This window comes from Hevea brasiliensis, chromosome 3, assembly GCF_030052815.1.
Source record: "Hevea brasiliensis isolate MT/VB/25A 57/8 chromosome 3, ASM3005281v1, whole genome shotgun sequence".
Lineage (NCBI taxonomy): Eukaryota > Viridiplantae > Streptophyta > Magnoliopsida > Malpighiales > Euphorbiaceae > Hevea > Hevea brasiliensis.
This window is the reverse complement of record NC_079495.1, coordinates 3,183,139-3,255,060: the sequence shown is the minus strand read 5'-3', so window position 1 is coordinate 3,255,060 and position 71,922 is coordinate 3,183,139. Positions and strand designations below refer to the sequence as shown.

The window sequence follows — 71,922 nt, the reverse complement described above, 5'->3', positions numbered from 1 at the left end:
AATGCCACGTCAGAGGATAAGGCAATGGTTGCAGCAGCACCTGATCAGCGTGCATCAAGGGACACTCGTGCATCTTTTTTGTTTGCTTGTATACATTGCATGGATGGAACGTTCTGCTACTTCAAAAGCAAGCTATCAGTTTCTGCTATCATCAGCTCTGTGCCTCTTGTCCATACTCTCTTCTCTCTCTTCTCATCACTCTGCACTCTCTGGCCCCTCCCCTCAGAAACAAAAACACTAGGATTCTTCTTCCCCCCTCCCTTCTCTCTCTCTCTCTCTCTCTCCATTACCTTAAAATTCATCATTACTTCATTGCTTAATTACCCATAATTAATGCTACTCTCTCTTTCTTTATAATTCGATTCTGTTTGATAATACTAATTTAAAAAAAAAATATTATCCATTAAATCTAATTTAATTCTATTAGATGATATTAATTATTTTAATAAATATTATTCATTAAATATTAATCATTATTAATTAATTATTTATATAATAATTTAAAATAAAAATATTTAATAAAAATAATTATTAAATATAAATGTTTGTGTTATTGAATAATATAAATGACAGTTTAATAAAACACTAAGCATTATCTTTAAAAACGGTTGCTGAATGAAGCCTTCATTGAATTCTAAGGATATATATATATATATATATATATATATATATATATATATATATATATATTGAGAGAGAGAGAGAGAGGAGGTGGGGGGCAGTAGCGTAGGTATTTCCGGCAGGGCAATGGCGTAGGCACTTCCGGCAATAAGCTTAACACAGAAAGCTCGCTAAAAGAGAAGTATCAAGTAATGTGCAAAATCAGTGAGTAACAATGCAAGAAATATGTTGATGAATCGTATCAAAATAATGAAAAAGAAATATAAAAAGTTATGAATTAAGGTAATTATTTCAGGAGAAAATTTAGGCTTTTATGGCAGGGCAGGAGCAGGAGCAGGAGCAGGGGGCCGGCAAGGGCATGCATGCCCTCTTAAAAGACTGTTAAATAGAGAAGAGAAAAGAAATGGATGTCTTCTGTTTTCTTAATACGTACTGTAAGCGAACGCACACATATATAAATATATATGTATTATTGAAGCCCAGTCTCTCGTCCTTTGTTTCACATGCATGCAGATTGCAGAAGCACTTCAAAGCCCTTTTCATTTGATTTTTATAAATTATAATTTCTATAACATAAAATTGATCCTATCTAATCAATTTATTTACGTAAAAAAAAAAAATTAATCAAATTCAAGTAAGTCACACAAATAGGTAATTTAATTTTAATTTTTATTAAAAAATTAATAATAAAATTTATAAAGAATCAATTTAAATAAATACATATATACATAAAAAATTTTTAATAAAACAAATAAGTCAATTAACCTCTCATTTTTATAATTGGATTCGCCATTGAGTTAGCTTCTAGCTAGCTAGTAAGAAATTATATAATATATGTGTGTGAAAGAAATTAATAAAAAATAAATAAAATAAATATATAACGACTACTGTTATTGAATTTTTTTAAATTAGTGGATCCTTATGTATTAATGTTTTAATTTTTTTTGTTTAATAAATTATGTTAAATTTATAATTTAAAAAAAATAAAATAATAAATTACATTAAATTATTATTTATTTTTAATTTATGGTTATTATTTTATAAAAGTGATAAAAATATAAATTTATTAAAAATTATAATTTGTAATTTTAATTTTTGAAACTAAGAATTCAAAATTGCAGTATTTTTCCTTTTTTTTAAAGAAATTTTCAATTTTAATTTTAATTTTAATGGATTTTGGAGTAATTTTATGAAAGGGAAAAAGGAAAGTCGTAATGTGGTACGGATTCTTTCTACATACATACATCACCATCAGAATTCCTTTTACATCACATGGGCTTGATGTCGGTGTAAATACCATTTAATGGACGGAGATTAAAGGGGTCCCACCTTTTACAGATGTACTGAAGTACTTCTGTACGTATACACATCTAAGACAATTCTTCAATTATTGACGTCGGCTTTGTATGCGGACCATCGCCTAATTTAAAAAAAAATATATATCTAAATATCTAACGTATGTTCTCCTTTCAGAACTTAAATAATCAAGATTAATTAGGATTCACTTTGATAATATTAATTATTTTATTAATTATTAATAATTAATAATTTAAAATAAAATTATTTGATAAAAATAATTATTAAATTAATAGTTGAATGTAAAAATAATAATTTCAATTCATTTATCTTGATTAAAATATTATCTCAACCTTTACACTCTGCTTGAAAAATCTTTTAAGGGGGAAGGAAAATGGAAAGTGAAAAATAAAGAATATTTTTTTTTGTTATTTTCCCTTGTTATTTTCTTTCCTCTTGTTTGGATAGAAAGAGAGGAAAATAAAAAGAGGAATGAAAAGTATGATAAATTTACAATTTTATCCAATATATTTAAAAAAAAAACTTTAGAAAAGGGTAATTTTGTAATTTTAATTTATAATTCCACACTTTTATTATTTTCTCTCCAAATTGAAAAGAAAATAACAAGGGAAAAATAAGAGTTATTTTCCTTCCTCCCTTTATTTTCCCTTCATTTCCAAACAAGGGAAAGTGTCGACCTCAATTTATTTTCCCTTGTTTATTTTCTTTCCTCTCCCTTTTCCTCCCATTCAAACAGGGTGTTAAAATTAAAAAAAAAATAACATTTTATAAATCATTTTTTTAATTTTTAAATAATAATATAAATACTATATTATTGAACAATATAAATAAAAAAAGATACTATTTTAATTATGATTAAAATATTAAACACTACTTCTTAATAAGGCCCAAATAAAATTAAACCAATCTTAATTTAGTGATAATATATATGTTTTAACTATAATTAATTATATTAAAAAAATTAATCAAGATTAATTAATTGCAATCAATAATATAAATACTACTACCCTCAAGATTATGACATGAATTATTAATATAAACGGGTTGTTTGCGTCTGTAATTGTACTAATTATTATTTAAATTTGTTGAATTTCTTTTAAGTAAATAAATAAATATATATACAATTGCTTTCTACTTTATTTTATATAAATTTATATTTTTTTAAACTAATTAAAACAAAACAAAAAAAAAAGGTTTAATCATTGAAGGTTTAAAACCATTGAGTTTTGCAATTATCGGTTTTAGGAGTTTGGAAGGGAATAAAAATATAGACTAATTAATGCAAGGAAGTCAAAAGCAGGGCAAGCAAAGCAAGCACAATTTCAAAAAGCAATCTCTGTGATAGATCCCATGAGGTACAATAATAGTCTGCTCTTGCTGCACTATTCTTATGAAATAATTAATACGTTAAAGCTAAATATCCTCCGAAATGAATCATACCAATTGCTGAACGTTTCCCTAATTTCAATTTCATGAATTTAAGTTTAAAATTTAAAACTACCAACTTTATCTATTTAAACAGTATAATTTTAAGGGCCTTTCAACAATAACTTTGAGATAACGTTTGATGTTTCAATTAGGTTAAAATAATATTTCTCTAATTTATATTGTTTGATAACATAATATTCATATAATTATTTAGAGGTTGAGAAAATAGTTTATGAAAAGTTACTCATTTTAACTTTTAAAGGTTGTGAGAGTATTTTTACTACGGTCAATAAGATTATATTATTAATTTTATATTTAATTGCTAATTCAATAACTATTTTTTACATAATATTTTTACTTTAACAATTATATAAATAACTAATTATCAAAAGTTAATATCTACTAGCTAACAGCTAGTAAAATAATTTACAGCTACTGAAATGGCTAACAACTATTAGAACAACTAATATTGCTAAACGAGGTCATAATGTTTATAGTAGTGATTAGAGATTGAGGGAGTAGTTTATGAAAAGTTACTCTTTCTAACTTTTATAAGTTGAAAGAGCATTTTGATCAGATTTACCACTATTTTTACATTTAACCATTAATTCAATAGCCATTTTTATTAAGCACTTATGCTTTAAATCACTATATAAATAGTTAACCATTAATAGCTAGTAAAACAACCTAGGGATGACAACGAGTAGAGTACCCGCAAAAATCACTATATCAAAACCCGAACCCTGATTAATATTTTCAAAACCGGTATCCATATCAAATTTGATTAAAATTTATTCCCAATTATCCAAATCCATTTCAAACTATTACTCGATAAATACCCGAACTCATTTATTTTTATATATTTTAATTAATAATCTATATAAAAAATTATTTTATTAATAATTTATATTTTAAAAATTATATAATTTCATAAAATATTTCAATTTTATTTTGTATAAAATAAAATATATAAATATCATTATAAAAAGCATATATTTTATATTTAATTAAAGATTTATATAAATAGATTCTGATAATAGATACCTAATATGTAAAATTCAAATTTGACTAGAACTCCTTGTGGGTATTAAATTTCAAACCCAAATTCATCTGAAATTCAATTATATACTACCTAAACTCGTCTTATTAGGGTTTGATCGGGTCAGATACCAACAAAAACCCAACCTGTTATCATCTCTAAACAGTTATTAGAATAGTTAATATTACTGAATAAGATCTTAAAATTATTTTTAAATAGCCATACAATTAGAATCAATTCACAAATTAAAATGATTGAATTTAATCATCTAAAAAAAAAAAATCTAAACAACTTAAACCCAAACCTAATTCTTACATTTGTAACCTCTAAACCTTTGTAATATATAGTTATCAAAATAATTAATATTGTCGAATAAAATTATAAAATTATTTTTAAATAGCGATGCAGTTAGAATCAATTCACAAATTAAAATGACTAAATTTAATCATCTAAAAAAAAAAGATCTAAACAACTTAAACCCAAATCCAAATCGTCACATTTGCAACCTCTAAACTTTTATAATATATAGTTATCAGAATAACTAATATTATCAAATAAAATTATAAAATTATTTTTAAATAACGATATAATTAGAATCACTTCACAAATTAAAATGATTAAATTTAATCATCTAATAAAAAAAATAAATCTAAACAACTTAAACCCAAACCCAAATCGTCACATTTGTAACCTCTAAACCTTTGTAATATACAGACAGTTTTTAATTAACGGCAGACAGCATATCATTTAGCTAAACTTTTGTGGTATTATCAGTTATCCACTTGCATTGCCAACAACAAAAATAATCTCCAACTGCTAACTGCCAATCTCAACGGAAACCACGATATAGGAACACTAATAACCATAAAGCTAGCAGCTAGCTGATGCCAAACTCGATGCCACACATGGCTAGCTAGTGGGAGTAGGTCAGGCCTAGACCGAGAAATCGAAACGGCTAGCCGTTGGCATTGGCAAAACTGGGGCTCCACGTCCTGAAACTTGCAATCCGTATAGAGCCAAAAGCCCATAAATAAGTCCTACAGGGACAGAGGAGGAAGCGACGGTCAAAAAGGCAGGATCCTAAACAACTGTACACGCGTCAGCAAAATAGCCCGCTTTTGTACTCCATTTCGTCGTATTGCCTTTAACCACGTGTCATCTCATTCATTAGCATCTGTCCTCTGTACCCTGCTCTGCGGCTATTCCTACTCTACCTCCTTTGTCCTCATTTTTTAACATAAATAACCTAAATTACATCATATTTATTTATTAATTAAATATAAAATAATCAAAATATATTTAATATTCATAAATTAATTAAGCATAATTTTTTTTAACTGAAAAAATGAAATTCTCTTAGTGCGATGACTATTATTTTTTAGACTTAAGATTCGCAAATAAATGATTTCATTGCATGAATTTAATTTAATTTATAGAGAATTTACCATCCAATCATAATTAATTAATTTATTAGCCGCCGTTCACTGTATGTAATATTTGCTTAATGAAATCTGATGATAATTGGATGCGGAGGGTCACATCATTAACAGTTTCGGGTATCGAACAGTGCATTTACTGCTTATTTATGTTCGTGTGAACTTTAATTTCAAGGTCTGCGGACCAAAAGGCTATACGTGAGAATTGGTTCATGTTTTCTCGTTTTGTCTTTCCCTTTTTTAAAATAAATTAATTTTTTATTACATTTATTTATTATATTTAAATTTTATATAATAATTAAAAATATAATTAAATTACCTCATTTTTATAAAAATATATTAATTATTAATTAAATTATTTTTATTTTATCTAATTATTATTTATATGAATATTTATTATATTTAGTAAAAATAAAGAATAAATTAAAAAAAATTAATATTCCTTAATTTTTTAAATATGTTAAATAATTAAAAAAACTTAAATGTAATGAATAAAAATGAATAAAAGAATTATTTTATAAAAATAAACAAAAATAAATAAAATTGCTAAAATCGATTCGATTCAAAATACATGTAAATTGTTTTAAATTTTTTTATTTAATTTCACTCATAATCTTTCAATTTAGGTGGTTGTATCAGTATCATCTCTCAATTTCAATATGTATCATAAAAATTCTCAAACTTCAATTTGAATGCTCACTAAAATCTTCATAACGTAATATTACAGGTTTTCAGATCAATTTATGACTAAATTTTACTTATCGTATCTTAATTTAAATAGATTTATCATAATTGTCCCTCAACTTTATAGCAGTTTAAATATTTTTAATTTATTGAAAATAAAATCATACTTTTAGAAATAATATAATATTTTTAAATATTTATAATTAATAAATATTATTTTTACATATATTATTTTTTAATTCGATATTAAGTTAATATCTAAAAGATTTATATATAATTTATCTTAATTCCTTTGATTTTATTTTAATGTAAGAAAAAAATTAATAATATATAATTATTTTATTTTATTTGGAAAATATTTAAACCCTAATTACGTATGTATGATTTCTTTTATATAGGTTCATGTTGTATATAGTTTATCTTTATTTTTTAAATTAGTAAAATAATATATTTAATCTTAATTATTATCTAGTACATTTTCCATTAAAGCTATTTATATATTAAATTAAAGTTTAAAGATTTTTATAAGATAAATTAAAGATAAATGAATAAAATTAATCTAAATTTTTTTAATTAACAATCTAATAATTAACTCAAATCAATACATAACTCAAAATAATTTAATTATGTTAAACCCCAATACATTTACCATCTCTAGCTCAAATTGATACTAATAACAAAATCACATTACCATCCAATCTTACATTCACATTTCTCATTTTATTTGTAAGGAAAAAAGTCATACAAAATTTATAAGTCAATGTATATTTGTTTAGGCTTTAAAATTAAAAGCTTAATAACCTGAAAATTAAAACTCAAATTGCAACTACAGATTTCAAAATTTAATAGTGAAATCTTCAAAAAAATTCAAACCACTTAAAAACTAAAATTGAAAAGAACAGATTTGGATGAATTAATGACTTAGCAATGTCACATGATTTGGTTTATATTATGTCAAAAACCTTTTATTAATTTGGTTTAGAAATACTTGTCCAAATTAAAACTCATCAAACTGAAAACCTAAACACTATATATATATCTTCTACCAGATTAATTTATATTTAATTATTGATAAATTAAATTATTAGTAATAGAGAGCATAGTCTGGTAGAATTTCATTCCACCTGATTCATGGGATTTAATTTGTTTTTTAGGTTCCACAATTTACCTCTCAATGGATTTTTCAGATTTTTCATCGGAAGATTGTGATGGATAATGAAGTTTAATGGGCTGTTTTGTATTGAGGTTAAGTTATCTCTTTGGCTGATTTTAAGATTACATTCTGCTAATATTTCTTGTCAATTTTAGATAAGGGTAATGTACTTTTTATAAAGATTTGGACACTTCCTCCCTTTAAATTAGTTTCTAAGGATAGGCCTGACTCACTTTATTAAGATGGTATTAGAGTTTCTTAATAGATATTGAATTTACCTACTCGCTTTATTAAGATGGTGTTAGAGTTTCTCGATAGATATTGGATTTAGTAAAAAATTGACTAATAAGAAGGAAAACCCCATTCTTACGGACTGGATACGGATCGACTCTATTGGATCACTATGGAATCGAAGGAATGGGTTCTTGTTTAGTGATAAGTCCACTGGAACTACTAATCAGTCCAAGCCATTCTTGATCGGAAAGATGAGTTTATAGAAGTTATTAATTAACCAGATGGCCATTGGGCTTACCTTTGCTCATCACCGGATGGGGTGGTGGATTAGTTGGGCAACTCATAGGTCGGGTTGAGTAAAACTCAACAACGACGGTGCTTTTAATAATGCAATGACTTGGCTTCTGGTGGTGAATTGTTGAGAGATGGCTTGAGCCAGTGTTGTGGTGCATTTGTATCTTTGATAGAGAAATGTTCAGTTGTTGCTGCAAAGCTTTGGGCGGTACTTGAAGGTCTTAATTCAGGTTGGAAGAAGGGCATAATTGGCTCATTCTTGAATGCGATAGTGCTTGTGTGGTCTCTTTGCTTCGTGCCCAAGATGTTTCGGTGGATCCTCTTTGCCCGCCTGAGAATTCCCTAGCACTTGATTAGCAGGTTGATGAAGCTTGTAATACTTGCGGAAATAAATTTTTGTGTGTATTAGCAATGTCTCTAATAGTAGTAGTTGCTTGATGTAATCTCCTATCTTGCATCTCTTTATTACGAAGTAAATAAATAATATAGAGCATAGCACAACAAGAGGAAATCAACAATGTCTTTAACAACATATCCACTTCATATTGACAAACATAAATTAATGTTGAACAAACTTCGAATTATATAGGAGCAAAGCTTAATTAGGGTACGAAACATAAAGAGTTTTTAACAACAGAAATCCCAAATAGAGAGTGAAGCAAGTGGGCATTTGTTTGGGGTGCTTTATCACAGTGCTGATACAAGAGAGGGATCCCATATATAAAAGGGAGAGAATCGGAGAGAGATGTACGTAGTTACCCAAACTTGCACACACACGCTGGAAACAGACATGGGACCATGGTCCTGTGCATAAATTCGAGCTTTTTCGTGAACGACACGATCCGAGTCTGCCGCTATCTCCTTTCTCTCTCCCTCTCTCTCTCTCTCTCTCTCTCTCTCTCGAAAGCTTTTATCTTCCTTGTTTAGCTTTCTTTCTTTCCTTCTCTTTCTTTCTTTCTTTCTTCTTTTCTTTCTTTCAAGAATCAAATGGAAATGGAAGATCAAAATCACCATAATCAGTATAGCATAGATCTCAGGCAATTCATCAGTGGGAGGCCAACCCACTTCCCTGCCATCCCACAGCCACCGTCAGCTGAGCTCTTCTCTGCCCACAGGAATCTGCCACCACAGGCCCACCACTACGACATGATGATGCTGATGTCTCGGGGTGGTGGTTTACACGACTTCCACTCGGATTCTACTACTGCTTCTTGTGTCCTTCCTCCTCCTCCGCCTCCTCCTCCTGCTCCTCCTGCTGCTGCTGCTGCTAATAGTGGTAATACCAGTGTCGCTGCAGCTTCTGCTACGCCAACGCTAAGTGGGTTAGAGGCTGAGGTAGGCTCTTTTGGTGGTGATGGTGGCACTGGAAGGTGGCCTCGACAAGAGACTTTAACACTTCTTGAGATCAGATCTCGTCTTGATTCCAAGTTTAAGGAGGCTAATCAAAAGGGTCCTTTGTGGGATGAGGTTTCTAGGTATTATATATGTTACCCTAACTAAAATTATTGTTTTCCTGTTAGTTCTTTTTCTCATTCTTCCTTTTCTCTAAAGAAAGATAAAATAGAAAAGAAAAAATAATGGGTTGTTTGGTTGAGGTTTAGCATCTTCCTCCCCATTTTTTCCCCTTATTTTCTTCTGTTAATTACCAAATATTGCTTCATTTTGCCATGGAGTAACAAGATTTTAACAAAATCCATATGCCCTTGCAATTCTTTTTCTCAAAAACGCTATTCATTCTTTCTTCCCTTTTTTTTTCCTTGTTGATGGTAATGATGGAAGAAGGACTTGTTTGTTCTGATTAATAAGAAGATGCAAACAAAGTCTGTGTGGCTTTTTGCTCAAAAAAATGACTCGTTGTGCTACTCTTTTGCTGCTGCATAAGAAAACTTTTGAAGCAAATTTCGTTTACAGTTTTTGACTAAGAAAATTACTGCTCACTAACATATTCTGGTGTTATAGTTTTCTTCTTAATTTCGTTCTTGTGATTTCGTGTTTGAAAAATGGCTGATGGGGTTGCGTATCTCTCCATGTCTGACTCGTTTTTCCAATTTGAAAATGTGTACCTTTATTTCCGGTGCAAGTGTCACTGGTCTTTTTTTTCCTAAAAAACGGCTAAGCTTTGGATCCTTAGCCTTAGATACTCATCTGCTAATGGGCAACTACGCTCATAGGCCTTACCTTTGTTTAGCAATTTGAATAGTCGCATACTAAATTAGGCAAACTACAACTACCCAGCAACAAAAGAACATCAACTAACAGTGCCTAACACAGCATTATCAAAGCTCATTATCGCATGAACTTTATTGGGTTGTTAACACTTCAATCTAGGGTTCCTCTCCATCTGTCATGACTTCACTTCTTCTCTCTATTATCATCATATTAATCATTTTTTCTTTTTTTTTTTTTTCATTTTAATATATATCCAAATATATAGGATCATGTCTGAGGAGCATGGGTATCAGAGAAGTGGCAAGAAATGCAGGGAAAAGTTTGAAAACTTGTACAAGTACTACAAGAAGACTAAGGAAGGAAAAGCAGGAAGACAAGATGGTAAGCACTATAGATTCTTTAGGCAACTTGAAGCTCTTTATGGAGAGACAAACAATCCTGCCTCATTTCCAGAAACCCAATTTGTTGGAAGTAGTCATCGATTTCACACAGGTACTCAAGCAAACAATGAGATCTTTCATTCTCAAAAGCTTTGTAATAGTCATAGTCTCTCCAACTCCTCCGAATTCGATACCTCTTCTTCTGAGGACAATGATCTAAGCACGGCTACATTAGTGGAGAATGATTCAACAGAAAAGAGAAGGAAGAGAAGAGATGGAAAGAGCTGGAAGGCAAAGATAAAAGACTTTATCGATTCGCAGATGAGGAAGCTAATTGAGAGGCAAGAGGCATGGTTGGAGAAATTGACAAAGACCATGGAGCAAAAGGAGCAAGAGAGAACTTTCAGAGAGGAAGAATGGAGGAAACAAGAAGCTGCCAGGTTAGATAGAGAGCAGAAGTTTTGGGCTAAGGAGCGAGCCTGGATCGAGGCTCGTGATGCTGCTTTAATGGAAACCTTGCGAAAATTAACAGGAAGAGAAACAAATGCTTCGTCTCCCGAAGAACTGATGAGGGCTCATGAGATTCAAAATCAAAGAGAAAATGGGATTGAAAATGGAAGTGAAAGAGCACAATGCGATAGCTGGACAGAAGCTGAAGTTACAAGACTAATGCAATTGAGAAGTAACATGGGATCAAGGTTTCAGCAAAATGGGTGCATGGACGAGGAGGAGGCTTTATGGGAGGACATATCTGCAAAGATGGCTTGTATGGGCTATGAAAGGAGTGCCTTGATGTGCAAGGAGAAATGGGATAGCATCAACAATTATACAAGGAAAACCAAGGAGGGTAGCAATAAGAAACGCAAGGAGAATTCAAGAGGCTGTTGTTACTTCCAAAACAATGAGTCTATATACAATCCTGCAGGAGATTATTGTGAGATCAACGAACAAGGACCAGAAACAGTGAGGCTTCAAGCAAATGAAGGTTGTTCACCAGCAAATTCTAATGCTGGAAATGCAGTGAGTGATAGCTGCTTTCGATACTTGATGGGGGATGGGGGGGAGAACTTGTGGGAGAATTATGGGTTGAAGCTTAGTAAAGGAGATCAAAATTAGTAAATCCCTAATTCTCACTGACATTTTGTTTAGTTGGTCTACTAATCAGGATCCAAGGAGATGACAATGTCGAGGTGAGAAATTGATTAATTAAAAGAGGTACAGGAATTGTCACATAGGGGACCTGATTGCAGTCTGTAAGCAAGGGGAAGCTGACTGAGGATTTAAGTATATTGGGATTGGTGTTTATCGTTTAATGGGTCTTATTAATTATATGGAGATCATTTAAGAGTAAAAAAATAATGGTTTTTTTTTTTTTTTTTTTTCATGATAGCTGGAGGAGGAAGAGGAAGAGGAAGAGGTTGCAATGTTGCTAGTAGTCTTGTTGGGCTCTCAATCTAACAATTTTCTTTTGAGGTTCTCCAATTTGTGCTAAAATTTCCTTGTGCATGCAAATTCAATATTCTGGTACTTCATCTGCGACCAGCTACTGCCCCAATTCATTCATATATTTTCAATGGTACTTACAAATAGAGAATTTGCCAATCTCAGAGAAGTTCTAATGAAAAGCAAACTTAGGATTTCATTTCAAGAACAGAAGCCAACAACTACTAAGCTATGACCAAATATAAATTGTCGTTTTGCAAAGAATATAGTATCGGCTTTTTAGTAATGTGATAATGGCAATGAAATTGTGCGCATGCGTCCAAAAATATTTGAGTTTAAGCCTCTCCGTGACATGAATATTCTCTATTAATTCCCCATTAGGATTGCTAATAGGATATTTCGGCCAACATAAAAAGTAATTTTGTTACTCTTTGGACATGAACAGTATATATAGTAATAATTAAATGCATTGATCCTGATGACCACCAACCACAAATCACAACACCAGCAAACAGAATTGTTCTCCAAGCTGAAAGAAGCAAGTTTGAAAATAAATATGCTTCATTGATGTTGAAAAGGGTTACAGTGAGAGAGAGAGAATTTGATTTGCTTGAATGCTTTACAGGGACAATTTGGTTGTGGAAAGCATGGTCATCCTTACTGTAACCCTTTTCAACATCAATGAAGCATTCAAGCAAATTAAATTCTGTCGGCCCAAAAATAATGAAATTGTGAATTGTAACTAATACTTCAAGGATGAATTATTATACCCTAAGCTACATTAGCAAGTCATTTGGTATATGAACCTAGATTGAATTCATCAATCATCTTGATACAACCCGAGCTAGCTTCAAGTAGCTAGTTTTGTTAACTCATGGAAATTAAAAAAATGCATGAAAGCAACATTAAAGTTTACATCCAACGCTATTGCCATTCGAAGCACAACCAAAACAGATACAGTTCAAACAAATGGGTGCAAGAACAGGCTGAACTTTCTTGGCCAGAATAGACAAAGGAAAAGAAAAATATTGATAAGTCCAGGCTGATGAGGAACCTTGCTATTCAATAACAAACATGATGGTACCATACATACACAAATCACAAGCAGATCATCCACAACTGCAAGAAACTGTGTAGTAGTGTCATATGTTAGTCACAGATAAAGGATCCTATTCCGTACTCAGGAAAGAGTAAAGAAGCTTCCCTTCAGGAGAGGCCAAAGAAATGGGAGACATTATAGTCACTATCACCAGCAAAAGTACCAATAGTCTCTTCTATTACTCAGATTTCTTTCTTTTCTCTCTTTTCTTCTTCTTTCCCTCTATACATCTTGAAGCCAGCTACTTGCTTGTCTGTCCCAATGGCTAGCGTCAGTTTCAGTCATTGGTACAGTTATTTAAAGGAAAGGACGTTACATAACAATTATAGGAAAGAATCGAAATTCTAAAGCATACCCAGCTTTTAGGTTTTGGTGAAAGTAAGTGGTGGTGGTGGTGATGGTGGAGGAGGAGGAGCAGCGGTGGTGGATAGTGTCATTTAGATTTTTGATGGGACAAGTTACTGAGCTTTTAAGCAAAAGAAATTAAACTACCATGTGTTGTTGCTCCCCCAACTTGCCCATAATTGGCAGGTCCAGCTTTCTATCCTTTTTAACCATTTTTGACCCAGAAATAGCTAACTGCAAACATCAATAGCGTAACCTTTTAATAAATTTTGATTCTATTTTTCCAGCAATGCAGATTCATCTTCAGTTAATGAGATTGGCCCATAAACAAGTCCAGTTATTGTTCTTGCGAAGGTCGCAACGTTCGAGGCCTGCATGGGTCGATCATTGATTTATCTTTTCAATGGTCATTTTTCTTATTCAGGTGGGACTACAAATTCATTGGGGTTCTTGCATAGCCAAATTTTGTTTACGCAATGGCTAACTATCGAGTTATCCTACAGTAAAAAGGCCTGGGCCTGGGCCTGGAAAATGGTTTAAAGAATGCAACCCACAACATGCTAGCGTATAAAATGTTATTATTATTATTCTACAGTTTTTAATAATAATAATAATAATAATAATAATAATAATAATATTATTATTATTATTATTATTATTATTATTATTATAAAATGGTAAAATTCAAAGAAAATAATTTCTTTAAATTCTAGAAAGCAACTTGCTCCATCAATCCAAAAATAATTTCTCACCCTTGTAAGAAAAACACCGAGAGACATCTAACTGATACACAGAAAAGGAAAAATCATTCTATGATCCAGAGACCATAAACCAAATTAACCAAAGAAGAGGACAAGAAGAGCCATCAATCGAAAGAATAACGTTCTGCAAGAAGTAATTTAAGCTTTGTATTTAAATTTTAAACTTCGAGGCTTCAACATTTATATATTAATACCATCATTTATTTTTAGCTTTCACCCTTCACATTGTTGCCGACTAGATTATCAACACAAAAACAAACAAAAATGCACCTAATAGAAAAGCAGCAAACCCCCTGTGAGCAATGCCCAGTTCGCGTGTCTTGCACTTCTATATTTTGGCTCGCTTAAAAAGGCTCTGATTCTCAGAACGTATTTCGTCCCTCGTCCGTGTGGCCAGCTAACAAAGCTAAGAGCACAAAGCATGCCATACGCGATTCACAAAGAAAAGATGACAAATCATTCAAATTTCATTAAAATTGTTGGAAACAAAAACATAAACAGTTCTCCGCCGAAACTGTCCAAAACCATTCAAATTCAACACACCAATACTCCTTCAGCTTTTTATTATGCTACTTCAATTTTGGGCCGAGAGGGAAACAATAGAAAAAACCCTACAATTACTATTGCATGAGACAAGAAAGCCTATTACTCTGCACAACTTTCAAACACACTTGAAACCTCTTAGTATTTGTAGTCCTTAACATGGAGGCTCTCTGCAGCACCCTCACCAAGAGTGGCATCGCCCTTGTAAGTTCCAAGAGTTGCCTCTGAGTTGGCCTTGCACCTGACGAGGAATGCATCCTGAGCCTTCTTTACATTCTCCTCCTTGCCAGCCCAAGCCTTGAGTGTACTCTGCTGAAGAGCACGTCCAAAGGAGAAGGATAACGACCATGGCTTCTTGGTCTTGAGCCTGTTCATGGCATTGAGGTTGAGGGTAGCTTCCTCCTCACTCTGGCCACCAGACAAGAACACAATAGCAGGAACAGCAGCAGGCACAGTGCGTTGGAGGGCACGGACTGTGTACTCAGCAATGACCTCAGGTGCGACCTTTTTGGATTCTGATCCGGGGGTCACCATGTTGGGCTTCAAAAGAGTTCCCTCAAGCAAGACATGGTGGTCATTGAGAGCTTTGTAGCATGCAGCAAGAACACGTTCAGTAACCTCAGCACACTTGTTAATGTCATGAGGCCCATCAACCAAGATCTCAGGCTCCACAATAGGGACCAAGCCATTCTCCTGGCAGATGATGGCATATCTGGCCAATCCATTTGCATTCTCGTTGATGGCAAGCTGAGATGGCTCATTGGGGCCAATCTTGAGCACAGCACGCCATTTGGCAAAACGTGCGCCAGCTTCATAATATTTCTGGCAACGCTGGCCAAGGCCATCAAGACCCTGGGTTGTAGTCTCACCATTGGTACCAGCAAGCTCAACAGTACCCTTGTCGACCTTAATACCAGGGAGGACACCACCCTCCTTCAAGATGTCAACAAAAGGCTTGCCTAAACAAAATAACATTCAAATCAGATAGGAATTCAAGGGAAAAAGTCATCAACAGAACATTGCATCCAGGGGGAAAAAAAACAACTGCATTGATGAGAAATTACTTTTAGGGCAATAATACTTCCTCAGTACCACAAAAATAGACTATAGTCTATTTTCACATAGATTACGAAAATGTAGTTAATATACTTAAAGCAATAATTTGTTTTGAATTTTCCTAATATACCCTCTGACTCATTATTTCTTAAAATTAAATAATTTATATTACTAAGTTATTCTTGGAAATAATAAATTTTACTTTTTCAATCATATTAAATAGGATTATATTAGTAAACTAATAAATAAATAATTTCAAAAAGAAAAGTATCTGGTTTAATTTGGGAGAAGGAAACTAAGCCTATCTTTCATAGACGGAGCAAATAATAATCCTCCGGCATAGAAATATAATCAAAACCTCCCCAAAAATTCATTCAGAACGATACCTGAATTAGACTTCTGGTACAGGGTTTCCTCAAAAAGAATCACACCGCTAAGGTATTGGAGGCCACCAGGGGTTGTGAAGAGGAGCTCCCGAAGAGCCCTTCTGTTGTCCTCAACATTCTCAACATTGATGCTTGCTAGACGCTTGCCAATGGTGCCAGTAGACTCATCAGCAGCAAGAATACCCTTTCCAGGGGTGCCAATGTAAGCAGCATTGGCAATGAGCTCATCTGCAATGAGTGAGAAAAATCTTATTAGATGTTATGTTAGATGCATATGGGAGAAATGGAATTTGATAAACAATTAGATAACCATCAAGATCTAGAAATTTCAGCAAATTCATCCAATTAGAAGACCCTCAAACTCACAGATATAATCCAAAAACCAATCAAAGCACCAAACTAAGCGTTGCAGACTAATAACAGACCAACAGTAACGCTCGTTTAAAATCATTTATCAGAAGATAAACACTCCCATGCATGCACAATTAGAATGACAGTCATTTCATTCCATTCCATATAAATATACACAAAAATTATCAAGATTTAGAAATAAACAAATCCAATTAAATCAGTAATGATATACTATAATTTCCTTTGTTCATATAACTTAGTGATTCAGCAATAGCTAAACACACTCAACCCAAAGAATAAAATCCATCAAATCCCAAACCTTTCCTACACAAAATTGATCAGAAATTTGCACACCACAGTGAGATGATCAATCAAAACTGTGGCTGGGAGTCTGAGATCGTTTCGCTCTACAAACTACTGATCTTCGTACAGTGAACTATATTAAAAAGGATTCAATAGTCCAGATCAAATAGCACTCATTAAAGAAATTACAGAGAACAAACAGATCTGATCCATGCCATAACATTCTTGTTCTAAACTTACAAACTCAAGTAAATCAGATTCCAATGAAAACACAGAAAAAAGTTCAGCATCGCTAATTCAACAATAGATCTAACAAATAATCTGAAAATGAAAAGAATCAAATAAAAGAAATCTAAGATTTAATCAACTTAAAATAATGAACAAAACAACAGTAAGTGAAGACAAGATCTGACAAGAAAATAGCCAAAAAAAAACTCCAGATTCTTCCAAACAAGCTAAAAGCGGAGAGGAGAAGAAGAAGAAGAAGCTACCGGTGTATTTGCCCTTGAAGCAAGACATAGTTGAATTTTGAAATTTGAATAGCAGAAACAGAGAGACTTCTATAGAGGGTTTGAGAGAGATGAGAAAGCAAGCGGAGTTGGGGGTTTTTATTTGAGAAGGAGGGTTGGGGTTAGTTAAAAAAAAGCAAGAAAGGCAACTAAGGCTTGGCTTTTTTTGCACTTAACGGTGTACCGCCGTTGTACTTCACCTTCCACTTTTGCGGTTTTCTCCTCTTTTACTCTTTTGCCCTTTCGCCTCTCGTCGACCCATAGTTTACTTCCAATATTTTTTTTAATTTACATAATTTTTACATAAATCAGAAACTGAGAACAAATCCAGGAAATGGGTCAACAAAAGTTCAGATAATTGAGTAAAAATAGTCAATTTATAGTCCTTAGGATAAGAAAAATTAACGGAAAGTCCTTTTATGGGCCTGAGGGAGCCAGACTTTGGGCTGAAGCCTTGGAATTAACGGAAGGATAAAAATGGAAAATCAGTGTCTTTCAAAACCACGTGCCGTGAAAATGTGGGTAGAGGATGATCGAAAACCAGACAGCGAAAATCATATGGGGTCCACAGTAAGTAAGTAGGCTTGACGTGGACGGTGTTTGGTTGAGATCGAGACTCGGACCACTGTTGGCTACCCACCTAAAAACCGAGAGCGACCAAAACCGGCGGGTTAGGTCGTGGTTTTCTGAAAAGGTTCTGTTTTTTAGCGGTCTCATCTGTCTTGTTGCCACCTGCCTTTCTTCTGTTATATTCTTATCATCTTATGTCTTATTAAAAAAAACAAGCGATTTTTTATAAAAACAATTATTAAATGGATTAATTATTATCTCGTTTAATCAAAATTGTCAACTAAACGTTATCGTTTCGAATTTAGAATACACAAAACACTTTTTGTGAATTTTTGGTAGTTATCATGTTATGAATGTGATGTTTGATCTTTTTATAGTTGATTTTGAAACTTGTAAATTGCATATACAACTTGAGCTTGGTTTTGCATTTGGAGCTCTCTCTTGTCAATATCACAGTCACGTTATCTTTACAAAGTCATCTTGTCTTATTCATTATCGACCGTAAAAAAAAAAAAAAATATATATATATATATATATATATAATATTAAATTTTAATATTTTTAGTAATTTATTAAAAAATTAAAAATTATCACTTATTATATAATTCTGTTTGCAATAAAAGTAATTGAATCAGTTCATTAATTGTCATTAATTATTTTAAATATGTAATTAATTAAATTAATTTTTTAAAAATTAATTTAATTAATTTAATTATTTTATTTTAATTATGAGACTTATAATAAGTATTATTAATTGTTTTAACGGTTAATAAATATTTATTAAAATAAGTTATCTAACTTGTAGAAAAGGTTATTTAATCATAATGGAGGTTGCCTGTTCAAGTAGAGATTACTAGCGGTTGGCAAAATCATGAATAGCACTTTGCATAATTGCTTGAATTCGTGAATGAGCAGTGATGCCGGTTTTAAAATGTTTCAGGTACAGCTATAAATAAAATTTACAGTACAATATTCAAGGTCCTAAGCAATCAATCAATTCAATAACAACCATTTTCAGCAGTTTGTCTATATTTAATTTTATCAATTTTTTAATTTTTAAATTTTATATTTATTTTTAAGTCTTATACTCAAATTTTCAACAATCAATAAAATTTTAATTATTTTAATTATTTAATCTAAAATAAAATTTTAATAAAACTGCATTTAGTCTAAGTAGATTCTTACAAACTATATAAAAAAAGTAAAAAAAATACATATTTAATATACTCTTACATTTTCTAAACTGTTATTTAGGGGTGAGCAATCGGTTCAAACCGAACCGAACCGAACCGAACCGAACCGAATTAAATTATCAAAACTGAACTCCCAATTTTAGAAACCGAACCGAACCGAAATTAGTGAAAAACCGAATCAAACCGAACAGCTTTAATTCGGTTCGGTTCGGTTTAAACCGATCAGTTTGATTTTTGATTGATTTTTTAATTTAGACTTGATTTTCAAGTTATTTGGTCTAATTTTAACTTTGGTTTGAACCTAATAACCATTAATCAATGAAATTAAATAATTAATATATATAAAATTAAATATAATTCATAAATTTTTCATAAAAATAAATTAATTCAAAAATCGATTCGGTTCGATTTAGTTCGATTTGACTATATAAATCACTATTCGGTTCGGTTCGGTTTTTTCTCTTCAAAACCGAACCGAACTGAAATAACCGAAATTTTTATAAATTAAAACCGAACCGAACCAATTAACTTTTAAAACCGAACCGATTGAACCGAATTGAATCGGTTCGGTTCGGTTTTTCGGTTTGGACCGTATAGTGCTCAGCCCTACTGTTAATTAACTAAGTTGTTTCCAAGCAAACATATTCATCAATAATTATCCAATTTATTAAATTTTCACTAAATAAAAAAAATATATCATCACCTTTAATTGATCTTGCCTTCGCGCGTTGTATTTGGTCAGCAATCACCACAAGTAGGCCATTAATTTTTTTGGTTCTTTGTACATATGTTAACCAAAACAATTGCACAATACAAATTGAATGGGATAGTTGACATGATGGGAAAATAGTTGTGCATAATTTTCTAAATTTTAATTTAATTTAATTTTTTAGAGTTTAAATACAAAATGTATAATTGAAACATTAAATAAAAAAAAACAATTTAATTGATTTATATAAGAATTGTGTAATGAAAAGTCCACTTGCTTTCCATGTGGCAAGATCTATTTAATTTTTTTTTAATTATTATTTGATCTCCCCAATTTAATAAAACTACTTCATTTTTTTTATTTTAAAAATATATTAAATCCCTATAAATTTATATCATATTTAATATATTTTAAAATTAAATTTAAAGTTAAATTTAATATACTTTAATTATAAAAATTTTAAATAATCAGATAAATTAAAAAAAAATCTACTTTAAAAAACTATTAATTTTCTTAAACATAAAATCTAAAATTTTAAAACTTTGAAGAATATCTAATTATTTTATAAAACTAATTAATGTAATGGCTAAAACAAAGATGCCTACAGATCATATTTCACTAAATAATTTTCACCCAACACACTCAAGTCAACGTCATCTTGATAAAAATGTTGCGAATCGTTGGAGAATAACACTCATCACGCTCAGAATCAATCAATTAAAGAATTTGCCCCACCAGGAACAGTGGATCCAACGCATTTTACAAAAGAAATAATAAATAATTATATTTATTAATAAAATATATATATATTTATGAAATTGATAAAAATTAAATTATAGCCTCTTATATGCCAAATGCAAAACTGCATTATTTTTGCAAGAAAAAAAAATCAATGTTTCCATAAATTACAAACCAAATTGATTACTACTAATTTTATAATTAATGGTCTCATTAACTTTTTTTTAGTTAAAAAAATTATAATTTGAATGTTTAATTTTTATATTAATATAATTTTGGTCACTAAAAATATTAATTTAATGGGTTTTATAAGTATAATATCTTGACATAGTTATCATGTTAAATTTAAATTATAAATTTCATTTTTTCTTTTCATTATTTTTAGTAATATCATTTAAGCCATTGTCAGCTACTTGCACAAATTCGAATATGCCAATATATAGATGTTGATATAAATGAAGTGATTGGGAAATAATAAAAATGCTCTCCAAGATAAAGATGAAAAAAAAATATTCATTAAACATATTTTTAATCAAATAAAATAAATTAATTAAAAAAAAAGAGTGGATTAATAGAAGAAGGGGCTATCCCTGTTTGTGTAATTATGTTATGTGGGCTTCCTAGTTCCTACTTGCAAAATAGGGTCTATTTGCATGTGGAGCTATCCCTATCTGAGTAGGGAAGCCCTAATTGTGCCGGGCCAAACACAGCTCTTTGGGCCATTTGGTGGGTTCCATCATTTGAGCCCACAAAATGTGTGGGTACACTTTATAAAATCTCATAAGGTGGACAAACAGTCCTTTCGGTTTCAAACTTAATTAAAAAAAAAAATCTGAAATTAATGAAAACTTAAAATCAAAATGAATCAATTGAGCCGAATAGAAAAATTAATTCAAATGAATCAAATTGAAATAAATCAGTTTGATTCAATTCATCAGATTGATTCTTTAACCTTTCAAGCTTAATTTTTCATATTTCAGTTTGATTTAGTTTAATAAAAATTTTTAATTCAAAATAAACCAAATCGATTAATTGATTTGATAACAGTATAAACCAAATCAATTAAATGAATATTAGAGACATTATACTATTACAGTCCCTCAACAGCAAAAGCAAAGCCAAAAGAGGAATCAATTAACAAAGCTTGGAGAAAAGCTTCCGCTCATTAGGACATGCATTTGGTATTTTTATTACAAGGATGCATTCCCCTTTCTACGCCCAAAAAGAGGGACATTTGTCTGCCTGCTGCTTACAAAGGACTCAAAAATTTCAATCAACTCCTACAAAATATAGTGGCTATTGTCTGATATGAAAATTGTCCTCACACACCCACCATGTTTAAAGATCACCAATCTCACCATATTGCATCAACAATTAAAAACAAGCATTTCATGATCCTATATAGAGATTTTTTTCTACTGAAATGTTTATCTTCCAGGGAATATCATGAACTTTTGTAAAAAAATACAGTAAGTTCAAACCTTGGCATTCTCCTCCCTTGACACACAAATACAGAAAGACTAGGCCATGAAGATGTTTTATATACAAAAGAAGCAATTGAAAAAAGAAAAATTCAAGGAATCATTCAGGATTCTTACATGCGCAGATCAACAAGGAGAACTCTGCCCTGTCTTGTCCCTTCTGCCCCAAGTTCTTCTCCTCCAGCCACAATCTACTATCCAATCCACTTCTTGTCCTAAACATGAAAACAGCATACCCAGAAGTTTCCTTAAAGAACCAATCATGCAAATCCCACATCACATCCACCAATAAACCATCCAAGAAAATGATCTGATTCCCTCTAAAATTCCACTTCAATCTCTTCACTTGAAAAATCATCTTATTATCAATGCACACAGACAATACAGGATTCTTCAATCCATCTTCTTCTCCACTGCACTTGATTAATATATCATGAGCTATTCCAGAATCGCAGAACTGAGCCTTGGTCGAATAAATTGAATTGCCTGAGAAATGCTCACTTCGAGACACCACTGAGGATTTCGATTGCGGTGATTTTGTTTTGAGGGCTTGTAGACTGGGTGTTTCTTCATCCCTATCTCCAAGGAGTAGACAAAGTTCTGAATCAACCAAAACCACCACGTAAAACCCACTGATCGGCTCAGGTCCTGTGTCATAATAAGCTGCAGAAATATCCCAGAAAACTTCAATCTTTGAATTGCAAGAATGGAATGTCTTGGAGCCTTTACTTCTTTGCAGGTGGTGAAAATTGTCATTGATTTTTGAAGGGGATGAAATGGAATCACTAATATTGATGGAGAGGCCTTGGCTTAGCAGCTTGTTGCACCATGTGAGGGTGATCAAGAGGCTTTTTTGAGATAAAAGTTTGACTTTATACAAACAACTAACTGCATTGGGAATTGAAGGTGTCTGGTAAAGGGAAAGATAGGCCTGGTTTGAAGGGCCTGAGGAGCAATACGAATCTGATATTTTAATGGCATGTTCACTGTAACAAGTTGCTAAACTCCTCATTTGCAGAGAAAATCCCGCCAATGACTATTTCTTTCCCCTTCAAACTATGTTATGGGAAAGAGTAATCACCCCTTCTTTCTTGCCTATTGTGGAAGAAAGTGGAAAAGATTGATGGGTTACTCTTCCTCGTCTATTCTATTCAAGAAAATGAGAAGATTGAAGGTGACAAAAGAAGGGTACTGTTCTTCCTCTCTCTGTATGTTTCCCAAGTGAAACCGTCCTTTCCAATTTCCTAACATAAAAATGAAAGACAATTAAAAGCCTTTTTTCTCATCCAAGCATTAACTAGGATTCTCTTTTATAAATAAACTTAAAATGTCCCTTCTCTAGCCCTTTCCTGTGTGCCGTTCATACCCAATAATACAAAGGTTAATTAACATTAGCTCAGTGTTTGACCTCAACGCTAATATTTTTTCCCACAATTATTACTATATACAAAAGGGCTAAAATAAGCTAGATAAGATAAAGCCAAAACTAGGAGATATTGATAGATATATTTACTTACACATTGACTTTGGACCCAATAGGATAATGTAGAGAGGTGGGCTGAAGGTGATGGTGATGAATTGATGATAGTGATTTTTGGACCTACAAATTAAAGATTGCCCTTGAGGGTCACCTACTACAACTAAACAAGGCAAATTATTGTAGTTTCATGTATAAACCCCTTTGTTCTTTGATATAGATCAATTATCTCTTACTGCTCAGTTTCACTTGCAAATAAAATTAATTTAAAAAAAGATAGAAAAGACAAAATGGATTTTTTTGTCATTGCTTTTCAAATCTTAGTTATGTACTCATGTCTATTGCTAAATAGTTTAAATATAGGAGAGATCTAATTGGCAACAATATTAAATCTAAGGCACATGTTTACAGGGAGATGCCACATGTAATGGGTTGTGGTTGGTTAAATTTCCACAGAAGTTTTTGGGTTCTGTGTAGGATTGATTAGTATAATGAAGTTGGTTTTATTAGTTGGATGGGTGGTTTTGATTTTTGAAGTTTTCTAATTTCTAGTGCAGCCACCTGATCACAACTACCAATTTGGGAAGGGGGTGACTTAAAAGGGAAAGCGACCAATAAACTAATGATCCATAATTAGATAAAAGAGGAAAAACAGCATCAACTTAGCAAGAAATTTCTGTCCTGTTGTTTGCTGAGAATAAGGAATTGGAAAATGCCTCAAAACTTCAGATTTGAATTATATGTTACTGTCAAACTTGAAGTACAAATGCATACCCATTTGCCTAAAGAGGGTTTATAACCTAGCTATGAAACTGTTTTGAAGCTTCATGATTGCCAATGAAAGCAACCTGAGAAATTTTAATGATGCTAAAAGACTAGCTAGAAGTGATAACTTGTGATGTTTCCTTGTTTTGCTAGTAGTTAAAGGCTCCTTTTAAAATAAATCATTTGTCAGAAAAAAATTTAATTGAATTCTCACGTAATCATATTTGATTTTTTTTCTTTTAAAATAAATTTTTAAGTTGAAAAGAATTAAATTTTTTTCATTTTAAATATGAGAATTAATTAAAAAGAAATTAATTAAATTGAATTCTTATAAAATTCTAGTTTTCAAACAGGAGATGATGTTAGAAAGAGTGTGTATGCATCAAAAATACAATCATTCCAATTCTATGGGATGCCTCACTTTTAAGTATATATATGTATCTAATGTTTCAAATAAATCAATTTCCCAACTAAACTCTAAACATAACCAAACAATTAAGGAAGGTTGTAGATTGGCATATTCCCATATCCTTTTTCATATTTTCTTGACAAAATGTAGTCATTTGGCAAGGACCACCTGGTTTATCATCAACAATTTCATGCAAATTAATAAAAAGGTGGAGGTGAATAATGAATTTTGTATGGAAACGAACAGAAGACAAGTAAGAATCATTCTTTTCTTACTTAGTGAACTCTTTAACTTCTTCTCAGGCCATGAAGAATTCATTCTTTACACAACTGTAAGGGTTTCCAACTTTGTTGGGCCACATCCCACATGCCAACCAACTCCTTCAAACAACTAACACAGGTAAAGTTTTGCTAGAGTTCTTTGGTTACTTCTCAATTTCCAGATTCAATAATGCAATCTGTTTACTATCTACCAACTTCAACGTTTTTCATGTCCCATTGAAAATTACCATTTATTTTATGATATCAAACAAATCCCATTTGCTAAAAGCACAAGAAAGAAAATACAGTAAAATTCATATATAAAGTAGATGCGTTTCAGCATACACTTACTTGCTTAGTCCATTGTAGAATGAGTTCAGCCAAGAAATTTTCCACTTACACATGATTGATTCAATCAAACAATGCCGAGAAAACAATTAAAAGGGTATATATAAAGGTCACTATAAGGTCAATAAGTAATCAAGAGTTCAACCTTGCTTCCTCTCTCTCCTTAGGTAAATTTGTAGTTGAATATGACAATTTAACTTTCCATGAGAGACACACCTTGGACTTGTATTTGGAAGCAATTATCAAAGAGATTTGGTTAAATATCACCCTCAAATTATTGAAACAACATTAGGATCAAGGGCTAATATATTGATGTTCCTGCTCTATCAAACATTTTGTAACAATGCTATGCAAAAGAGATTAGAATTATGGGAAATTCTTGCTAAGACCCAATTCACCTATTTAATTAATGAGTTTTATTATATATTTTTGTGTTTTGAATTTATGATGGGCCAGTCAAGACAATGACAATTCTGATATCACATATAAACTCTAGAACCGATTTAATCAATTAGATTTAAGAGAGACCCTAGTTATTTGCTTAATAAAGCAAACAACTTGATTGATTTTTAGCCTTAGTCATTACCCACATCAGCTAATTCGATTAGACTAATTAATTACATTTTGGCATGGACAATCAAATCGAAAAAAATGTGTATGATATGCTATCAGGAACTTTACAAATGTTGGTTGAAAATTTTCAAAGATTCCTAAATGATTACCACCATAATTTGAAGTTGTTATAATGAGAACATTTCAACAAACGGCCTAAGATTGGACACATTACCATCTGAGTGATATAAGCCTTTCATTTCTATCTTCTTGTTTTCCTTTTTATGCACGAAATTTACTGCTAAGGTTGAGATAGTATTAGTACCTTGGTAATCATTGTCACCCTGCAAGAAGCGGTTCCTGGAAGCCAATGATATTCCAGTGTGAAAATCCAATCTTTGTGGGATTAAATCAAGACCACATAAATAAAATGAATGGGACCCAACTTCATCTTGGGACTGCCTGTGTCATTCTCAAGGTCCATGATTTCTACCCCCACATATCTTTCAGATTCAAAACATCATTAAGAATAGACAGATGTAACTAAATATTCATAATCATGGCTAAGTTAAGCAATCATCCATATAACTTGAGATTCAACCCAGACAACTGAAAGAAATTAACTAGAGTAGTAATTAAATCAATCATGGTTCCAAGCAGATCTGATTCAACAAATGATTTTTCAATAATTTTTAATGTTTTTATATAATGATATACTCATAACTTCATAATTGATACAGTTCTGCTTGCTCTGGTTCACTTGAGATTTCACAACTTTAGAAACGATTCCTGCATCACTGATCATTGGTTTTAAAATTAATTTTATTAATGATATTTAAAATTATGATTTTTTTTTTTTAAGGCTTTTACAAGAATGGAGCACTCTGAGGCCTGAGCCTCGAGAAGTGACGAAATCAGATAATTTTTTGGTTGAATATTGTGGGAGGCTCTTCTTCGGAGCCCAAAACATTTAAAAGACATGGATTGCAGTCGCACAGAGGGGTTAGCCATTCTTGGGCCATTACTATCAAGCATTACACTAGCCAGAAAATGAACTGTGGGCGACATGAATATTTTTGAGTTGAGTCCAACTGCATTAAAAACTGCTTTTAAGGATATGTTTAGTCTAACTATAGACGATAATTAGGGAATTCCTGTATTAATATGTATAATTATTAAATAATTTTTTATAAAAAAATATTTATTAAATAAAAATAAAATATAAAAGTGAACTATAATTAAAAATAATATTTTTATATAAATAAATTTATAAAAAATAATATAAAAATTTTTCAATAACACATTTAATCATAAAGGCCTTAATTTTTAATTAATAATTAGTAACCTCCTGTTATTATTATCATTATTATTATGAAGAGTAATATATGGTAAATAATAGTTTTATATAATTAAATTTATAAAAAAATATAAATAACTTTTTAAATATTATATTTAATCACAAACGTCTAATTTTTTAAAAATTAAATTAAAAAAATGATTTAAATTATAATAATTAAGACAATAATATAAATAATAATTATAATTAAAATAAAAATAAAAAAATTAAATAATAATTAGCATAAAAAAAGAATTATTTATAGAGGGTGACAGGTGATAAATTTTTTCTTAAAAAAATGTCACATGAGAAAGAGATTAGTAGCCAATAACTATTGTAGGTAATTGATAATCATTAATTTTTGCTGTTAATATGTTAAATATAATTATGAAAGAAATAATTTATTTTTTAATATATTTTATATTATTTTCTTTTAAAAACAAATTATAGTAAATTTAAAATAATAATTAAAATAATACTTAATTGTGTTTATATATTTTAATAATTAAATAAAACTCAAAATTAAATTGAATTAAATCAAACTAACCAATTTAAATAAAATTTAAAATCAACAATGCCGGATTACATTAAAGTGTGTTATTTTATTCACTTTCATTTTAAAAATTGCTAAATTTCGAGATCTAAATGAAATAGGAAAAAGAGGAATTGTCAAGTGCGGCAAGTACTACTGAACCAGTGTGTAGAAGCCCCACACACCGTACAGTTGTATATATCTAGATCAACCGGGCCCCACTTTCCAATATGATCAACACTCTTAAGCCTGACCCCACCCCACGGCCACTAAGGAACAAAAAGTATCAGTCAAAACGATGCCCCACCGACAGTTCTCTATAAGTCATCCCTTACGTCACTATATTGTCCCCATCTCAATTGATCCGGAGCTAGCCGACCCGAGATCCTTATACGGGCCGGGTGACATCCCATTCTCCTCCTCCAAGATCCGTTTCATCCCTCACCTGCTCTTCCAAATCCAGTAACTCCCAAAACCAATAGGTCCAATCAGAATTGCAGTGGCCCCACTCAAGATCCCAACACCCACACTCACTTTCATTTTCTTCCCTGTTCCTTCCCTCACCTTAAAATACCCTGCCTACTCTCATCACCCGCACCCAATAGTGTTCGGATCGGGTATCCACCAAATAACAAAACCCGGATGCATTATTGCAAACAGCACCCCAACAGCTACACTTACTTTCACATAAGCCTCGCATTGTTCCAAAGACGACACCGTTTGGTACCCCATTAACTCTTTAAATGGTACTTCCACACCTTTCCTTCTCAAAACTCCGAAGTCGTTCTTAGTTTTGGCTTCGGCGTCGCCGCAAAAGTCACTGGACTGAACGGTAAAGCAGTCACCAGATCTAAAGTCCGTGTCATTATCCAAGCAGAAGCAACCAGACCCGGGTTTGCACAAACCGTAGGAACAGCAGGGACTAGGCAAATCGCAGATGTCAGCAATCGCTTGATAATCCAATACCCAGGTGGAACCATCCCAAAAGTAGCCTTTCTGGTTGCCGTCCGATTCTAACCGGACTAAGAGGAATCGGTTGATAGGTTGCTGGTAGGTGTTAAAAGGTTGAACGTCTACAGGAGCGTTTCCCGTTCGGAACATACCTAAGAACCCGCTCGATTCGACCCGTCCAAGAATCGGACCTTGTCCTTCAACTATAACTGCTCTGGCTTCCAGCGCTTTGCGTTTCCAATACATTTGCTCTGTGTTTCTTCGAACTTAGCGTATAGAGCCATGAAATTGTCTCCTAAGCGCAGAGAGTGAAGCCCATTTGATGAAACAAGGGACACATTAGAAGTTAAATTCTGGTTCTCGACGAGGCTAATCTGTGGGAAAATCGAAACTTTGCCAGAGGACCGAGTGAGAGGCTTCTTGCAGCTTGAGTATTTGAAGATTTGAAGTGTTGAGAAGAACAACTTTGTCACCTTGGGTTCCACTTGACCAGAATAACCCCGAGTGTGGATCGGATATTACAAGAATTCCATTGAAGAAGAGCTGAGTACTGTCTGACCAGTGAGCCAATCCTGTTGGGTTAACCTGCCAGTGCCATAGTGGTTGCTGAGAAGGGAGGTGAATAACCGAGGGAGAAATTGCTTGTTGAGTCGTTGAGGAGAGATTGAAATGACGAGACTGAAGGGTTAGGCGTGGCTCTGAAGCCTACAAGAAGCTCCTGTGTAGCAACAGCTACGGCGCGCGGCTATGCGGACGTGAAGAAAACACAGATTATAAACAGAAGCTGAGTTGCACGTAAACAAGTCACTGAATTGAGGGGCTTTTCCATTTTGGAGAGATTGACGAGATAATGCAGGAAGAGAGGGAGCTTAAGAAAGCAGACATGGATGATCATGGACGGATAAATATAATATTTTATTCATGTAGTAACAAGCAGGAAGAACCAAAAATAATGGTTTAAAATACAATCTCGTAGATCTTTAAAGAAGAAGAAGCAACCAAAATGCAATGTGATCAATTTAATTAATATTGAAGATATTAAAATGTATACAATTAAATAAATACATTAACTATACAAGAACTCTTGCTCTAGGTTGTTGAAACTTGCATGCAATTTTTATATACAATGCTTATACATATATATAAATATAATTCCCCCCAATCTTGAAAAAAAAAAAAGACTTAGCTTGGATTAGTGCACATAGGATGTGTTTGAGAAGGTAAGAAAAAGAAATGAGAAGGAAAGCATGCATTTATATAAATGTAAAATTCTAGAAATGTTAGTTAGGGTTAGGCTAGAGCCTTGAATGAAGAATAGATATATAGAAGGAATGTGGTCATAAATATTGTATTCAAATGGGATTTCATTCCACATTAGCATTTTGAAAATAAATATTATTTCTACATAAAATGTAAGCTATATAATCATTTTAATATCCTTCTCAGGTTTGGTGATAAGTCTTTTATTATATAATTAAGTTAAATAAAAAACGTTAATTGCTGATCGCAAGTCTTGAATTTAATGGGTCATGACTTCTGAATTTAGAAACTTTTTTTTTTTTTCGTTAAGAAAAATAAATCACCGGATAGAATATATTTTAATGTCTGAAAAGAGACGAGTTGGCTTTGCATAATTAAATTGGTGCATTAAAGGGAAAGGTTGACATGTGAAGAAAGTGGATGTAGGGAAGATCGATGAGGCAACTACTCATTTTAATTTTTTTTTTTCCTTTTGCCATTCATAGAAATTTGCAACTTGACTTTCATAATACAACAACCTCGAACCAGCTATATCTTTATTATATCTTGTAGAAGAAGTCCACATAAACCTTGAGAGGAACATCAAAATTTGAGTGCTAAGAGGAAGAAGGCCACCAAGATTAATATGGACGCATGTTGCTTTCTTTGTATACGTAATTAATAAGAACAGTCCAATTGCAAGAAATCAATTGCTTGATGCTGCACACTAAATTGGGCGCTGAATTTACCATTCGGGGTCCTTTGTGACCATATCAACCACACAAACTATCAATCTCCAGTCCACCATCACTTCCCAAATACAAATTCTAAAGCTCAGCCAAGACAATGGAGCAATCACCAGGATTTATAATAAATCCAGCCACCCAAGCAACTTTATGGGAACGAAGCACCCCCACTCGCTGAAGCTCTTCTAGGATTGCCAGTAAAATAAACATCGAATTCAGTTTGAGCCACTAGCAACGCAGGCATATATATATATATATATATATATATATATATATATATATATATATATATATATATATATATCCTTAGTACAACCATTGCCCGCCATCACATTCTTGGCATTAACCACTTGTTTAGCGAAAGACAATATATAATAATACTGCAACTATTATGAGGCCTGATAAACTCATCATCAAAAATAGTTGCATTTCTCCATTTCCATAAAAACCAACAAGAAGAAGCAAACACAACGTTACCTTCTGTGCATGGCAATCGCCTCAAACTGAAACACGTACACTTTCCTTTAGGTTTTGTTCCAACCAAATCTCAACATTATCTTGACCAAGGAAAGAGCTATGCCTCTAGAACAGAAATCGAAGAATCGAATTAAATTTATTTTATTATTTTGATTTAGTTTTAATTTTTTATTAAAAACTAAATTAAAATTGTATCAAATACATATCCAATCAGACTCATAATAAAAAATTCATCTTATAAATTTATTTTTCTATAATATTATATTTTTCAATATAATTAAATTATTATATATATTATTATACGTATAAATTATATAAAATTTAATATTATTTTTTATTCTTCTACATTTTCTTAGTCATTTTTATTATAAATGCATTAAATCATCTTATAATTTTAATTATAAGAGTATCAATATATTATAATTAAGATATACTCAATTTTTAATTTTATATATATATAATTAAAGATTATATAATTAAAAAATAACTAAAAGATATATTATATGATAGATTATATATTAACAACTAATGCTAATTCAAGTATGAATTTTCATTATAAAATTATTTTAAAAATTGAAATTCAAATAAAGAAAATTAGATCAAATTAAAATAATGAAAATCAAATTTAACTATAACTAAAATATCAAATATTAAACTAAAATTATAAAAAAATTAATTTAATTCTTATTTCTACCTAAGCAGACTCAAATCAAAACCAAAACTGAATTTTCACTTACAATTAACCTCTTCATTATCTTCCTTCTTTTGATTTTTTTCTAATTATTTTTATAAAAGTAATAATACCGCATCTGCCTTGGACTGCCGATCACATGGATTTTCCCGGAGATTCACACTGTACAGATGCATTTCCCTTCCCTGAGGAAGACAAAACAAACATCATTAAACAATAAATCAATCCTAACCTTTTCAATTCATAAACTCAACTCAACTCAACTAAACCTTTATCCCAAAAATTTGGGGTCGGCTATATGGATTCGCTTTCTTCACTCTAAACGATTTTAGGTTAAATTCTCAGAAATGTGTAATGCTTCTAGGTCATGTTGTACTACTCTCCTCCAAGTCAATTTAGGTCTACCATTTTTTTTCTTTCTATCATCTAATCTAATGTGCTCTACTTGTCTAACTGGAGCCTCCGTATGTCTACGCTTCACATGACCAAACCACCTCAATCTCCTTTCCTTCAACTTATCTTCAATTGACACCACTCCTACCTTTTCTCTAATACTCTCATTACGGACTTTATCCAGTCTAGTATGGCCACTCATCCACCTTAACATTCTCATACGACTCTTTCAGTACCCAATACTCACTACCATATAACATAACCGGTCGTATGGCTGTACAGTAAAATTTTCCTTTCAACTTATTGGGAATCTTACGATCACATAAAACTCCCGTGGCACGTCTCCAATTCAACCATCCGGCTTTAATCCTATGACTAGCATCCTCCTCACATCCCCCATTTACTTGAAGGACTGAGCCTAGATATTTAAAGTGATTACTTTGGAACAGTACCACTCCATTCAAACTAACTCCTTCCCTATCACCCGTTTGGCCTTCACTGAACTTGCAATACATGTATTCTGTCTTCGTTCTACTTAACTTAAAACCCTTTGACTCTAGAGTACTTCTCCAAAGCTCTAACTTTCTATTAACTCCTTCTCGTGTCTCATCTATCAGAACAATATCATCCGCAAACATCATGCATCAAGGAATACTCTCTTATATATGTTTCATCAATTCATCTAAAACTAATGTAAAAAGGTAAGGGCTTATGGCTGATCTTTGGTGTAATTCAATTGAGATCGAAAAATCTCTTGTGTCACCTCCCACTATGTGCACAATTGTAGTTGCTCCTTCATACATATCTTTCAACACTTGTATGTACCTAATAGATACCCTCTTTTGTTCTAACACATTCCATAAGACATCTTTTGGAATACTATCATAAGCCTTCTCCAAATCAATAAAAACTATGTGTAGATCTTTCTTCACATATCTTTATTTCTCTATCAAGCTTCTAATGAGAAAGATCGCTTCCATAGTTGAATGACCGGGCATGAAACTAAATTGATTGGGAGAGATAGAAGTATCATGACGTAGTCGATGCTCTACAACTCTCTCCCACAACTTCATAGTATGACTTATGAGTTTCCCTTATAGTTTGAGTAACTCTGTATATCTCCCTTATTTTTAAAAATAGGTTCTAAAATACTCATCCTCCATTCATCAGGCATTTTCTTTGAGTTTAGAATCTTATTAAATAATTTAGTTAACCATGCCACTCCCATATCTCCCAAACACTTCCACACTTTAATTGGTATTTCATTGGGTCCACAGGCTTTACCCACTTTCATTCTCTTAAGTACTTCCTTTACTTTTAAAGATCTAATCCTTCTAGTATAATTCAAATTCTTTTCTATTGTTTTATAGTCTATATTCACGCTATTACCATTTTGACTATTATTAAAGAGATCATTAAAATAATTTCTCTATCTTTCTTTAATGTCCTCATCTTTCACCAACACTTTTCCTTCTTTGTCCTTAATGTACCTAACTTGATTAAGATCTTGACATTTTCTTTCTCTCCTCCTTGCTAATTTATAAATATCTTTCTCCCCTTCTTTAGTTCCAAGTTTCTCATATAACTTTTCAAAGGCCTATGCTCTTACTTGACTAACTGCCTTTTTTACTTCTTTCTTTGCTATCTTGTACTGTTCATATGCCTCATTATTATCACATTTAGGTAATTTCTTATACCATTCCCTTTTTCTCTTCACTGTCTTTTGTACTTCCTCGTTCCACCACCATCTCTCTTTTGAGGATGGTCCATGTCCTTTAGACTCTCCAAGTATTTTTCTAGTTACTTCTCTAATCTTTGATGCCATCTGTATCCACATATCATTGGCCTCCATACCCAGCTTCCATACTTCGGACTCGAGAAGCTCATTTTTGAACTTCACTTGCTTTACTCCTTTGAACTCCCACCACTTTGTTCGAGCTACACTATTTCTTCTTACCTTACTTGAATTGTTCTTAAACTTGACATCCAAGATTACCAACTGATATTGACTTGTTAAAACCTCTCCTGGAATGACCTTACAATCCTTGCATAGAGCTCTATTTTTCTTCCTGGTTAAGAGGAAGTCGATTTGGCTTCTATGTTGCCCACTTTTGAAAGTCACTAAATGTGACTCTCTTTTTATAAAGTAGATATTTGCTAGTACTAGGTCGTATGCCATAGCAAAATCCAGGATGCTTTTTCCCTCCTCATTTCGACTGCCAAAACCAAAACCTCCATGAACATTCTCATAACCTTGTTTATCACTTCCTACATGTCCATTCAAATCTCCACCAATGAAAACATTCTCTTCATTCGGTATGCTTTGCATTAAATCATCCATATCTTCTCAAAACTTTTATTTACTCTCATTGTCTAGTCCTATTTGTGGGGCATAAGCACTAATTATATTTATTATTTCTCCCTCTAGTACTAGCTTTACTAATATAATTCTATCTCCTACTCTTTTCACAGTTATTACTGTGTCTTTCAAAGTCTTGTCTATGATTATGCCCACTCCATTCTTGTTTCTCTTCTTTCCTGTAAACTACAGTTTGTACCATGAATTACCCACTTCCTCACTTTTTTCTTCTACCCATTTAATCTCCTGAATGCAAACAATATTTACCCTTCTCCTTTCCAAGGTATCCACAAGCTCTATTAATTTTCCTGTAAGTGATCCAATATTCCAAGTACCAACCTTGATCCTCCTCCTATCCTGCTCCTTTCTAATTGGTCTCCTTCTATGATATCTTCTATTGTTTTCTATGTCTATCTTGTGTTCTGTTCCACTATCTGTTCTACTATCTGTCCTATGGACTAACTTCTTTACCCACACCCGTCTATGATATGGGAACCCTTGCTCACTTAACACCACACCCGTCCATCATAAACTATTGCACAATAAATCAACCCTAACTTTTTAACAGAGAACTTAAAAAGATAATATTGTTGTACACTGCGTAAGCGTCTAAACTACAAAGAAATAAAATAAACACACAAAATACTAATATTTACATGATTCACTCTCTCAACATAGGGTTACATCCACGGACATACCATCTTCCACAATCAATATTAATAAATCATCATTATAAGCTCAAAACTATACTACCCATTAACTCAATTATACCCAAGAGAACTATACTACATTAAACTGCTCATATTAAATATATTAGTTAATTCATCTCAGTCCAATACATTTACTATTATAATACTACACCACAAAGGGTGTCCTCAAATGTATGAGCAAGAGTCCTCTCACCAATGGACAAGAATCTCTTTCTCTTTCTATATCCTTACTCCACCATAAGCCGAAGGCCCTCTCCACTGCAATTGGAAAAAACCCCTCATCAATAGGCAGAGCCAAATCCACAGTAATTGGCAAGGCCCTTCTCTACAATGGGCAACAACCTCACTCCATGAGCTGAAAGCTAAATAATATTTTTCACAATTTTCTTGTTTACAGTGTTAATTCCTCAATCATAATCTGATTAGGAGTCCCACTCAATTTAGGAATAACACTAAAATAAGAGTTCTATATTTCTCCTACTCAAATTAGGAAAAGGTCTTTTCAAATCTTATTAATATTTTGAGTCATAATTCTAATATTATAATTAATTACACAAGTCAATGAATCAGTATGTTGATTAATTAATTTATCGGTTTAATTGCCTTAAGAAAATTTATTCTAAAATTGATCATATAAATTTTAAAATTAAAAATTAAAAATTTTTCAAATTTTAAATACTAAAACATTAAATTAAATTTTAGTGAATTAATCATTATTTCTTTTTATATTTATGGTCGATAATATTTTTAATCAACTTACAAGCATTGAAAAAAGCATTACCTGGAATTTTTCTTGCCTGGAGCAAGAATTTCCTATCCCCCATATCATTAATTGAATTTTTAATTTAACTAATCAGACATCCGATTATAAAACCCCAAGCATATAGTTCACTATCACACAAACACAGTAGCTGTTGACATCCAGGGCTCTTGCGTTCACATAGTTCGCACAAATGGTTATATTCTATATATATTATATTTTTCATATCTTCAAAGATACTAATGCCCATCAGCTCATCAGCAGTTTGTAAATTCAAAACATGGGTTACATGGCTGAAGGTATTAAACAAAACAGCCTCTCGTAGATGTGAGATTTTTCATGCACTGACTCACCTTTTTTATATATGGATTAAGCAGCACATATTATGCACAACTCATCAATATATAAAGATGACTTCAGGGATTTTTAAACACTAATCAGTCTAGCAGCCTTTTTATCTCGTGATGCATTTGGAAGGGCAAGAAACCACTTAAAGACTGAGATTGTTCAATATGAGGAATTCAATATTTGCAATCCATTAGAGCCCAAATAATCTGCGAGCCATACAACACTATGGGATCCTTCTCTTCCCCACAACCTCTGTGGCAGGCTCCTCCTCCAGGAATTATCAAGATAAACTTGGATGCAGCCACTCAAAAATCTGCCAGTAAAGGCTCTGATCTCCCATCCCCCTGGTAAGCTTTTGCCCTTTAAGAAGTCGTTTGTCAAGAAGAAAGGAAATTGGGTCACTCATGAATCAGAAAAGGCCCTCAATTGTTGCTGTTTTGTAACAGTCTTCGAACTTAATTGCTATGAGTGAGAAATTTTATTAGATTTTACTAATTTTTTTTAGATTGAATTATTATTGAATAATAAATAAGCTTTTAGCTTAGTGATATTTAAATTATTTTTTTAATTAACAAATCGAAGTTAAATGAATTAAAAAATATTATTAAATAAATTATATGGGTTTTGCTTAAAATGCATATATTACATTTTATTCTAACACTTGTTGAGATGATAACTATCATATTCATTTTCAATTTTCCTTTCAAAAACTAGAAGCACTTTTAAGATCTCATATTTTTTCTATGTAAGATATGGTTATTGAATTCTATTTTGGTTTTTAGCTTGCTGTCATGTATCATGTCTTGTGACATTTCAATGACAAAACCTTTCGTTTTCACTATATGTCAAGCAAAAATATATGGATATATATAATTGGAGAAGATAATTTCAAATTTCAATTACAAAGCAATTTAAAAAAAAATTCTAAAAATGGGAAAGAGATATTTGAGGAAGAAAAAAAAGATTTGAATAAGTAATTGAAAATTGAAAAAAGAATTTGAAAGAAGAGAGAAAGGAAAAAAAAATGGTAAAGCCATGAAATTTGTGATGAATTATGTATAAATGGTTCTATAGATTATCTTTAAATTCCAAATAATAATAATAATAATAATAATAATAATAATAATAATAATAATGTTTTCTTTCAATTTCACTTGAGTAAGTATGTTGAGGTTAAGGACTTGTTGAAGATAATTTTTAAGATAATGTTTAATATTTTGATTAGAATTAAAATACTATATATTTTGTTTATGTTGTTAATTGGCATAATGTTTTAATCAGATCAATAAGATGATACCATATTTTTATATTTAATAGTTAATTTAATAATTATTTTTATCGAGCACTTTTATTTTAAATTACTTATAAACAGTAATTACTCACGGCTAATATCTAATGGCTAATGATTAGTAAAATAGTTGACAATAATTAAAACAATCAATAACTACTAAAATAATTAATATTACCTAACAGGTCTAATATTTTAAAAAATATTATTTTAAATATTATTAAAAAATAATTTAAAAATATTGTTTAATTATTTTAAAAATTTTATGATTAAAATATATTAAATTTAACTTTGAATAATTTTTTAATATTTTAAATAATATATTTAAAATTCATTTTTTTCAATAAAAATATGAAATAGACTCTAATTAATCTGGCAAAGACACTACCAATCAACTCTTAATTTTGCGGAATTTACATGTCATAATCTATATTTCATTATCTCAAGTCTTCAGTTGACCTATTTATAAATTTACCTATAAACAAATGTTAAATTGCTATCGGCACTCCCAAAATTAATTGAATCATCATTAATTTAATCTGTTTCTAGCTATTAGTAGGCATTAGGAAGTCCAATTATTTTACATGTAAGTTAAATTTATGACTGTATGTAATGACGTTGAATAAAGAAGAGTTCTTGACGTTCATGGTCGATTTGTTTAATAATATATTTTTATTAAAGTATTCATTTTAAAAATTAATTATAGCCAATGAATTATTAAATAAAAATGAAGAGTCTAATGCGAGTCAAGTCTTGAGAAAATGGAAAATGATATAATCATATACGTATTGCTTCAATCATCTCTGATTTTTCAAGTTAATAATTAATGTTAATTTCTGCAAATGAAAGAATAAATATCACAAGTGATTACTAATTTTTTTGATATTTTATAAAAATTATTGGACGTTAATTTCATTCACAAAATTTATTAAATTTTAATTTAATTTCATAAAATCATTGTAATTAAAAAATTAAAGGTTTCTAAATTAATTTATTGACTTGTCAACTATTTTATAAATAAAATTATCTTATTTTATTAATTTCTTTAAAAAAATGATGTATAAAACACATTCAACTACAACTCATGCTGTGAAACTCTTCTCCTTTCTATGTTTATTTTCTACCAAAAATCATTAATTAGGTAATTTTACTTGTAAAATAGTTGACAAGTCAGTAAGTTGAAAATCTTTTATTTCTGATTACAATAATTTTTATGAAATTAAATTAAAATTCAGTAAGTTTTATTAAAAAAAATTAAAGTTTAATAATTTTAATAGAAACACTCATAACGTTTAGTAACTGTATGTAATAACTACTCGCAAATCCAAATTATTAGATGGAAATTTTTGTTTAATAGGTGAATCCTACTATATATCATAGATTTAAGATATAAGTACGTGAGATCTACGTATTTAGTAGATGAATCTCACCATATATCTTGTGTTTTAAATTTTAGTACATCATGTTTACGGAAGAAAAATCCGTGATTAAGAATTCTATAAAATAGTGATTTAATTAACTCATCTTTAACCCTAACACAAGTAGGTTAGCCTCATCTATAAAGGTTATTATCAATTAAAATCTTCAAATTAAGATTAGGTTTTGATAGTTTGGAGAAAGGAGAGGAAGAGAACTTCATGGTGGAAATCTAAGTTAGTCAAAAAGGAAAAACTCGTTGAAGGCTGCTAATAAACGATTACCATTATTAATTAACAAGATAATTGAACACCTTTAGCCCACTTGAAAGGCATTTCTTATCAGTTGTGTTAGCGTGATAAGATAGATTTTATTTATATGCATTTCCTTTCGTTACTTTGGAAAAACCTATCAAATCAAATATTTTTCACATATTGACTATAATTAACAATACTTTTCATAATACTATTTAACATCATTATATATATATATAAAGTAATAAATAATAGGTGACATATTAAAATGAGATATTGTATAAAGTATTATCAATTAGTATGAAAATATTATTAAAAATTTTAAAATTTTAATTTATGTATATTAATAAGTGCTTGCTGAAAATCTTTAATAATTTTTATTAATAATATATTTGAAATTATTAATAATATATATATATATATATATAAATAAATTAGGATTGTGACTAAAAATATGGTTTTTTTTTTTATTTGGATTTAAAGTGGGTTATCAATATCCACTCGAAACCCACTTATTATTTTTGTTTTTATTTTTTCTCCCATCTTATGCTCTAGGTTTCAACCATCAATAGGTAGCCTTTTGACATGAGAAAATTTTTGCATGAAAGTGATTAAGATATAGACATTGTGACTTTTGTGATTAATGTCGGTTTAATTATTTATTAAATATATATTAATAATTTAATTAGTAATGGATGTCTATTTTATAATATAAAAATATTAATTTTTAAAAGACATATAGGGGACAGTGATCAATAATTCAACGTAGAATAATGGTTTATATAATAATATATATAATAGCCGCTATCCAAACACCAAAAGGTGAAATTTTTATATTATCTTATTAATATTTGCAGTTTCAAGGCAGAGGAGCTAGTTGACAGTGATGGATTAATACTAGTCCCTAAACTTTGCCTTTTTTTATTATTTTATTATAATTAATAAAAATTATTTTTAATTTTATTTTAAATTGAAAATTTTTAATTATTTTAAATTTAAAACTTTTATTTAAAAAATTAAAAATTAAGTATAATTATATAAAAATTTAATTAATTTTTTATAAATAATTTATTTCGAAGAAATTGTGCATATAAGAATGTTTTTCTTTTAGAAGAATGAAAGTAATCGAAAAAAAAAAAAGTTTAATGTGGGCAGTGAATTATGTCGTGAGAGAGAGAGAGAGAGAGAGAGAGAGAGAGAGCGCGTGGAACTCGTGTAAAGCATGTAATGTAAAAGAGAGTAAATGGAAGACAGCTGTCCGCTTCACCAGTCTACAAGGTCGACTTGTTGACCCTTGTTTCTCTAATCTCCACTGCACAAAACAATAAGAAAACATATTATATATATATATATATATATATATATATATATATATATATATAAAATCAAAATTTCCCTTTCTTTTTATAAATTTTACATTGTATAATATTCCTAATAAAATTTATGTATTTTCATTAATTTATATAAATTTTAATATAATATTATTTAATTTATTTTTATAAAAAATTAAAAAGCGATTAAAATTTATATGCTTTAATTTGAAAATTTTAAAAGTATTTTAATTTTATTTTATAAAATTGAGATATATTATTAAATATTTTAAAAATTCAAATGTACCATATGACATGATAAGGATCAAGAGCAAAAGAGGAAGTTGGTAGGGCCTACAAAGTGCGCTAGCTTGTAACCGCCTTGGATTAGGAATTAGGAGTCCACATGTGACCTAGCGAAGGGCACCTTTCCTTTCTCTCATCAGCGACTCTGTGCAGTGCTGTTGTTGTATTCTATATAAGCCACCTTGCACTACCTTTCCTCAGAGACATTACTCTTTACTAGTAATAGTATTATTATTATTATTATTATACTCACAACACACTCCCAAGCTATGAAGCCAAACTCTTTCGTGTTGCTTATCTTTCTCTGTTTTCTTCTTCTATCCTCAGCATCTGCTCGTCTCCTACCCCCTAAACAAGGTAATTAATTAATTAAATAGATCTTTTTTTTTCTTGATTTTCTTCTGTCTCTCACATATATATATATATATATATATATATATATATATATATATATATATATATATATGAACTTGATCTAATGATTATACATTTTTCAGATGAAAAAGAGGCTAAGGATTCACTCACAGGGGAAAAAGATAATGTTTCCAATGTAAGAATATGTTTCTTCTTTACTTTAATTACTTTTTCTTTTTGATTGGCCAATATAATTCTATATTATTTTCCTGTTTTCTTTGTTTTTCACAGCTCATGGGGTTAGAGGAATATGAATGTGAAGAGGGAGATGAAGAATGCTTAAAGAGAAGGATGGTAGCAGATGCTCACTTGGATTACATTTACACTCAACACCATAAGAAGCCTTAGGCATATATATTTATATTAGCTATAATGGTAGATACTCTCCCCTGAAACAACCATGTCAAGTCATCACTTGTAAAAAGTCTTACAACAAATAATAGTTTGAGATACCAATATTACCTCACATACCCTCCTTGTAACAACAGAAATGTTGGTTTAAGTTAAAATGAATTTCCACTTTCCAGTGGAAAACAAAATATTTTAGCTGTTTATCCTGTTATCATTGTCTTCCAATTTGCAATTATTTTCATATTAATTTTTAAGCTCTGTGATCTGAAACGTGAGAGCTTTTAAACTAAGCAACGTACAATACATCAAAAGGGGGAAATAGCAGAGGGCACATAACATATGAAGTGCCATCAACACTTCCCAGGTGATTTTCATGGAAATTCACCAATATATGCCTGTAAAACAAGTCTTCCTTCGTAAACAAAATAATAATAACATAGAAAAAAAAAAATAAAATCTTTCCCGAAACCACCACATGAGAACATGTGAATTTCATGTTCCCACATGTTATCAAGGGTGGAAAAACTCCCACACTGCTCCCATTTTTCTCCCTGATGTGTACTTTACACAAGTTCCAAGAAGAAATCCAAAATTCTCCGTATTATTGCCACCTAATTTCTAATCAATGCCATCGCTGTGCATAGTCCAATGAATTGAAAGCTGTTGGACCTGAAAAATTCAAGCTCAATTCTCCCCTCTATATGTAATTAAAAAAAAAAAAAAAAATTCTAATCAATGACGACTTTCTACCCTCAATAGCTCTAGGATTTGATCGATTGATTTGATTTCCGCCGTGGGACCATGCTCTCAATTCATCTGCATTGACCCAACCCAGAAAGATGTTTCATGCCCATACAGATCTAAATTGAAACGCCCTGTGTTCAGATTCTAAGCTAAGTATTCCCATTGAAGATTACCTGCCTTCAAAAGGTCCACAGAAAATTTCCAGAAGAATAATGCATCCTGTTCTTTTTGTTTGTAAAAAGCCTGATCTATGGAACAATGTGGTACCAGACCCAGAAAAGGTAGTTCTAATAGAGAACTATGCATTCAAGAAAAAGCACTACACCGAGAGGCCGATAAGAACAAAGCAATTTTCAGAAATTGGAAAAACAAGATGCATAATACAATATTGTCTCATTAGCAATGTATATAAGAAACGATGCACTAACATAACCATACCATATATCCAAATAGGACAGTAAGAATGAAAAGATAGAACTGAAAAAGAAACAAAAAAATAGAATATAAGGCAGCAGCTTTCATTTCTATTCTAGTGATATGAAGGCCCATTAGCCAATTGTGGAGCTGAATGAGAAATGGTCCGTGTGCTTTTTTTGTTGCTGGCATAAGATGATGGCATCCGTGCAGACCCTCTTCCATAAATTAAAAGACAACACATCAAAAAGAAAACACATCAACCACATTAGTGAAGAAAGTTTAGGTGTAAACTATCTGGCTTTCATATGTACTTCTATTGGACCATAAATGGAGGAGGAAAGGATTTAAAAATACAAAAACAAGCAGGAATATTACAACAGCTCTCAGCACCATTTTGATGCACAGAAAAATTATCATCATATGCTCATTCATAAAAATTATGCATTCGTAAACCTGAAATTCCTCAGTCAGCTTCTACCTGCCAATCAGTCATGCTGTCTCGTTTTCAAATTGAGGAATTATCCATCCTTATCCTAACAAAAAGTAACAGATTCCATCAATCATCCAGCAAAACAAATAAATGACTCCCAAATAGGAAAAATGAAGAAAAGAAAAATAGCAGACATGTAATCTCTTTAATAGTGATAATATCACAAGTAATTTAACAGTAGAAGTGATACTAACAATAAAAGAATTTTACGCCTGCTAGCAGGAATTGTCCTGACACAACATTCCAAACTAACTGGATCAGAACAGGGATGATCAAAGTGTATATTCTAGACAACATGAATTTTATTTTTTTTTAAATGGTATGCAATCCTTACACAAAACACAATCAGTAGTAATGGGAGTAGGTGCACAGAAAAAACCTAGAAAGAGAACGTAATGAATTAGTAGTGTGACTTCCTGCCAGACTTCAGAAACTAACAGAAATTATACAAGTGAAGCAAGTCCTGCCACCATTACATAGTAACAGTAAAATGAAATGCACAAAATTGAAGAATTAACAAAATCTTAGTATTCATTCTAAATATGGTTTAACCAATCACATGCAGATCAGAACTTTGCACAGGCATCATTCTCAATATTGGAACAGCTGGTCATTGAGCCATCAAAATCAAGCACAATATGCAAAACCACGTAAAATGTCAAATAGCAGGAGAGAGAAATCACACAGCATCAGAGAATGAGCCAGATGCTATCTAACAGGTGGGAGAAAACAAATATTATGTCCAATCTTTCAACACAAGTATTAGATGTCTGAGGGATCAGACATGCTAAGATGGAATGCTTTTTTAAAGATGAAGTGCCTTACCATTTCAATACCACTTGCAAGCCCCAAGTCATGAACTGAACTTTCTGATATACAATTCACATGCACGATGGGACCCTCAGCATTCTCACTTGCAGTTCCTATCCCACCATCCCTCAAGGTAAGTGACAAGTGCACTGCTGCTTTAAACATCCATTTCTTCTTTTCATGACTATAATAATCTTCAAACAGCTCACCACACAAGACACATACACATTGATCTTCATCTGCAGGAACCATAGGTTCATTCTCATCCATTGTCCTCACTAACTCATCTGTGAAAACAGAAGACTCAATTCTAAATGGAAGCTCTGCCTTTCCAGTAATCCAGTCCCCTGAAGATGCATACCATCTCCTTGTAATTTTATTTATACCATCTGGTTCTGGCTTCCCCCAAGTGTGCCACTCCAAGTGCCTATCAAGCCTCTCTTTATGCTTAAGTTTAAGGCCACATATGCTGCATTGATGCAGAAGATCATCAAAGAGTGAACATATAACAGGCGGATGTAATTCTCGAATTATGTCTGATTTAAACTCCAATCCTATGAGACTTTTTATCTCTGCTGAAATGCATTGAGGCAACACAACAGACTCTTTAGCATCTGGCCTGGGCAATGAAACTTCATCTTTGGTGGATGAACAGGGAATAGCAGAAGAAATCGGAAGAGAAGAAGTTGATGTGTTGCTGGAGTTGGCGATGCAAAGGTTCTGTGTCTGTGATTGAGTATGCAACTGAGGCGGTAAGAGAGACAATGTCTCCGACTTTGATGCCGATATCAAACCCTTGGCAACTAATGAGCTTAAAAGGTTTGATATTTGATTATCTTCCTTATTCATTGCACTTGAAGTTTGTACAGATGAAGGTGGAGGACCACGAGGCAGTGGAGGCTGCTCTTCTTTCCTCTGAGAAACATTTGAGGTGACCGATGTGATATCATGTGACAGAGGAGCTGATACCGACTTAACCCTTGGCCCAGAAGATGCAATTTGGGGAGAAAGAGGCCCACTTGGAATAGAAGGCTGAATGCTCAAGTCCAATGGATTTTGCCTGACATCCTGAAAACTTTGATTAGGAAGGCTAACAGTTGTTATATTAGAGAGAATTCCACTACTCATAACAGCAGCCAACAAACTACTTGTGCTTGACTGGCCTGAAGTTTCTGCACTAAGTAGAGTTGAATGATCTGGTGTAGACATTCCAAACGATGAAGGAGTACCAACTTTGGGAACTAGAGTTAGATGTGTCTTTTGAATATGACCAGAGGGTTCAAGCTGTTTGGAGTCAACTTGTCGTGGCTGTGACATAGGATACTGGCGGCTGTTTTGAAAAGAAGGTAGAGAAGGAGATGACGTAGGCAAGTCTTCAGGATGCAGTTTTTGCAAGTTACCAAGCTGAACATTCGAATGTAGCAAATTCCCTGACAATTGCTGTGCCTTATAATCAGGACGAGAAAGGTCTTGCTCCACAGAGCTTTGCAATTGTTGGCGTGAACGTGCTGGAAAAGAGAGTGAGGGTGGATGTCGACGCATGGGCAGCTGTCTAGATGGTGATGCTGCTCCTATAGACTGAAACCCTTGTTGCCCCGACCCCAGTGATGTGTTGGCTGATAACCCAGAGCCTGAGGTTCCAGTATGCTGTCGAATGGCCACTTTTGGCAAAGAGGAATATGAATTCATAGGCAACCCCCCAAAAGTGGCAGAATAGCCCTCTTTCTGACCTGCATTAATAATAGAAGTCCCAGAAATTATTGGCCCATCAGTTGGATGTGAATCCTTCAATCGCCATGGGGAGGACAAACGGCGCCTCAAAGAAACTTGTTCTTTATGTTCAGTGGACAGTGAATCAGAGGAAGTTTCTCTATCAAAACTTGACACAACCTCATGTGCACTTTGCGGCTTTCTGAGTTGATTCTCAAACTCCTGCACATGGACAAAGTAGACCACAAAAAAAAAAAAAAAAGAAAAAAAAGAAAAAATCATAACAAGGTCTTGCATCAGCCACAATTCACAAACTGTTGGGACCTTAAACTACCCTATCAAGTATCAATAGTCGGCCAAACCTTCCTAACCCTTAAAATAGAGCTCAATAATTACAAGAGTAGTTTGACTTATGGACACTGCAGCCAGATCTCAGTTAAGAAATTCTTGTAGCAACATTCAACAAAAATTTCAATTCTATTTTTCACCTCAGAATAAGTTCTTTATATTTTTATTCAAGGAATAGATTATTTTCTTACAATGATATTTCCAATGAATCCAATCAAGGCATAAGTATGAAGTATTAAAGTCAGTTTAAGAATCTTAGGTTCGTAAATCATTTGGCCTTACAAATTTCTCCGAATCATCAGGAGTCCAATGATCTTTCCTGGAGTTATTAGAAAGATTGGCTGCATCCTGATCTGATAACCTAGAGTGCATATCCCACATAAACTCCTCTTCCTCAGAGTTTTTCCAGCTGCCAGACATTGGACTGCTGCTTTTACTTACAATGCCCTGTGTTGGCTGTAAATGCAAATCAACATTGGCGGACTTTGGCGTTGATAAATTTGGAAATGCATGCTTCATACTTAAACCATTTTTTTGGCCAGATATTGTTTCCGAGACACCGTTGGCAGCTCCATACCAAGGTTTTTCATATCCCTGTTCAGTAACCCTTCCATTGGTTCTTTCAATTCCCACGCCTAAGTTCCTTGAAATGTCAGAACTATACTCAAAATCTCCATACACAGCACTGCTTTTCTTCTCATGAACAGGTTCACTTAGTGTTTCTCTATGAGAATGCTGAATGTTCTGAAAATTAACTATGTCATAAGCCAAAGACAAATAGAAATAGCAGCATGATTTCTATGCAATTAGGGGGGTGCGGGGAAACTTCACATACCTGAATTTTAACAGGAGGATCTACCCATGCACGTCCAGCACCAATACCAACTACTCTTTCTGCACTCCCTGCATCCTCAGTTGTGTTTGCTAAAGGAACAGTTGAGTCATTAGCCAGTCCTTTTGGCTTCATCGCATGGAAAGAAACAGAGAAGACCATAAGCAGGATAAACATTTAGTACAAAAACAACAGTTTTCCTTCAAACATAGAGAAATTGATCAATTGCTCAAAATTTTTATTAGAATATCAGCATCAGAATATATCACAGGCACAAACACTAAAAGCAACAACAATGCACCAATATAAAACCGGCATAAAAATTTCAAAATCTTTTGTAAATTTCTTATAAATTCTTTACAAATCTGAATGAGAAATATCCGTATCAGTTAGAACCTACAGACATGAACTTTACAATATCTTCAACTTGATACTAGAAACTAACTGGAAAGTATCAAATAGTTGACCATAGCCACTGAGACATGTCCAAAAAGTCAACAATATCAAATATGGTTGATGAATTCCACTGACCCTGCCTGATTGCTGAAGACTCTGTATTTCCAAATACTTGGGGTTAACATGAATGCTACGTTGTGGCCGCCTTGACTGTGCATCAGGCCTAGATGTTGCAGCACCAGAAGATGAACCATTTGCTGCAGTAGCAAAACCAAGTTCCTTCTCAATCATCTGAAGTGACTGAGGAGGGAAGACTCCTTTCCAAGTTCCAAAAAGATGCCTCATACTTGAATGCACAGAAGGATCAACCTGCCTATACGCCTTGCAGAATACCTAAAATGCAGAGGGAATTAACTACAAAATAATGCCATATAAAAAAGTGAGCATATAGCATCAGAAGAACATAGATCGAGTAATTATAATGACAAAGAAATAATCTGTATTTAGCAGGAGACATACTTGGCTGGTGAATGAACAAACATAAAGACTGTAAAAAATATTACATAACTTCTGGTATTAAATTTTTTTGACATAGCATTCTCAAGTATTCTTGTGATTAACACTCTTTTTAAAAATGACATCATTTATCAGAAAGACATATCCAAATAATGAGATGCCACACACAAAAAAAAAAAATCTAACCTCAGGTAGTCTGGCAGCAAAGTATTTTATGTAATCTCTCCCAATATTCTTTACAATACAGTCTAAAAGATAAAGTGATGGCAGCTTTTGTTCGCTGGGAACCTGCAAGTTATTTGTACGATCAGATATGATATGGAAAGAGGCAATGTTACACAGAGGATGAATGAATAATGATGCCTAAACCAAAACCAGAAGGAAAAAAAATGGCTCTTTAGATTCATATATTCATGGAAATAAGAAAAAGTTCAACACAACTGCAATTAACATCCATATTAACCCTTTTTTTATATAAATTACTATAGCCAACCCCAACTAGTTTTGGATTAAGGCTTAGTTGTTATTGTTTGTACTAGGAGTATATGAAACAATTGGAATACCTCCACAAAATGATAATATAACCAAAAAAGAAAGAATGAAGTTCTGATGTCAAGGGCACCTGTATTCATTAATAACAACCTAAGCTTTCATTATTCCATAAAAAGTTTCAAGCAGAACCCAACTCCAGACTGATTTGTTAAATTGAAACATTCCTTTACTTCTGTTTTATCATCCACTTCCAGATCTGTTGCATTCCTCGCTGCACTTCTAACTAGATTACTGAATAACAACTCCACACAAAAATTAAGCTTGCCTGCAGGACTGATAAAAAATTATCAGAGTCCCACCGACCTCAGCAGAACTACAATAAAAATATTAAGTCCTCACATATAAATTAGAAGGTTAAAAATGCATTTTAAATTTATATCTTACAGACTACTGCATTCAACACAGAGGAATAGGATCAATGTCTTGTATACATTAATAGAAAATGCACAAGGGTATAATCAATTTATATGGTTGCAAACCAAACACAACTACAACAACCATATTCTCACTGGAAGCTGGCCTTTTTTAAATGTAAACTTCAAAAAACCTGTATTAACTGCTCGATATCCACTCCAAAGCATAGATTATGCAAACGAGTAGTGCTATCATGAATAATGAATTAACAGAACGCATCCAAAACTTCACAAATTAAATCTATTGGCTAAATGTTAGTGAGGGGATGTCCATCAAACAAAACCCTCAAGTTGGACAGTTAGCAATCCAATGAGTCGGTTGATACAATTCGCGTCTATGTTAATTGTTATCGCCCCATTTAACGCTTATGATAATTCTCATAAAAAGAGGAAAGAGGAAACGTGCTGGAACACAAGAAGTTGTCATTAATCTGTAGTTACAAGACTACTTTTATTCTTCTTTTGGAGCTATACTTTACAATTAAATCAAACAACAATCGGGCGCCATAACCAAAATAGAAACAAAACTGGGGATCACCTCAAGAATGTTAGCGCAAACAGTGGCAGCAATCGCCTTCGCTGCATGGAGATTTTCGCCAGCAATTATTGTCAAGTTAGTGATAATAGGCTTCGAATTGAAAGTGAGTTCCGCGAGAGCTGTCTTGTACTGGTTCACGAGCTCCTGATATTGCTGTGGTTGCGGCTGGTACGCGCCGCCACGGCTCAAAACATTGCTCTCTGATTCTCTATCGCTAGTAGCTCTAAATCTTGCAGTAGAAGACAGCGGTGGCAGTACGGCAGCTGGCCTCTGAGGGAAAGGGCGAGCATGAACGTTTGTTCGATCCTCGGCCAATCGAGGCTTCTTCAAGCCCGGTTCCCTCGATCTATCGAAGGATCTACCAGTACTCTCCATTTCCATTACCAAAAAAAAAAAAGAAAAAAAAAACCCTAATTCTTTATCCCCAATATACAATCCATTACATGGCTAAGATCATCAAAATTGAAACCCAAAAATTAAAAAGAATACAACAATATAAGGAATTTATCATTAAAAGCTTATAACAAGCTTAAAAGAAAAAAAATTAAAAAATTAAATAAAAAAAAGTAAAATTTAAAACCCTAGCCCTAATTTGTACAGAGAAAATTAAGATACAATAAAGATTGCCGATTGTACGCAGAGATAAATCGATATTGAAAAATAGGGAGCTGCTAATATCGATGCCCAGATAGAAATGGAAGAGGAGAAGAGAGAGAGAGAGAGAGAGAGAGGAACTTTCTTTTTATGCTAAATTGTTTTGCCTTTTAACTAGTTTTTTAGCTTTTATAGCGTTGATGAGGTATAGGCTGTGTTTGTTGTTAGATTTACAGCCGTTGCCTTTCCAAATGGCGGTCGCCTCGGCCGCAGTCCAGATTTCTGTAAATATATTCTATATTAATTAATTTAAATTTATATTTCATTAAAATTTAAAATTTTTATTTTTAGAAAAATATTTTTATTCTCGTTACGATTATTATAAAATAAATATAATTATATTTTTTTATTCTCATCATATTATAAATTTTAAATTAATTACATAATATATTAAAAAATTAAAATATACATTTATAATAAAATTAATATAGTGAGAATACATCTTTATTAAAATATCTACAACCAATACATATATATATATATATATTCAATTTAATTAACTATTAATCTGAAAAAATAAAAATTATATAATAAATCATTTAAAATTATTCGATTTAAGTATTTATTTATTTAATTTTATGATTTTAATTAGTGATTATTTATATATATATATAATGAAGGAATAATGGTTAAATTTTCTCTAAATTTGTGAACCAATTTAATTTAAAAAGTATTTAATTTAATTATTTATTTTTAATTTTTAATTTCAAATTTATTTTTAATTTATAAATTTAATTAAAAATAAATAATTATTTATTTAATATATTTATTTAAAAATTAATTTTAAATAATTTAAATATTTATTAAAAAATATATAAAAATAACTTAAATAATCAAGTGTCAGGAGTAATTTTAAGATAAGTAAATAAGTTTTAAGTAAATGATATTTTACTTATGACTTCTTATTTATTTAAGTAATTTTTATAACTTATAAATTAAATTAAATATTAATATACTTATTAACTTTTTACTTATAAGCCAAATTAAATACTTTATTAAATATAAGTAAATTGTTTAATTTCAAAATTAATTAATTTTTAATTAAAAAAAACATAAAATTTTTTGATGAGTCTAATTAAATTTAATTTTGGGCATTTTAGTTTTAAAAGGTAACTAATTTCAATAATATTAAGTCAAACCTCACAAGTACTACATTTTTTGTGTTTTATTATTCTTTTATATTACATATATAGGATAAATTATTAGATTATTGAATATTTTGAAAACATAATTCTTAAAATCTACCTCAGTAAAATTAGATTTTCAATCCTAAATACGTAATATATATTATTAAAAATTAATTAAACTAATTTATATGGTATAAGTTTACATTTTACTTCATATTATTCTCATACCTTTTATTAATTTTTTTATGGAAAATTTACAATACAGTTTTTAAATTTTTCCCAATATTATACTTTATCTCTTGAAATGGGATTTGTATTATATTACACTTTAATTTTTAAATTTTAAAAAATAAATTATTTATTCTCTTTAATTTTAATATATAAAATAATTTAATCTCTATAATTTTAAGTAAAAATTTTAAGAATTAAATAATTAATTTTTTAAAATTTATAAATTAAAAAATAATTTAGCATAAAATATAAAAAATAAATTAATAAAATTTAAATACTAAAAAGTAATATAAAGTAAAATTTTAAGATTAAATTGTAAATTTTCTTTTTCTTTTTTAAATTAATCATGCCAAAATAGCCGTATCATGTGCCCGAATCCGATTTGACACACATGGGCCTATGTTTTAATTGCCCAAGGCCCGTTTCGTTTAAAAAGGAAGGGGAAAAAAACGTAACCGTATCAACCAACTCTAAGCTCTGCTTTGATCTTTGCTTGGCCATCACAAGTAAAATTTGCAAATTCTCTTTCCCTCTTCATTGATTATCGAATGTAAAGGAATCATTTTTATCACTGAGTTTTCAATTTTTCATGTCTTCTTCCTTTGTTATGGCAGGAATTGAAAAGCAACCATGTTGAAGGTAAAAACCCCAAGAAAGGAAGTATCAAGAGCGAGCTCGAAAAACGTAATCCAAAACTGGTGAGTTAAATCTTCTTACTTTATCTGTTTGTTTCCCTGGAAAATCTTGCTGGAAAAAAAAGGGTAAATTTTCATGTTCATGTTTGTGTTTGTTTGTTCTGTTGCAGGTCGAAACTGGGAAGACGACCTTGATACTTCAAGGTACAAATACGAGCAGCGTACTGAATGCTGTTTTGGCGGATTTATCATCTAAAGAGGGTGATTGCCGTTAGATATACCCCAAAGAATGATAATATAACGCCATTTGAGAGCGGCGGCGAAACTTGAGTTTTTTTTTTTTCTCAAAAAACGGACTGTAGCATTTTTGTGGTAAGTTTTATGATCTAATTGGGCTTTTTTGTCTTGTGGGTTCTGCTCATTTTCGATAATGTTGGTTCTTTAATGAATACGTTTCTTGTGCAAAACATGTTAGCAGCTGAGAAACACGAGCATTTTCTATTTTATACTTTTCTCCTGTCTTGTTTGATCTAGCTGAAGAACAAAGCTTTCACTGAATGGGGTGGAATAGGTGGGGAATGTAATTGATGTTCCATGTTAATAGCTATCTTCAAATTTGAACGAGGAATATTATTCCATGGAATAGCAATTTTATACATATTTTTTTTGTTTTAATTTTAAAATGTGCAATAATCATTATGCAGATTAAGTGTTCTTTAAGTGAGTATGATATAAATTCAAAATATAAGTGAAGAATAGCTATTCAATCACTAAGAATAGATTAAGTGTTCTAATAGAGATTTTGTTACTGCATTATTTGCTGAAACATATATCATGGCTTGTACTTTGCAGTATGGATCCACCTCTAACGGCCTGACAATCTTGTAATAGGGCCAACATATGATCACCACATATATGATCTTGAGGAAGTAGGGGTCGAAAATTTTAAACCCACGTCATCATTTACATATGACAAGAAATTAGCTCCACTCGTAGTTTCTAAACCTTTCATTGCTTTTCTTGGAGAAGGATTTGAAAGTGTAGAAGAGTTGAAACATTTGAAGGAGGTTATGCTTGACCTCCTGAGGGGAGAGGTGTATCTCTGCTAGCCTTTGCACTTTCAGTTCTCAACTTTGTAAGAGCATTGATAGAAGCATGGATCTGACCCATGCAGGTTGTGGAAAACTTGAACCTTGCTGGTTTGGATCATGCATATGTATGTACAGCTGTATCTTCAAACCGGGTGTTCCTTACTGTGCTATATGGCTGAAAAAGTCTGGCTAAATAGTTCCTTGTGTTGAACTGGTAGAAGTTGGCCCTTCCATGGATTTGGTAGTTCGTTGCCACCGTCTTCCTAATGAAAGCCTAAGGAAAGAAGCCATGAAAACTGCTAAAGATTGGCCCAAGAAGAAGGTTGACTGACTAAACTCTCCTTTTTTTTTTTTTTTTTCGTCAGAATAAAATAACAGTTCACTGACCCGAGTCAGTAGCACAAGGTTAGTGCAGATGCTATACTAGGGAAGATTGGAAAGATTTATATTCCTGATCAGAAGGTAAGCAAACTATTTTTCATTTGGGATATGTGGGAAGGGTAAGCCTGTTACCATGGTAATAACATAGCCTCTCTCTCTCTCTCTCTCTCTCTCTCTCTCTCTCTCTCTCTCTCTCTATATATATATATATATATATGTGGGATTATGGGTTCTATCCTTTCTTCTTTAAGTACTTAGTATCATATTTTGCACTTCGTATTTGCATGCATGAGATTTGATAATGATCTTGTTGCATTTAGATTGGAGACATGGCACTACCTAACAAATCAAAAGGAGTGAAGAGAGAGCGTTGTGAAGCTAAGATGAAGAATGTGAATGATGATCATACATCAAAAAAGCAGAAGGAAGATTCTGAATAAATTATTTTAACTTGCAAGTGACATTTGTACTAATTCTGTGTTGCTCTTCATTTTTTACTTTTTTTTTTTTACAGTGCGGCATTCTGATTAAAGTGAAATCAAGGGAAGAGGCATGGGATTTCTTCCCTGGAAGTCACAGATGTTACATAATTACAGAATACTTTTAGCTAGACCCAGCCATGGTCCGGATCGGAACCAGACCTGTCTAACCCGGATTGATTGGAACCGTATTTGAGCTAGACCGTAACTGACCAGTATGGTATAGGCCAAAACTTAAATTTACCTTTAAAAAAGAAAATTTGATTTTTTTTTGGATTTTTGGATTTGATCTTTGATCAAAACATTATCCATCCACCAGGACTGGAACTGAAAGCCCTGGAATTGGAAGCGGACCGTGGCTGGTCCTACTGTTAGCAGGTTCAGTTTTTTGCATGTGCCTTGCAGTTCAGAACCCTTTTTCACCCCTCCCAATATTCATTATCTTCTTATGTTTTTAGCACTCGCAAAAGGATGTCTATAGCTTTCCAGATTGGAAAAATTACAGCTTGAAATTGCATCTTGTGAGTGGAAATTTACAGATCGAGCATTTCTTCTTGCCTCTCAAATCTCCATCTATAACACTAGCATTCAGAGATTTCAACCATACCATGGGAAAACACCCGTTACATGGTTTTATAGGAGCATTTTGTTCTGTAATTAAGGATACTTTGTGATTGTAATTAGCAATACTGAACTTTGTTTTCCTGAGTTAGTTCTCCTTGATTGGAATATTATCTATCAGAAATATTTTTCGCTTTTACAAGCAGTTAGTATCCATTTTCCAATGAGGTGCCATTTATTTATCATCATCCATATCCCTTCTGAGAGATTTACAAATTCTTTTATCAATAGTGTCTTATCACTGAGATTTTCCTAATATTAAGCTGATCATATGTGTTATTTTAATTCTAAAACCTCCATATGAACCCTAATTTTCTTTTTTAAAATTGTGATCCATTCAGTAGGATAAATTTGAGACCTCGTCGAAAATGTATAAAATTTAATTGTGCGACAATGTATTATGTTCTTCATTATGTGATCTTTACCATTTTTAATTTATGGACCACCTTTGATAATTCAATTTTTCACTGATGCCATAGTACTCGATATATAGAGGAACTAAAAAAAATTGCTACCATTTGCTATTAATATAACTTGAATTACCAGGGGCTGATTATGTTACAGATGTAAAGTCATTAATACATATAAATAACACCTCAAAATACCAACTAAAACCGTGAATACCTAAGCTAAACCATCTAAAATGACTTAGTAGACAACGGGGTAAGAAGTTTAGTACAGCCAAATAGATTTCCTCCCCTGGCAATTATGCTCTCCAAGATCAAACCTGGTTACAAAGGCAAAGGGGGACTAGTGTTACAATTCTCTCAATAACACAGGGTAAGAAGTTTTATTTCCCCCTCAAAATAAGGTAAAGAGATCACCCTTTGTCAAACATGTTCAAGGAAGTTCTTGTTCCAATTTCTCACTGTGCTCACAAGGCATCTCGCTGCAAAGATGCATAAGGGAAGCTTCCTCAACTATTCTGCTGTATATCAACAATTTCACAGATGCCTTCTTGCTCAAAGTGAAGTTCCAATTTAGCAGGATGCATGCCAAAGAAATGTAGCTCAGTCCAGATGTTAGCAACTTAGAAACTGAACAAGAAACGAGGGGGCAAGAAGAAGAGGAGGAGGTCTAACACACCAGTAGTTGACACAGCTAAAATAATTATGATCCTAAACTCGGACCAATGCATTAGTAACTGCAGCTCAAAATTGTGCCACGTAGGTATTGGCTGAGTGGCAGGTTCAGAAACTTTGCTAAATAAGAAAATATGCATCTAATTTAGCTAAAATACTTGCTCTGCACCATAAACTGGTTAAATAAATGGCAAGAATTCTTCAACATCTGCAATAAGCCAAAAAGTAAATGTATTCACTGTTAGGTACACAAGTTGCTGAGGCAATTCTCACTGCAGAGGACTAGGATGTTAGCAAACACAGCATCACATGACAGCCCTAGAACTTTCATAACTTTTCTGCACATTGAGAACATATCGAGCAACTGCCCAAGAAAATATGTCTGCATCCCCCTAAGAGTTACGCAACAACTTAAGAAAATGAAGATATTGTTATAAATATTTCAAGGACAGCACATTTGATATACATTCTGCCTGTCTCTACGGCTTAGATGGAGGATGAATATTTACACTTTGAATAGCACTAAAATGCAAAACGGGTTAGAAGATTTATGTCCCAGAAATCTGGCATTTCAGATTTTTGCTGCGAATGGTGCATACATAAATTTAAACAGCCACCAAGTCCTCTCTCTCTAATCTAATCATCCACTACATTCTTGTCACACCCTTTTTCTAATGCAAGACTCACCTGAAAGAGACTACTTTGCCTGGGAAGTGAAAATAATTTATAAGGATAAAAAGCCAGAAGTTGAGATGTTTCCCTGAATGTTAATTTATCATTTTTTGCATGACGAGAAAAACAATGCTTGCTTTGAGGTTCTTCCATTTTAAAGGGAGCTCCCCTTATCATCTTTGTATATGGAGAAAGCTTGCTTTATCACTTTATTTTGCTCCTCTCTCATTCTAAAAGAAGCTAAACTTCACATCCAAGCACCTTCAGTGGCTCTATAAAGATCATATATATATCTGACAGCATAATTACAGAAAAGATATACAAAGGACATAATAGCCATGTAGACAGACAGAATATGCAACACTCAGCAGCGTGAATCACAGTCCTTGTCCACTCATGCATGCCACTAACTAGTAAGAAAAAAAAATCCACAGAACAAGAATAATTATCAGAACTTACCAGAAGCATTCATGCCAGGACATCTAGAATACAGCACCAATCCAACAGAAGTATGATGCTCCATCCCAATGATTGCACCTGCAATGTTTATAACTCAAAAGTATCTGTTAGCAAGAACTGCAAATCTGACAAGCTATTAACATAATTCAAATCAACCATGTGATATAGGTGCATAAATCAGCTGATAAGAAAAACTAATTGAACCTTAGAAAGAATGAAATTTGAAAGGTCACTAAAGAACAGGAGCTGGTATTCGATCAAATATTATGCATATAACATTCAACTGATAGGCCCTATGTAAAAAAGAATGAAGAATCCACAAGGGCACCATGTGCTGAAGCAAATGAAGCCCTATGGATCTATATTGTTTGATATATCATGTTTTGGCTGGCCAGCATGACTCTCAGGTTCATCAACAAGGTTTTCATCAGCCAACCACTTCTGAACGCCTGAACTTCCTGCCACTTGTGCAGAACCTAAATCCCAGATATCTGAAAAACTACAGGTTGATCCTAACTCTGGCACATCATAGTTGGCAAGATTACCCCATAACTCTTGGTTAGAACTAGACATACCAGCTTGGTTGTCGAATCCCACGCTCCATACATCCTCTTGTTTCACAATGCCTTCAATCCCAGTAGATGAAAATTCTGGAAGATTCTTCTGTACTGCCAAATCCTCAGGGAATGAATCCAAATATTCAGGAGCAACTTCTTGTTCTGTACTGATAACATTCTTTCCTGTAATCTGGGGATCTTCACTTCCCAAGTTTGAGGTGCCTTCTTGAAACTGCTGCGGGCTTTTGATAAATCCTTGTGCCATTGCTAGTTCATCTGATATGGCAAACTCATCTGGTGGAACATTCTCAATTTGAAAAGCCATGGCTTCAGCATCTTGACCCATTTCTACCATCTCTCGTAAGATGTAGTCAGGAGATTGTTCAACAGGAACAAGGTTTAGAGTTGGGACTACAGTGGATGATGAGAAATTTGTCCACTCTGGTCTGTAATTCACAATCTGCCCTTCCACAGGTGATTCAGATTGACCTGGCTCATGTTGCTTGTGCTTGACAAACTTCTTCTTCATCCTTGATGAACCAATATCTCCCTGTTTCTTATTTTGCCTAAGGCGGGCCAAGAACGATGGATTCTGGAACAACCTTGCCAGGAATGAAATCATCTGCTTCTGCCTCTGCTCTGCTCCCTGAAGCCTTTGATTCACTGCTTCTATATGATGAACAGCTCCATGCTGCTGCTGCTGCAGTTCTACAACCTCTTGCATCATCATGCTCCTCTCTTTCCTCAATCTTTCTACTTCACTTTCCAGTTCTGACTTTCCTACTTCAGTAGAAGGCCCAGTGTAGCTACCAACCTGCTGGGATTGGGGTGACTTGCGCCTCTGTATATTCTTCAACAGATGCCTCTCACCTCGCCGGAAAGCTTCATTGGCGAATTCCCACTTATCACTATCAATCTTGCGGAACCCCTGAACACATTATCCAAAGTTCTTCATGAATGAATGGAGAAAAAACAGAAGTCCATAAAATAAAGCGTAGATACATTTGATTCAAATAAACGTGCTTCATGCAAGAAAAATGGAAGCTGTCACTTTCATGCACAAAGAGCTGACCTGCGTTAGTTAGATGTCACACGGAACTAGATTTTCATAACATGCAGAAAATAGAAGAGTTTTAACAAACTGGCAAACAGTAATAAAATATGATCCACCAGAGAGCCTTAAATTCTACCTGCACAAGATGTAACTCCCCACTCCAATACACGCTCAGAGGGGAAGGATGTCCTTTTCATTGGCACTATGAAGATCAAAACCTCAGATATAACTATCATCTGAAGGCAGAACCTTCTTAAATCTACCATATCCATTTCATAAAGGAGCATACAAGCCTTATCCATAGATGATTCTGCCTCAACATTACAATTCTAAAGTAACTCCAATAACCATTACAATTTGCTCCGATACAAATCAATCCATTACAATTACACCGAAAATTACAAGAAAATTTACCGACACAAACCACAAAAATTTACAAAATTCCATAGTCCCAATGCAAAATAATAAATTTCAAATACATTCAATTAGATCCCTCCACAGCGTAGTATTGAGCAAATTATCAACACTTAAGGATCCATCAATTAAATTTCGGCAACCTCAGACACGTATATACATTGCCGGAACCTTAGCACAAAAAATTTTCCTCAGCTACATCTACAATATTGAACAAATGTCAGATACAATTACAATTTAAGCATCAATTGAAACATCAACAAAAAGAATACAGAGAAAGAACAAATATCCAGCAAGGAAAGAACAAATCAGCCAATGGAGGCAGTAATACCTACATAAGTATTAAGTTGCCGAACAAAACTGGAGAAATTGTTGTGCTTGAAATTCCGAGGCAGTATGACCCTAGCGAATTCCACCGGGTCCCAAACCACGAAGCTCTCCCCCGTGTTTCCCCACGAGATAATGGGGTCCAGCGTCTGATCATTCACGAGATCATAAGTTTTCGACAGAAACGGCGGTATTGGATTCTCCTGTAAACTCGCAAGAGGCTGCGGCACTCCAATGTTCTCCTCCGAGTCATCAGCTGTATATCCTCCACAAGACGGTCTAGTAGGAGACCTTTCAGATAGAGGATTTGCTCCGAATTCACACATCTCTGAAGGAGAATAAACTGATTGTTCTATAGCAGAGAATGCTCCAAACTCCTCTAAAGGAGAAGGGAGTGACGCAGATAAAGGAGACCCAGAGTAGCTCATATCCTCCATACTCAAAGACCCAGGAGGGAACAGTTGAGAACCCATCAATGGCTGTAACAAGGACGGCGTCGTCTCCGGCTCCGTTGTGGAAGATGAATGGGAAGGCTTAAGGGGCGATTTTGAGGATTTTTGGTCTTCTGGGTTCATTTGTTAAGGTACAAGGATCGATGGGTACTAATTCCGGTTTCGAGAGAGAAAACAAGGCGATACAAGGTAAGGCTTGGACGGTGAGAAATGCGGGGTAAAATGGGTTTTTAAAGGTTTCGCCGACAAACTGTTCAATAAAAATCTCAAGAGAGGCGGTGAGAGATCGAGTCTTCTTCGTCGGCCACGGCCATAACTTTTGCGAGCCATTTGGAGTTTTTCAGGGCCGGTGGGGTTAACTGCCAGTGTTAGTCCTGGAAAGAGGTTAACCGACGTAAAAAGTTGGGCATCTTCCTGGCAGTTACGCCGTTGCATGAGAGAAAGGTTTGTGGTTGGTTGAGAGTCACAGAAGAGGAGACAAGTGGGGTCCACTACTCCACTTGGAAGAGTAGATATTTAATTATTTTATAATTTTTTTTTTCCTAATTCTATCTAATGGTCAATAATACTTGGTAGCTAAGGTATGTCAGTGGACAGTTAGATTTTAATCCGAGTCACGTCGAAAGATTATGGCCGTACAATGGCTCTCTAGTTGTAGACCATTTGCGTAGATATTTCTTTATTTAATTGCAAAAAACCTTCTTAGTCATTAAAATTATATTTAAAAAAATTTTAATATAATTTAAAATTAAATTTAATATATTTTTTAAAAAAAAATTAAATAATAAAATAATTTTTTAAAATAATTAAACGGGCTTCTTAATTGCACATACACTGTTGATGACCAAAGTTGAATCCTATATGCATCACTGCTTACTAAAAGCTCTTTTTCTATCCTAAAAAGCTATAGTTATTAAATTAATTATTTAATAAAATTTTTTTTTTTAATATTAATATAAAGAATAAAACTTAAAATTTCACAAAAAAAATTTTAAAATCAAAATCAGTTCAATTAGAATGATAATTGTCTTTTTTATTTTAATATATTTACTTGTTAATATATATTTAATATTTTATAAATATTAAAAAAAGAATTATACATTTATTAAAATTTTTATACTTTATAAAAAAATTATATTTTATATTATTTAATATTTTTATATAAAATTTAAAAATATTATTAAAATTTATTAAATATAATTTAATAAATATTAAATTTTTATTTTAAATAATTAAAATTTAATTAATTAATTTTATTTATTTATATTAATAAATATTATATTTAATTAATTTTTAATGACGCTCTAACTCATTCACCCAACCTCTTTACGGATCAACATCCGAATCAAGTTTAATAGCATTGCTGAAAGTACAAAGCTTAAACTTCATACTTTTGAGCCAGACTGAGCGCCTTCCTTTCGACCAGCCCGTCGACAAGGATGAGTCTATAATATTTTCTTGGAGGGGCTAATTTTAATATTTTATTTATCTTATTCAGAATATAATAATTATTTATAATTCTTATTTTTATCTTAAAATTAAAATAAAATGAAAAATACAATTGCGTAAATTTAATATAAATAATCATTAAAATAGAAAAATAATGAATAAAAACTAAAAATACTAAACTACCAAAATTTACAAATTATTTATGTATTTTAATTATTTAATTTTTTAATAAAATTCAATTATTGTTGAATTTTTATTTATTTCATACAAATGCTAATATATAAGTTGATATCCATATTATCATGCATCAATTTTTTTTTAACAAAATTTTATAATTTTTTTGCGACTACATTATAATATAAAAGATTTTGGTTAGTAATTAGTTGAATTTTGATAGTTGTGTGATGAAGTGAGTCCTCGTATGAGTACCACGTAGATTGTAATTGAGAGTGGGTTCAGGCAACCATTAGTTGGTGTAGGACGAATGGCCTTTATGAGTAGATAAAAAAATCATATAAAAAAATAGTCAAAGAAAATTAATATTATGTTTGGTAAAAAAAATTAATATTATGTTTGGTATGACTTTTACAATATAACTGTGATTATATTATATTATATTTTATATTTGATTACATTATACATTATATATTTAATTACATTGTTTACTAATATAAAATAATTTTGATATAATAAAATAATAATTATATAATATAATAATTATGTTTAAAATAACATAATAATCATTATATATAAAAATAAATATAATCATAATTATTTATTTTATTTTATTTTATTTGTTATTAACACTACCATCACCACTACTTAGTCACATTGCTATTACCACCACTACACCACCTTCTCTCCACCACCATTATCACTACTATTACTCTATTACTACCATCGTTTTACTATCACCATTTAATTATTGTAACCTCTATCACCACCTAGCTACTATCACTATCACTTCCTCACGTTGCTACTACTACCACCACTTAGTTATTATTATTATTTGACTATCCATCCTTATAATCACTATTACTTATTATCAACATAATAAATAAATTAAAAATTAAAATCAAAATTATCATTGTATTATATTACTTACATTTTTGTTTTGTAATCAAACTTAAAAATTTAATGACAATTACATTACGTTATAACTTTGATTGCATCACATAATTAATTACATTGTATTATATTACGTTTTACTAAATGTAACCTATATGTAGCTCCCTTCCTTGGCATTTTGATACTTTAGTTAGTGGCAATATTTAAAAAATGAATAAAATCGGAGAGTAAATGTTGAAAATTAAAGAGTCCTAAAATGTTATATAATTGATACCCACAAAGGGTTATATGGTGACACTGTCCAATGGGGAGTTGCCAATAAGCCTGTCAAAGCAAGTAGACAAGTAGGACATATTATTGAATCGGCACATATACTGAATAGAAGCAAGTAGACAAGTAGGACATATTATTGAATCGGCACATATACCGAATAGAAGTCTAATGTGTTGCACTTATAAAAAGCTAATTGTTGTGAGAAATTATTAGGTGAACCTTAAGCACATGCACTATTTCTCACAGTCATGTGAAACTCACTCTCCCTCTTATAAAGAGAGCCTACTTTCATGTGATATAGAGTGAGCACTATTTTTTTAGTGCTTTCGATGTATTTAATAATTGACTAATTATTGCCTTTATTCGTTGGGTGTCAATGACGATTACTTGTTATTTGGAGATTGGTGTCTCACTATAGCGGCATGTTAGCACATTGTCTAAATAGGAGTTCCTCGAACATCTTGATATTTAATACACTTAGTCGACTATTTAATACTTCCCATTAACTTAAGATGATTTAATGTAGAGGACAATTTTAGGCCTTATTTGATCCAAAATACTCTATTTCCTAAGATGCATCTATTCCCCAAGAAGCATATACTTTTTAGGTAGTACACTTCCAAAGAATTTTTTTTAACAGCATTTTCAAATAACTTATTTCATAGAAAGTATGATATAAATATATTAGTATACAAATTAACTTTTCAGAAAATAGTTTAATCCTACATTACAAAAAATAATGATAATCATAATATAATTTAAAATGTAACAAGTTTAAAAGATAAATTGATAAATTACATTACCTTAACTAAAGAAATACAACTTGCCATGTCTCACCTAAACAAGATAGTTCACTCACACAAGAAAAGTAAAATGCCCTACTTCTTGAAAAGTTAGTTTGATAATGCCAACTAAACAAGACCCTTTTTTTACACTTCTCAAAAAGTTAATACTTATTTAGTCTCATTATTCCAACCAAACAAGGCCTTAATAAGAATTCTAAGGTATTCATTGGAAGGGCTTATTGTGTGTGTGTTTGTATATATATATATTGTAGGAGGGGGGTGTGAGGCGAAATATCATCCATTAGAATTATATAAAATGCATTAGGTAATGCCCAGGAAAGATGGTGGAATCACAATGGTCTCACTTAAGTACCACCTCCTTTGTCACGACCCAACCTATGGGCCGGACCGGCACTAGGACCTGGGCCAGCCTAAAGCCCCCGAGGCCCGTAGTAAGCCTAACTGTTCATTAACCCAACTCTAAGGCCCATTTGGGCCCAAATTCAAGAAAACAAACGGACAGAGTCCGGCCATAAAATGGACTTTCCAACGGGGAGTTTTCGACTCACCCGACCTGTAAACACAATAAATACTCAATTGGGGAGCTCAGCTCACCCTCCACATACTCATCAGCATAAAAATAAATGGGAGCTCAGCTCCCTCATCCAATCCATCAAACATGCATAGAATATTAAGTTTACAGGTCCAAAATAATAATTTAGATTACAGACCCAAATCAAATAAACATTTCTAACACATGCGAAAATTCTAAGATTTAACCAGTTATACAAACATAAGTAATCGACCTGCAAGGGAGAAAGCAGGTTAACCTCAAAAATATCCTCCTGTGGCCTGTAAAAATTTTTGAACAGGAGTGAGCGTTCGACTCAGAGAGTAAAATATTAATTTTAATCATAATCTCTATAACTATCTGAAACTAATGCACCCTGTAGAGTGAAATGCAACATACACAACATTTTCACATCATAACATCAAAAAGGTAATTTGGAGCACTCACGCACCTTGTAACATCAATCATAATATATGGGAGCTGATCCCCTATACAGCTTTCTTAAATCCAACCTGGTGTCAGCGAAGAACTCAGCTCGGACTTCCACTTAATAACCAAATCGAGGGTCCCAGCGAAGAACTCAAGCCGTGACTACCCGTCCTATCCATAGTCCACACCACATCACACGCACGCCAACGCACGCACACTGCTCCAAATTACCGCAACAACATTCATGGCACTTTAACAGTTATCAATGCAACATAAATCGTGCCTAGAGTTTAACTACATAAATATATGCATATAAGTGATGCATGGGCATGCTGAACATATAATAATATCGAAATTACAATTAAAATTAATATTTTACTCACAGACTTGACGACAATCACTGTGGCGGCTGGGCGGAGGAAGAAGGCTGTCCTGGCTCACCTGACAATTTTATTACAATCATTTAATAAATTTGACTCAATACAAACAAAGAAAAAGACCAATACGTCCTAAGTCGTGCCGAAAATCCGGTAGAGTCTCCCCTATACTTAGGACCTACTCAACCTGCAAAAGGGCTCAAAACACACTTCTATATTCACAATCCATATGTCCACAACTCAATCACATCACACAGCCCCTCCTGGGCCCACCAATTCAATCATCCATCACAACATGTAAAATTTCAATTTAGTCCCTATAATTGACCATTTTTGCAAAAACTGCCCAAATAAGCTCTAAAAATTCTAAAACTTTGCCCCGCGGTCCTTAGCAATATTATTAAGCTATTGCAAAAAGAATCATAATTTTCTAAGCTACCACAAATATTTTATGGATTTTTAATCCTATTTAAGCACTAGAAAATTACGAAAAAGCAAGGTTCGGGTTTACCTTTGCCAATTCCGACTTCGGGAACGCGCTCGGGACGTCTGACAATGGGGGGCTAGCCAAAACCTCGGTCCAATTCGGAGACTTTTCCGGTAACGGGTCTGTCTGGCCGGAATTTCGCAGACCCGGTCAACTGTCGAATTTCCGTGAATCGAGGATACCTACACGAAGCCCATAACACGGGGGTTAGTACATAAATTTTTCAGAATTTTCTAAACTCATTAAAGGCTCGAAAAAATACTGCGAAGTTCCGTGGGACCCACCGAAAAACGGTGTCGGAAAAATTTGAAATTTATGTCGCCGCGAAGCTCTCGACGAGTGGAGCGTGCTGGTACCCTAGGTTTTCTCGTGGGATTCACGATTTTCGAGAAATCTAGTCCAAAAGTCGAAATGGGCTAAAAACTTCCTGAGTAAAAATTGGACAAAGCGCTCGATGGATTTCGGCGTTCTTGGTGTCTATGGAAAGCTTTCGCCGAGTAGATGATTTTAGACACAAGACCCGGTCCAATTGGTGGCCGGATCGGCCGGATTTTGGCCGGAGAAGTCCAATAGTCGCGCGCGCGTTGCGCGTCCGTTCTAAGGCCGTTTTCCGGCGTTCCAGGCGGCGGCCGGCCGTGGGGAAGGGCCGAGGTGGGGACGCAGGGGAGGCGGCGGCGCGGCAAGGGGAGGAGGGAGGAGAGAGAAAAGAGAGAGAGAAGAGGAGAAGGTCGGCCTTGCAGGGAGAAGAAAAGAGAAGAAAACCGGTCCGATTCGGCCAGGTCCGATCCTCGGTTCGATTCGGCGATTCGATCGAATACAAAATTTTGAATTTTTACTCTGCCTTGGGACCGAAAACGAGGTCCAAAAATTCTGAAAAAATTTCAGAAAACTCAGAAAAATACGTAGACTCCAAATATATTTTTAGTTTTGCCACGTGGTCTTTAAATAAATTTTTAAAATTTATCAAAATTTATATTTTTGGAAAATCGAACCCGATTTTTAAAATCCGAAAAATCTCAAAAAAATTCTTAAAATTTAAATAAAATTAAAATATCAAAAATGCTCATAAAATTTAAAATTTTGGGGTGTTACATTCTTCCCCCCTTACAGAAAATTCGTCTTCGAATTTTACACAAGGCAGAATAAAGCACATGATTATACATTGAACAGATAAGGGTACTTGCTACGCATGTCCCGTTCTGACTCCCAGGTGCACTCTTCCACTGACTGACTCTTTCACAAAACCTTAACCATAGGAATCTGTTTTGATCTCAGCTGTCTCACTTGGTAGTCCACTATGGCTACAGGCTGCTCTTCTAATGTCAAGTTCTCTTTTAGCTCTATCACATCCGGCTGCAGTACATGAGAAGGATCTGGAATGTATTTCCTGAGCATGGAGATGTGAAACACGGGATGAACGTGAGAAAGGTTGGGTGGTAGCTCCAACCGGTAGGCAACTGCTCCAACTCTATCAGTAACCTCAAAAGATATACCGAGGTGCCAACTTGCCCTTCTTTCCAAATCTCATGACTCCCTTCATTGGAGAAACCTTCAGGAATACATAGTCGCCCACTGCAAACTCCACATCCCTCCGTCTGGGGTCTGCATAACTCTTACGCCTCGAAAATTTGTTTTGATCGTTCACGATTAAGGGAACCATCTACAAGTGTCTTGCATTAGGTCTACATCATGCACCTTCGCTTCCCCATTTCTGTCCAACACAGAGAGACCTACACTTTCTTCCATATAATGCCTCATAGGGTGCCATCCCTATCTTTGGAGTGATAAGCTGTTGTTGTAGGCAAACTCCACCAAAGCTAGTTGCTCATCCCATTGACCTCCAAAATCCAAGACACTCATGCGAAGCATGTCTTCCGATGTTTGGATTGTCCTTTCAATTTGTCAAATGTCATGCGAGGGTGGAAAGCCGTCTTGAAGTTCAATCATGTGCCAAGTGCCTCCTGCAACTTTCTCCAAAACCGAGAAGTGAATCGGGCCCTCACGGATATTATGGAAGCTGGAACTCCATGCAATCGACTATTTCTCGAATATAGAGCCGGGCATCTTGTGCCCACGAGTATGTAGTCTTTCTGGTAAGAAGTGAGCTGATTTAGTCAAGCGGTCTACAATTACCCATATCGAATCATAACCACGCGTTGTACGAGGCAACCCAGTCACAAAAGCCAAAGAGATCAATTCCCAATTCCATTCACGGATAGGGAGCTCTTGCAGCTTCCCTGACGGTCTCTGGTGTTCAAACTTCACCTTCTGACAAGTCAAGCACTTGGACACAAAGTTTGCTATGTCTCTCTTCATACCATTCCACCAGTAGCTATCTTTCACATCATGGTACATCTTGGTGGAACCTGGGTGGACACTGTACAGTGTGTAGTGTGCCTCTCGCATGATTTCATTCCTGAGGTTGTCCACATCGGGCACACATATCCTAGAACCTTGCACTAGGGCGCCATCATTGGCAAATCCAAACTCACCACCTTCACCTTGCTGTACTCTTTCTATGATCTTCATCAATTGTTGGTCTCTGTGCTGGGAAACTCTAACTCTGTCCCTCAAGTCTGGCCTCACTGAAAAGTGAGCCAACAATACCCCCTCATCTGAAAGATCTAGGATTAAACCTTGATCCATCAACTCATGTACCTCCTGAATCAATGGTCTCTTCTCTACTGAAATGTGCGCCAAACTGCCAGAAGATTTTCTGCTCAAGGCATCTGCTACAACATTGGCCTTCCCAGGGTGGTACTGGATGGTGCAATCATAGTCTTTCAGAAGCTCCATCCATCTCCTCTGTCTCAAGTTTAAATCCCTCTGTTGGAAGATGTACTTTAAACTCTTGTGGTCGGTGTATATCTCGCACACTTCACCATACAGGTAGTGTCTCCAGATTTCACAGTAAGAGAGGAAAACTTGCCTTTATTTCCTGTCATGTGCCTAGAGCAGCCACTATCAATGTACCAATGTTCTGTTTCCAGCATACTCCTTAGCGGACACAAATCGATTAACTGTTCTTAGGTACCCAAGCAACTTTGGGTCCTTGAATGTTAGTAACATTAGGTAAAGTTCCTTTAGGCATCCATACTTTCTTTGCCTTAAAGGTTCCTTTCCTAATAGGACAAGCATTAATCATATGACCATTGTGATTGCAATAAAAGCATGTAATACTTGGTTGAGAAAAGGATGTAGCTTTAACAAAAAATTGTTTGTATTTTCCATACTTCATAAATCCATCATATCCAATTCCAGATTTTTCATTTGTAAATCTTTGATTCCCAAGAAGTATATCAAGTGTTTCTTTTCCTTTTGTAAATTTAGATAAATCTCTTGTCAAAGATTCAACTTTTTCCTCAAGAATTCTGTTTTTCTCAAGAAGTTGTTCACATACTTCTTTTGATCTTTGAAGCTCATCATTAACTTCCTTAAATAATTTCATTTGAGATTTATAAAATTCATTTTCCTTTGAAACCAAACTCAATGAAATATTTTCTGATCTTAAAGCACAATTTTCATGAACTAAAATTTTGCATTTCTTTTTAAAAGTTCTATATTTATCATATGTCTTCACAAATGCAAGTTCTAATTCATCAACATTAGAAAGTTCAAGATTTACCTCATTTTCACTATCTTCGATGTGTGAGCTTTCACCTTTTTCTTCAATTGCCATCATACAAGTGTTTGCAGCCTCTTTGTCACTTGTTTCATCATTTGATGAAGAATCACTGTCACTCCAAGTTGCTGCCATTGCCTTTTTGCTTTTGTCCTTCTGAACTTGTTTTTCTTCTTCAATGTAGGACATTTTGGCTTAATGTGGCCTGGTTTGTTACACTCATAACAAACTATTTCACTTGAATGATTTGGAGTCTTTGGAGCATATTTCTTTGTGAACTTCTTGTATTTGCTTCCACCTTTTCTAAATGCTCTTTTGAATCTTTTGACTATCATAGCCATATCTTCATCATCATCACTTGAAGCACTTGAATCATCACTTGAACCAGCTTTAAGAGCAACATTTTTCTTTTTCTCATCTACTTTTTCGGATATGAAAGCTATGCCTTTCTTTTTCTTTTGATCACCTTCATTCTCATCTTTCTTATAAATCATCTCATGTGCAATGAGAGAACCAATCAGCTCATCATAGGTGTATTTTCCAAATCCTTGGTGTCTTGAATAATGAGTTTTTGCTTCCCACGTCTTTGGAAGAGACCTCGAATTTTCTTTACAAGTTCTTGTTCTTCAAATCTCTTTCCAAGAGCTTTAAGTAGATTTACAAGGTCCAGAATCTGTACTCATCTCAGAATAGTTTCACGTGTTTCATCTCAAATAATTCATAATCACGGATGAGGAGGTTTGCCTTTGACTCTTTTACCACATCAGTTCCTTCATATGTGACTTCTAGTTTGTCCCATATCTCTTTTGCAGTTTGACATCCTGAAACATGATTATACTCATTAATATCAAGAGCACAATGAAGAATGTTAATAGCCTTGGCATTTGTAGAAATTTTCTTCCAATCATTATCATCAAATTCAACTTCTGCTTTAGGAATTTGTACAGTTCCTTCACTGGTTTTATAAGGAATATAAGGACCATCTTTAACTATTCTCCAAGCATCAATGTCAACAGATTGTATAAAGTTTCTCATTCTAGTTTTCCAAAAGGAGTAATTTGTGCCATTAAAAAGTGGTGGTCTAGTGATGGAATAACCTTCAGCTAAGGGGGCAGGTATACCAGCAGAATTTCTAGATGAACTAGCCATGTGTGTGGATCATTCTAAGGGGTTTAATCCTTAAGCAAGAGAGACAGGCTCTGATACCAAATTGATGTCCCAAAATATGTCCAAGAGGGGGGTGAATTGGACTTTAAAAACAATTTTCGGTTCTTGCTTAAAACCTTTGAAAATTGCAGCTAGGTTCAACTAAATTAACTAATGTGAAAAATTAACAATATAGCTCTATTGACAAGTTGACTCAAGGTTAAGCTGTATGCAATCGTGATAATCGATATAATGCACTATATAAGCATTCAAGAAATATATCGAATCGAATACGTTTTTAACACAAAGAATCGTGAGCAAGATACCGTAAATCCTATCCGACAAAGACAAATGTATAACTAGCAGAATATATCAGATATCAACAAGTTAGCGAAAAGCATTTAGCAAGAAACTGCTTTTTCTCGATCAAGAAGAAGATCAACGAGATATGATATCAATTTTCATATCAAGAAAATATATCAATCATAAAGCTAAATTGCAAAAATGTAAAGAGCAAGGGTTGAGAAAATGAACATCGAATTTTTATAGTGGTTCGCTTTAACTAGCCTACATCCACTCTCTCAAAGATCCCACTTTGAGTCTTCACTCCACTATTCTTCTCTTTTCAAGGCAAGAGACAAAGCCCTTTACAAATCTTCTCAACAAAGCTTTTACAAGTAGCTTCACACTTCTACCAAGTGTTATCCCAAACACTTATCACAACCAAGCTTCAATAGGTGCTTGAATGACCTCTCACAAATGATAATAATGTGTTTAAAAAACTCACTCTCACTCAATTACAACAGAATCTATAAAGAAGAGTTGAGTAAATAAGCCAATGATGAGCAATAAATCACTTTGAGCACTTTGAATGAAAGCTTTAAAGATTTTGAACAGTAGAGGGACTTTCATTAAGTGCAAAATGGCCAAAGGAAGGTGTATTTATAGCTTTGGAACGTTTTTTACCGTTGCAGAACTCATTTGAACGTTACAGATACGAATTTCAAGAAAATAGCCGTTATTTTGTCGTTTTCTGCGATGTTGTGCAGAGTTGAAACAGTTAGCGTACTTGAGAAAATAGCAAACCAGTTAGCGTACTAAAATAAGTAGCAAACCAGTTAGCATACCAGGAAAACTTTTCTGCATAACTTTCAAAACTATAAAACTTCACACCAAATCATAGTCAAACACTTTTTAGGCCAATAATAATGATGTTTCAAAGAAAAAATCATTTGAGGGATTGAAAATAAGGATCATTGACTTTTACTCCTCAATTCTTTTCACAAGTAATCCTAAGAAGTAAAACTAATTCTAATACTATATGTACCTTCAATTCTGATTTCCAATACAGCCTTGGAAGGTAACCTTTTCTTCTTTTATCTCTTTTGCTTCGTCTTGTGTTATCCTTAGAATGTCATCCTTTCTTCATAAGCACGAATCCATCATGAAATCCTTTTGTCCTTTTTCTTTGAGATACACAACACTTAAAACAATGTTAGTTTGATTCTAGTTGAGTTTTGGTATCATCAAAATCTATGCTCCTTTGAGCTTGTGGGGTCAACAATCTCCCCCTTTTTGATGATGACAAAACTCAATTGAATCACCATGTAAATGTAAGTAAGTGTGAGTATGTGTATGTGAGAATAACTCCCCCTATGTATGTGCTTATATCAACAATTAATCACAAATAACTCCCCCTTAATAATTTCAATAAAACATCCATAAGCATTTTCTTAAGGAGTCAAGTGTGACTAAATATACTAACTAAATATGCACAAT

General features: G+C 32.9%; 6 protein-coding genes and 2 pseudogenes across 15 annotated transcripts; 3 read left to right on the top strand and 5 right to left on the bottom strand.

The window, feature by feature from the left end:
• Positions 1 to 8,822: 8,822 nt before the first annotated feature.
• Positions 8,823 to 12,249, top strand: LOC110663717 (trihelix transcription factor PTL). The gene is made up of 2 exons (XM_058143617.1): positions 8,823 to 9,681; positions 10,641 to 12,249. The coding sequence occupies exons 1-2, from the start codon at positions 9,194 to 9,196 to the stop codon at positions 11,869 to 11,871; spliced, it is 1,719 nt and encodes a 572-aa protein (XP_057999600.1). The 5' UTR covers positions 8,823 to 9,193; the 3' UTR covers positions 11,872 to 12,249.
• A 2,603-nt stretch (positions 12,250 to 14,852) lies between these two features.
• Positions 14,853 to 17,849, bottom strand: LOC110663716 (fructose-bisphosphate aldolase 6, cytosolic). The gene is made up of 3 exons (XM_021823120.2): positions 17,534 to 17,849; positions 16,389 to 16,616; positions 14,853 to 15,905 (listed from the first exon to the last, which is right to left on the bottom strand). Exons 1-3 carry the CDS (start codon positions 17,559 to 17,561, stop codon positions 15,085 to 15,087), a joined length of 1,077 nt encoding a protein of 358 aa, XP_021678812.2. The 5' UTR covers positions 17,562 to 17,849; the 3' UTR covers positions 14,853 to 15,084.
• A 3,944-nt stretch (positions 17,850 to 21,793) lies between these two features.
• LOC110663713 (uncharacterized) lies at positions 21,794 to 25,602 on the bottom strand. Of its 3 annotated transcripts, none has more exons than XM_021823117.2 (2): positions 25,505 to 25,602; positions 21,794 to 23,486 (listed from the first exon to the last, which is right to left on the bottom strand). In XM_021823117.2, exon 2 carries the CDS (start codon positions 23,252 to 23,254, stop codon positions 22,343 to 22,345), a length of 912 nt encoding a protein of 303 aa, XP_021678809.2. In that variant the 5' UTR covers positions 23,255 to 23,486; positions 25,505 to 25,602; the 3' UTR covers positions 21,794 to 22,342. The 3 variants fall into 3 exon arrangements, with proteins under 3 accessions (XP_021678809.2, XP_057999598.1, XP_057999599.1); XM_058143615.1 differs by having other exon boundaries at positions 21,794 to 23,842; positions 25,505 to 25,579; XM_058143616.1 differs by lacking the exon at positions 25,505 to 25,602 and adding an exon at positions 25,169 to 25,429.
• Positions 25,603 to 27,932: 2,330 nt separating this feature from the next.
• LOC110663712 (PAN domain-containing protein At5g03700-like) lies at positions 27,933 to 30,024 on the bottom strand (annotated as a pseudogene).
• An 11,288-nt stretch (positions 30,025 to 41,312) lies between these two features.
• Positions 41,313 to 42,137, top strand: LOC110663711 (putative phytosulfokines 6). The gene is made up of 3 exons (XM_021823116.2): positions 41,313 to 41,526; positions 41,667 to 41,719; positions 41,815 to 42,137. The coding sequence occupies exons 1-3, from the start codon at positions 41,439 to 41,441 to the stop codon at positions 41,929 to 41,931; spliced, it is 258 nt and encodes an 85-aa protein (XP_021678808.2). The 5' UTR covers positions 41,313 to 41,438; the 3' UTR covers positions 41,932 to 42,137.
• A 1,200-nt stretch (positions 42,138 to 43,337) lies between these two features.
• On the bottom strand, positions 43,338 to 50,532 carry LOC110663710 (polyadenylation and cleavage factor homolog 4). Of its 2 annotated transcripts, none has more exons than XM_058143613.1 (7): positions 49,701 to 50,532; positions 48,384 to 48,485; positions 47,817 to 48,074; positions 47,289 to 47,414; positions 46,736 to 47,197; positions 44,411 to 46,327; positions 43,338 to 43,628 (listed from the first exon to the last, which is right to left on the bottom strand). In XM_058143613.1, the coding sequence occupies exons 1-7, from the start codon at positions 50,079 to 50,081 to the stop codon at positions 43,614 to 43,616; spliced, it is 3,261 nt and encodes a 1,086-aa protein (XP_057999596.1). In that variant the 5' UTR covers positions 50,082 to 50,532; the 3' UTR covers positions 43,338 to 43,613. The 2 variants fall into 2 exon arrangements, with proteins under 2 accessions (XP_057999596.1, XP_057999597.1); XM_058143614.1 differs by lacking the exon at positions 49,701 to 50,532 and adding an exon at positions 48,820 to 48,985.
• A 1,635-nt stretch (positions 50,533 to 52,167) lies between these two features.
• On the top strand, positions 52,168 to 55,061 carry LOC110663732 (ribosome production factor 2 homolog; annotated as a pseudogene).
• Positions 55,062 to 55,418: 357 nt separating this feature from the next.
• On the bottom strand, positions 55,419 to 60,408 carry LOC110663709 (heat stress transcription factor A-6b). Of its 7 annotated transcripts, XR_009147517.1 has the most exons (6): positions 59,493 to 60,405; positions 57,708 to 58,617; positions 57,133 to 57,210; positions 56,006 to 56,209; positions 55,744 to 55,873; positions 55,584 to 55,646 (listed from the first exon to the last, which is right to left on the bottom strand). XR_009147517.1 is itself a non-coding variant. In XM_021823109.2 (4 exons), exons 1-4 carry the CDS (start codon positions 60,057 to 60,059, stop codon positions 55,836 to 55,838), a joined length of 1,593 nt encoding a protein of 530 aa, XP_021678801.2. In that variant the 5' UTR covers positions 60,060 to 60,407; the 3' UTR covers positions 55,419 to 55,835. The 7 variants fall into 7 exon arrangements, 3 of the variants coding, with proteins under 3 accessions (XP_021678801.2, XP_021678802.2, XP_021678800.2); XR_002496586.2 differs by lacking the exon at positions 56,006 to 56,209 and having other exon boundaries at positions 55,419 to 55,646; positions 59,493 to 60,407; XR_002496587.2 differs by having other exon boundaries at positions 55,419 to 55,646; positions 55,744 to 56,209.
• Positions 60,409 to 71,922: the final 11,514 nt, after the last annotated feature.

Excerpts from the sequence above, each read along its gene's own strand:
- LOC110663711 (XM_021823116.2), top strand. The coding sequence starts at position 41,439 with ATGAAGCCAAACTCTTTCGTGTTGCTTATCTTTCTCTGTTTTCTTCTT. Across the intron at positions 41,527-41,666 it reads TCTCCTACCCCCTAAACAAG|ATGAAAAAGAGGCTAAGGAT; the intron begins GTAATTAATTAA and ends TACATTTTTCAG. Across the intron at positions 41,720-41,814 it reads AAAAAGATAATGTTTCCAAT|CTCATGGGGTTAGAGGAATA; the intron begins GTAAGAATATGT and ends TGTTTTTCACAG.
- LOC110663717 (XM_058143617.1), top strand. The coding sequence starts at position 9,194 with ATGGAAATGGAAGATCAAAATCACCATAATCAGTATAGCATAGATCTC. Across the intron at positions 9,682-10,640 it reads TTGTGGGATGAGGTTTCTAG|GATCATGTCTGAGGAGCATG; the intron begins GTATTATATATG and ends CCAAATATATAG.
- LOC110663713 (XM_021823117.2), bottom strand. The coding sequence starts at position 23,254 with ATGAGGAGTTTAGCAACTTGTTACAGTGAACATGCCATTAAAATATCA.
- LOC110663709 (XM_021823108.2), bottom strand. The coding sequence starts at position 60,059 with ATGAACCCAGAAGACCAAAAATCCTCAAAATCGCCCCTTAAGCCTTCC. Across the intron at positions 58,618-59,492 it reads TTCGGCAACTTAATACTTAT|GGGTTCCGCAAGATTGATAG; the intron begins GTAGGTATTACT and ends TAATGTGTTCAG.
- LOC110663716 (XM_021823120.2), bottom strand. The coding sequence starts at position 17,561 with ATGTCTTGCTTCAAGGGCAAATACACCG. Across the intron at positions 16,617-17,533 it reads CTTCAAGGGCAAATACACCG|ATGAGCTCATTGCCAATGCT; the intron begins GTAGCTTCTTCT and ends CACTCATTGCAG. Across the intron at positions 15,906-16,388 it reads GTACCAGAAGTCTAATTCAG|GCAAGCCTTTTGTTGACATC; the intron begins GTATCGTTCTGA and ends TATTTTGTTTAG.
- LOC110663710 (XM_058143613.1), bottom strand. The coding sequence starts at position 50,081 with ATGGAAATGGAGAGTACTGGTAGATCCTTCGATAGATCGAGGGAACCG. Across the intron at positions 48,075-48,383 it reads TTGCTGCCAGACTACCTGAG|GTATTCTGCAAGGCGTATAG; the intron begins GTTAGATTTTTT and ends TCTGCATTTTAG. Across the intron at positions 47,415-47,816 it reads GTCTTCAGCAATCAGGCAGG|CCAAAAGGACTGGCTAATGA; the intron begins GTCAGTGGAATT and ends CATGCGATGAAG.